The sequence below is a fragment of the Ixodes scapularis genome, unplaced genomic scaffold (genome assembly GCF_016920785.2).
Source record: "Ixodes scapularis isolate PalLabHiFi unplaced genomic scaffold, ASM1692078v2 ptg000303l_1___fragment_1__unscaffolded, whole genome shotgun sequence".
Lineage (NCBI taxonomy): Eukaryota > Metazoa > Arthropoda > Arachnida > Ixodida > Ixodidae > Ixodes > Ixodes scapularis.
Window position 1 is genome coordinate 975,253 of NW_024609955.1, and position 71,225 is coordinate 1,046,477.

General features: G+C 46.8%; 3 protein-coding genes and 1 long non-coding RNA gene across 4 annotated transcripts; 1 reads left to right on the forward strand and 3 right to left on the reverse strand.

Moving 5' to 3' along the window:
* Positions 1-2,241: 2,241 nt before the first annotated feature.
* Positions 2,242-17,621, reverse strand: LOC121834026. Its single transcript, XR_006077007.1, has 3 exons — positions 17,388-17,621; positions 4,799-4,926; positions 2,242-3,914 (listed from the first exon to the last, which is right to left on the reverse strand). It is a non-coding gene; the product is annotated as an uncharacterized LOC121834026 (long non-coding RNA).
* Positions 17,622-22,877: 5,256 nt separating this feature from the next.
* On the reverse strand, positions 22,878-23,935 carry LOC115309685 (piggyBac transposable element-derived protein 3). The gene is made up of 2 exons (XM_029967926.4): positions 23,131-23,935; positions 22,878-23,069 (listed from the first exon to the last, which is right to left on the reverse strand). Exons 1-2 carry the CDS (start codon positions 23,710-23,712, stop codon positions 22,917-22,919), a joined length of 735 nt encoding a protein of 244 aa, XP_029823786.2. The 5' UTR covers positions 23,713-23,935; the 3' UTR covers positions 22,878-22,916.
* LOC121834028 (piggyBac transposable element-derived protein 4-like) lies at positions 23,724-26,464 on the reverse strand. The gene is made up of 4 exons (XM_042287762.1): positions 25,250-26,464; positions 24,960-25,054; positions 23,990-24,674; positions 23,724-23,781 (listed from the first exon to the last, which is right to left on the reverse strand). Exons 2-4 carry the CDS (start codon positions 25,042-25,044, stop codon positions 23,724-23,726), a joined length of 828 nt encoding a protein of 275 aa, XP_042143696.1. The 5' UTR covers positions 25,045-25,054; positions 25,250-26,464.
* Positions 26,465-60,589: 34,125 nt separating this feature from the next.
* LOC120846811 lies at positions 60,590-69,559 on the forward strand. The gene is made up of 3 exons (XM_042287763.1): positions 60,590-60,909; positions 67,908-68,127; positions 68,263-69,559. Exons 1-3 carry the CDS (start codon positions 60,590-60,592, stop codon positions 69,541-69,543), a joined length of 1,821 nt encoding a protein of 606 aa, XP_042143697.1. The 3' UTR covers positions 69,544-69,559.
* Positions 69,560-71,225: the final 1,666 nt, after the last annotated feature.

Genomic DNA, 71,225 nt, shown 5'->3' on the forward strand with positions numbered 1-71,225 from the left:
GTTGCTTACAAAATGACACGGGGTCGCCAGGACCGTCCCACAGCTGCGGGCGTGCCTAAAACTGTGCTGTGTCTGCAATAAGTATCCAGTGCTCTCTAAAAATCGAGGAACTGACTGTTCAGTATGCATCCTAATGTGCGGTAGATGATTAATGTTATTGAGGTTGGACGCTAATGCTTGACGTCACTTGTAGGCTTCTCTTTCCTTTCGTGAATAGGGGTGAGTAAGGCGTGTTGCCAGGTGGTAGGAACAGCTCCCTCATCGAAAATACTTTGAAGTAGACAGCTGAGGGAGGGATCAAACTGTACTGCGTTATCATCCTATAAAAGGCAGGTGCCACACCATCTGGACAAGGGCATTGTGATGGCTTGATCTTAGACACGGCTGTTCACAGTTCTTCCTTTGAAAAAATGATCCCCTTCACGCATGGTGCATCATTGTCAGATGGTGTGGGTGCGAAAGCAGAAGATTGTGACGACTCCGTGGTTCGTTGGTGTTGCAGACAGTGTTAAGGGCTGGGGGACAGCAAAGGAAGGTGGCCAACTCTGCTGTTTCTAGGAGAACCTTCTTGAGGCATCTTTCGTCTTCTTCAATGTCGGTTTCAAACCTAAGTTCCCTTTCAAAAGCAAGCTGAAATATAAATATATGTTACAAAGTTTCGCAGGCACATACTGGAGTGTACACGTAACAATACTTCCCTACCTGAGAACCCAGTTTGATTTTTTTCTGGAAGCTAATTGGAAAGCCGAAATCCAGAATGGAGAATCTTGATTCAATTCTGGAAATGTCGGTTCCAGATTGGAGAATCTGGATTCGGTTCTGGAAACGTCAGTTCCTAATTGGAGAATTTGGATTTGGTTCTGGAAAAGTCAGTTCCAGAATGAAGAATCTGAATTCTGCTCTGGAAGTTTTCAGTTCCAGAATGAAGAATCTGAATTCTGCTCTGGAAGTTTTCAGTTCCAGAATGAAGTTAGTGGAACCATCACCTGAAAATTGATATCCAGTTACGCCATGTGATACATATTGTGGGAAAACAAATCCAGGAGGTGAAACTATAGTGGTCACATACTGGGTTTTTTTAAAACCACCTAGGTATCTGGCTCTATACTTGGAACCTCCATTCAGGGATCTGTTCTGTTAACTTATCCCCAAAGCCAGTTTGTGCAAACTGAAATGAATATTGAAAACAAAATGTGGTTCCTAGAAACCTGAATGTATTGTAAAAGACCCACTTAGCAGAAATTCGCTGAAAAACCCTCAGGCATCCAGGTAAAACATTTCGCGAAACAAAAAATCTCGGATATGTATGTCGTTTATATTTTTTTAGTTGTTAGGCTGGCCCAACAAAGTGCAAACAGCTATGGAAATTTAAGTTATAGGTATTACATTTGGTGGCAGAGTTGCCTATTCTGTAAAGCATATATACGAGTTTGTGGAAACTGGAAATAATATAGAACAAATGGAATTCCTGCCAACCAAAACTTACAGTATGCTAAGAATTGAAAATGCTCAGTCCAGCTAGTGGATAGTGAAATTGATATAGAGCTGTCTTAGCTAAATGTCGACACAGGTTTTTTAGTGGCATCACCTACTGCTATTATGTCTTGCTAAGACGAGCTAAAAAAGGCACGTTCTAGGCAGATTCATGCCAACTTGAAGAATGCAGCTGGCCCATCAAGTGCAGAAGGCATTTTTAGAAGCATTGAAATAAAAAAAAAGTAATTGTTTTTTATAATGAAGTCGCCAAACATTTCTACCTTATTGGAATTCGTTAACAGCAGTTAGCATCCTCTGCATCCGCTCTACATTTATTTCTATACTATGATTGATCTCAGAAAAAAAATATTACTAGAACCCCCAAGACACCGAAAGGCCATTAGACACTACATAAATTTAAACCAACTTGCACAAATGCTTACTTCAAGTAATAACCTCAAAGGGCAACTCCACCCCAGAAATACATTGCTATACATTCTAATGTGCACGCTCTATTTAATATTTGTGTTTGAAAGCTCACTAAACAAGCATCAGTAACTATCTTGCTGTTCAGTTTTACGTGTGCCAGTTTAAGATTTTCACAAGTACTTGTAGGTGTTAAGAGACAAATCATCGAATGACAGTACAGTAATTAAGAGAGCCAAGAACTTATAACCCTCATACATAACCTATAGTTACTAAAACAATTAACTAGTCAAAATAACACAGAAGTATGAAAACAAAATCAATCAAATCATATGTGAAATGCTATTAACAAAAGCCTATTTTGTGGTCCACGAATACAGAAGGTTTTTGAAGCTATTCAATTATGATGCAATGTAGACAGAATAACGAAAGGTCTAAGTCTATTTCAGTCTTTTCAACTTGCATTATAATAACAAAAGAGTGATTTTCTCATTTGCCTGCTTGCAGTTAAAAACAAGCCTACCCTACTGCTACCCCTAGAAGCTTCACACATTTTTGTCAGAAAGGTTAGGGAAAGACACATTAGGAGGCTGAGACATGGAATTGATTTACTCAAACAATAGCCATCTTCCACAGGTCGATAATCAAATTAGCCCGACTAGTCTCAGAAGAGCAAATCAAGCACACGAAGTATAACAAATTGTAAACAAAGAAAATCACTTATGAATGTAGAGTTACCTGAAGGAACACCTTAGGAGCAAAACAAGAAGTCTGAAGATGTGAAAGGCACAATCTCGATAGATTTCCCTTGTTGACACAAAGGCAAAACAGGGACAAATTATCACAGGATGTAGTTTTGGATATTTCAACTCCTAGGGAACAGTCACTTTACTTCGGCACACCTGGTTACATTACATCAATCGCGCTCAAGAAGGTTTGACAGATCACAGACATAGCATGCTGAGGGCTTCCTGAAAGTGAGAAAAAGGCATGGTGCCTTCAGCTGCTGTGGTTTAACAGCCTGCAAGTTCACGTGAGAAAGAAAACAAAGCCTGATGTGCTGCGGGAAAGCACCTGCACAAGTGATGACAACTTCCCTGCACAGAAGTGTTACCTCACCTTTCAAAGGCAACACTCTCAAAATGGTGAAATCGCACATATCCTTTATTTGAATGACCTAGGAGTCTGTCTTTTTACTCCTGGCATAGTTTCGGCTGTGACAAATCTGCCCTTTCCATGCGAAGTGCTTGTACTCTGTAGCCTGATCAAAGGCGGCCCCAAATCCAGCGGAAAGACAACTCTGTTCCTCTTTGCTCAAGGATGCCTTCGAAGAGGAACCGAGCAGGCACACTTCGTTTGCATACTTGAAGTTTTGGTGTTTAGTGTATCCCAGAATATCACAGCACATCACTTTGACGCTGTCACTTAGAAGCGAGGACACCAAAGTTTGATCCCAACTGCTGATACTTCACTACCCTTTCCGGAAGAGCATTTGATCCTTTCACCAGCTTCACAAGCTGCCCGTTACCGCTTTCAAATTCAAAAGCAGAATGGCCCCACAATGGCCCCAGTTGCTGCACTGCTTCCGCTAGGTGGAGTAACTGGTGCAGGCTGAACGTCATTGCTGGAGCTCCATACAGCCTCCCTGTCATGCCCACAAAGGTCCAGAGGAGTTTCTCTGAAAGCACAATATGACATTATTAAAGCTGGCCCGAAGCAGGACACAAAGAAACCGAAGGGGGAGAACTCGCGTGCAACATCAATGGATGCTGGAGTTACGGTGTCCCTCAAAAGTGCATGGACGGCCTCCACCAGCTTCTTTATGTACGGCCAGTATTGGTCCAGAAGGACCCTGTACATGCAGGGAAGCGAGTGGTACAGCAGCCAGTGGCGCCATTCAGAAGCCTTCCAGAATAGGCGTGTGCTCAGTGCCCTTGGGAGTCTCGTGGAGCTGTGTGGTGGCTTGATTTCAGCCAGCTGGCTGTTGATGACAGCAATAGAGGCAGTGTTTCCTGTAAATAAACAGATCAAATTTACTAAATAAATGAAAGCATTTGCCAGTCTGTTTTTGAAAACTGGGGCAGAATCTTTGGCAATTTAGTATGAAACAATTGGCTTAGATAAATTATCCCTCTTAAAAAGAGTGCAAATTCTATGTGCCATTACTCCGATAAAACATACGCTTGGTTTTCTAATACAAACGTCTAGCTTTATGGTCGAATCCACCCAATATGTAAGTGAAATCAGTGCATACTGCCTGCTAAAGATGACAGAAAGTGCAGCAACAAAGAAAATAGTTTAGACGAGACATAGCACGAAATGCCTTGCGTGGTTTAGCTCCCCAGTTTTGCCCATGCTCTTTTCCCGGTTTATCTTTCTACGTTACACAATCCAGCTGAATTCTTCGTTTTATTGCTCAGTGCAGTCAGTCTGCAGAAGTCTTACGAGGCTTAGCCTCCACAATTCATTGAGCTCTTTTGCGAACTAATAAGCTAGTTAAAGTACCTAGAAGCCACACTGACAGATGTAATGATCTGGTTCCAACCGGCTTGGTGTCCTGTACTGTACTGTTGTAAAATCTCTAGAATTGCATAGCGAACTGACATAATGCCTCCTCTCCTTTTTCCTTCCTTGTGCTAAAAGTTATTTAAAGATTGTACAATATGTTTCGAAATTGGCACCCTGGATTAGAAAGAATGAAACAGGAGATTCTCCTGATGTTCACTTCCAAAGTCTCTTGTTTAAGCTACCGTGATATACTGGGCATGCACCATTGTAGCATAACTGCCTACCCCATATCACACTTTTGAACCGTTTGAAAAGTAAGCAAAGAACATGCAAAGGACTCCCATTAAACAAAAGGGGCAGAAGTCATTTCCAACGAGAAAGGAAATACCAGTGATGCTGATATACTCTTTAGTAAGCTGGTCTCCTCCACCTCTTCCATGTGACAGGGCTATATAACACTGGACGCAAATGTCACCACATGATGTGAGAAGAGCCTTGAGGAACTGACAGAATGCACTGAAAGAATAAAACACGTAAAGGACAAACACAGACACACACAGTTCTTTCAATGAGCAGCGAACATTTATGAGATGCCCATTACGCTACGACCTTGAACGACAAAGAATTGAAAGAAAACGAAAATATTCAAAATTTAATATAAAACCAATTTACTCACAAACTTTAAAAATACCAAATTAAAATGATAGCAAAAAAATTATAGGGAAAAACTTAAGGAAATTTCGTGAAAAAGGGGGAAAGGAAGAAAAAAAAAGAAAGGAAATTAATGACGAAAATAATCCTGGAAAATGGGAACAAGAGGGACAAAGGACAAACACAAATCTCCAAACACAGCTAGGTTCTTGTCCAGCTCGCTTGTACCTTTACATTAACTGCATTATAATCAGGAAATTAACCCCTGAAAAGGGGAGAAAAGAAAGGAAAAGACAAAATTAATTGATCACAACAAGCTTTTTACGATAATTTTTACGCTAGAAATTCCAGCTTTTTTGACGACAAAGCCAAAGATGTCCCAGAGACATTGCTCACAGCATATCTGACCTTAAACGCTTCTATTGTTTCGGGCCCACATTTATCTATGTGTGAACTTAGCTAAGTGGTGTTTTCAAAGTTTGGGGTGCAATCGTGGCAGCTACGGGCATGCAGAACTATTGGGTGGAACGAGTCCGATGATGCCTTGGTAACATCTAAATAGTGTTCCCTAAAGCGAGCATTTAGGCATCTTCCGATGGCCGATGTATTCGCCTTCGCAGCTCAATGGACTCGAATCAAGTTCAATTTCAAGTTTTATTCGCCTCAAATACGTTCGTTCAAACGTATTACATGAGGGGGGTAGAAAAATACAAACAAATGCAATGATATAATGGAAATAAAAGAACTAACTAAGGTTAAAAATTAACAACAAACAAAAACGCAAAACAAACTATACAGAATTCAGAACAAAGTTTACAGAAACCGGGCACAACAGAACTGGGGACTCAGTGCACAATTTATAGGAAACACAAGCAGACATGGCGCTGAAAACATAGTACCAAAGCCAAAAATGTTTTGCGGAATATTTTTTATCATTCTATTCAGTGACTATGTCGTTTGGGAGAGAATTCCCATTTTTAATGGACAGAGCAAGAGGAGAGTATTTGTATCTATTAGTGCGACCAAATATAGGTGCAATTTTCAAGGAATTATCATGACGCAAAGAAATGTATGAGACAGACTTACACTGAGTGAGCATAAATGATTGCATGTTGTAATAAAAGTTATGAAAAAGAGTAAGGCGAGCGACTGTCCGACGTGATTCAAGAGAAGTTAAATTAGAAAGAACCAAGTCTAAGTGGGAGACACTGGTTTTCGTACTGTAGTTTCGATAAATGATTCCAATGGGTCTTTTTTTATTTTTAAGGCCTTTTGCAAGGCGTTTTGTTCGGCCACGCTACCCATGCATTTGCGACCTCGCTGCACCAGGTTAGAAAAGTGCGTTCATTTCGCGCGTGTGGGGAAAGGGGAGGGGGTCAAAGTTTTGACTTCCCAGTTGAGGGTGGGTTTAATATGCAAGTGAAAAAAAAAGTCGAAATTTTGGAAGCCGACTTGGGGGGTGCGTTCATTACGCGAGTGCGTTCATTGTGCGAGTAAATACATACCTTACTCAGAACTGTTGCAAAGCATGACCCGATGCACACCTCCGCTCTCTTTATATAAACATTGCCCTCGTACTCCACTGAGGTTGAGTGGAGGTAAACATCCAGGAGATCCAGGAACTGACACGTGCCGTGTTTGTGGATAACGTTGTTCATACTGAAATGTTTTTGGTTGACAAACTTTATTACGAGAACGGGAACGACGCCAGGCACATAGCTGTTTTGTGGTAGCCTTACAAAACATAGCTGTTTTGTAAGGCTAGCTGAGTCGCACGTGTGGGTATCAACGCCGATTTGTGAGAAACTGCGAAGTGGGCACCACCAACCATACTTTTCTAAATACATAACAGATCCTTTTTTCCCTTTTATTTTGCAAAAAGAAAGTTTATGCGAATTTTAAGAGTTCAGAGTCCACAGACTCGGCGATACCTTGCTGGCTGAACAACTTGATGGCTTGATCGAGTGGTTTCGGGTATGCGGGACTACTGGGCAGGACATTGGTGAGGTTGGTCGTTGAACGTGAGTTGGTAGTAGTCCTCAGGGATCGCGTTGTTGTTTCAAGCGAATGGTCAGATGTGGAATCGATTTCTTCTGTAATGCCCCCCCCCCCCTCCCCTCCCCCGTCTTCAGCTCTGATTAGGTATGATCGTGGCTGTTGTCCGACTTGGACCACAATTCCGGGTTCCCATTTGTGGTTTCGACGGAAATAGACTCTCTCGCCTTGACTCAGAGGACGTAGTGGTTTGCTGTGTGCGTCACCATGTCGGTGTTGACACTTTTGATGGAACTGAAGGCGTGCTTGAACCTCCCTGATGTTGTAGTGCTGCTCAAGTTAACGCGGAGCAGCTGGCTTGAGGGTTGTGATCCTGCGGCCCATTAGCAGTTCCAATGGGGACAGGAGCTGATCCATCGGTGTGTCCCTAAGCTCCATAAGAACAAGAGACAGGTCGTTGCCTTCCTTCGGTGCCTTGGTCAAGCTGTTTTCATTCTTTGAACTGACCTCTCTGCAAGTTCATTCGACTGTGGGTAATCAGGAGAACTTGGATTATTTGTCATGTCCAAGCACTTGAGATACCCTTTGAATGCTTCAGAGTTGAATGGCAGGCCGTTGTCACAGACCCCTTCTAGAATGCCGAATCAAGCAAACTCCTTTTTTAGGGTTGCGATCCTTTGATAGCAGAGGTGTCCCCCTTTTGCTCTATCACAATGTACTTGCTAAAGTAGTCCACTACAAGTAGGTAGGTGACACTGTGGAGATGGAAGAAGTCATTGGTGACGATTTGCCATGGTTGTGTTGGAGACCGTCTGTCTCCCAGGGGCTCTCGTTGGTTCGACCGCTGGTGTTGCTGGCAGAGTTGGCCGTTGGAGACCATTCTTCTGCCAGCACCCGTTCTCCGAAACAATGCCGCGGAGCGGGGCGTTTTCTGCATGGGTCTTTGCAGAAAAAAAAGGCACTCTTATGAACTGATGTGCGGGCAAAGCTAACGCATTTCTTTCTCAGAGCGGGGAGGTTCAGTTGAGAGCATATCTCCCTAGCCTCAGACCTTAAAGACCCTGAAGGTCTTTCCTTGAGTAAAGCAGTTCTTTTTTCGAGTGCAGCTTCCACCTTTTCCTCTTAGATGTCCTCGTTCATAACAACAAAAACTACCATCTTTTCTTACTCTAGCAGCTTTAGCTGGGCGTTGCGGAGCTCCTCTACTGTTGAGTATACATATGACTTGCCTGGAGGAGGCAGGTGGGCACAAACGGAATGCACAGCTGTCCCTACGAAGTTCTGACGATCCTTTTCAGGGTTACTTGCTGCTACCTTGTAAACGGATATCAGTTGGTCTACCCTCGATGCTGGAAGGTCTAGGGCGAACTTGGGCCCGTGAGACAGAAGTCCCTCCGGGGAAAGCTGTTTGTCCAAAAGTACAACAGGGGGTTTCAGTTGAAGTCCGAAGCCTTCTGGCAAGACTTGCGTACCTCCCCAGGATTTTACCCCTGCGGCCTCCAAGAGCCCGACTGCAGAACTCCTGAGGAAGAGGAACGAGGGTCTGTGGCGTAAAACGTATCGAGGAGTGCTGTCGTGGCCGGGGAGAGTCATTCTCATGAGTCGAAGTTCCTGGGATATCTCTATTCTTGAAATCTGCATGATCCTGTAGCTTGACAACCAAGTATGGGAGTGGAATCCCAGCACAAAGTCCACGGAGGCGTGGGCCACGTTTTTTCGCAAGCAAAGCCCCAGGGAGCGTAGACGGAGCCGCAGAAAGTTAATTATTGAGATGTAGCTGACGGCTTGAAAGAAGTTGCGGGGATTGAACACAGGGTGACGGGCGGACGTACTGAGTCAGGACATGAAGCTCACACAACTTGAATTAAAATTTAGGGAGCTTGTTTATAGAGACTTACAAACACAAAAAGAATAAACCCAAAGAGGTCAGAAACACAGACAAGTACATATCTTTCTTTTTTAAAGTTATTATATGGTTTTCCTCTTATCTTTTATCACGGAGACAGTATAGACCTTTGCAGAAACAGCTCGCTGGCCGCCGCCATTTTGCGACTCGAGTGACCCCTATTAGCCAAAAATTTCTGCCACCCGCCTGAGCTGTGGAAACCCGATCAGCGCGACTCCCCACCTGCATCGTGTGTTCGGAGTTTGCCGGCTTTCCTTCTAAGTGTTTACTCTATTTGCCTGTTCAGGATGCTTGCGTGTTTTTGTAATCTTCCACTGTGAGAACTTGGGAATACCAGGACTTATAGCCTTCTGGACCTTCGCAAGAAACGAGCGAAGAGAACGGGCGAAGAAAGCGAACGTCAAGCAGCCCGCGACGCAGGCCGTTCGACGTTCTTCGAGGATTATTTCCGTTGAGATAATCTCCGAAAAGCCTTCCCGGATATGTTCCCGGTCTTGGCGAGAAGTAGCTGATAGGGTCCGGGGAATGGGAACTAAATAGACACGTTCGTTCATTCGCACTAGTGCTGTGTATAAAAAACATCACTCTTCAAAACGTACCCCAAGACAAGCCGGATTCCGTGCGATCGTCGTGAAGTGACTGTCGTCGACACTGTATTTTGGATATGCTGTGTTATTTGAGACCTTTCTCAAATCATGTCCGGATAACGCGGCACCGTGGGGTACGCGTACAATATATGTTGTTCGATTTATGAGACTCGTTGAATTTCATATAGTGAGGGGGCAATACCCATGCAGTTCGGCTATCCTCTGGTGTGGTCAAATATATTAGGCAGTTAAGGTTGACACGGCTGAGTGTATAGTGCCGTTATAATCGCCACAGAACACAAAAGAAAAAATAAAGTGAGGCGATTTTGCCGCCACCAGCATTCAAAATTGCTCCTACGCAGGCTGCCACAGCCTACTGACGAGAAAACCCACAGCTCAGCGCAGTCGGGCAACACTGACGTACAGTCTCAAAACCAGGGATGCGCGCTGGAAATCGCTTCGTTCGAGACTGCCGCTGGAAAGGTCTATATCAAGGTCAGGGGGAGTAAACCTTGTGCGGTTTTTGATCTGGTCTGGAAACTTCAGGGAAGTGTTCTGGGTCTCTTTTTATTTTCGATATTTATAAACGATCTACCCAATGACGTTTCAGTTCAAATCAAACTTTTTGAAGACAATTGTGTGGTTCATAATAAAATGAAAACAAAAGATGATCAGATCAAATTAAACCGTAATTTACAAAAAAAGAAAAAAAAAGAAAATAGGCATTGGTGCGACAAATGACGAATCGTGGGGTTTCCACACCATATCAAAAATCATTATTTATGTCTATAACTAAAACAAAAAATCTGCTGGCCTATAATTATGACATGAATGGTTCTGAGCTTTAAGAGTTAAAGAATTTAAGTACCTAGATGTAGTATTTAATCTTGACTTAAGATGGAATACCCATATAAACAACGTGTGCATCAAAGCTAAAAAAGCACTGTGGGGCGACAGACGCAACTTTGCTGAAGCGACTCCTGAATGCAAATATGCTCCAAAAGCCAGGGTAGTCATAACGGAATAAGTTTACAGTGGCTTAACACAACAACAAAAAATTAACAACAACACAGACGTTTCGCCACCTATCCGGGTGGCATCATCAGTGTGAACTGGCCCGGTGGTTGGGAGAGTCAAAACCAGTAGACTCTAATCTACAAGTCCCCGTAAACGTCCGGTGGGGGGCCCCGGTTCGTCTTGCACGCCTCGGGGTCTCGGCGGATAAACCACGATTCCACGAACTTCCTCGGGCCTCACCTCTGCTCACGAGCAGCATTGTCCAAGTCAAACGTATGCGCAGTCGTCCAGCTGTGGTCAACAAGCTCAGACTTGCTTCTCGTGGCATGCGTGGCCTTCACCACATCCCTTTTGTGTTCCTCAAGTCGGAATGTACCACCACCTCTCAAGCTGAGGGGCAACATTCCGACGTGGTCTCCTGCCGAAAAGTTATACAATGCTTGCGGCGGAGAGGCATCAGAGTTACTGCGAGTTGGGTAATTAAAAATAGAGATCACTACATCAAGCGCGGGGTGGTACATATCCTCAGGCACCATTGGCATTTCACTCCAAGTCACACGTACACCGTTCGTATTTGAAAAACATAAATCTAAAGCATTGCCTTGCTTATTAAGAACATTGTTGAGCCGCTTCAGATCCAAAAAAGAAGAGAAGTCTAAAAGATGGTTGCATTTCTCCTTTCAATAAAAGTTATCAGTCAAAACGTTGCACGCCTGTAGCTCGTTGAGTTTTTCTAACCCAACCAGACAACGCTGAAAATCACCAGGTGGCTTTTCTGGGGGGAGATAGAACAGACCAATAAGAACACGTTCTCTCTTTGCATACTCAATTTCGACGAACAAGCTCTCAGGAAAGTTTTCTAAATCTTGACGCCTCCTTGAGCTGTCGACCGCGACCAACACACCGCCTCCCGCTCCAGCTCCTTGAAACAAGTCACGGTCGTGCCGGTACACAACAAAACCAGGCGGAAAGTAATCGGAGGACCCGATGTTAGGACGCAACCAAATTTCCGTTAGACAGAAGATTGCATAATTAGACACTGTAACGTTACAAAAAAAAGCAATCGGCTTTTGTGCGTAAGCCGCGGACGTTTTGATATAATAAATCTATGCCAGGCATCACTTGTCTGCGGTTGTGGGATGTCCCTCTGAAGCGTGGAGCATGTCTCTCTGAAGGGTTCCTCTGAAAGGTTTAAAAAGGCTGGATTTAGGCCACACAGCTGGATCAGCAAGTTTCTCAAAATCCTCCGCAGCCGCGGCCACATGAAAGGAGCCGTAAGTGTCGAAACGGGTCTTTAGGTGACGGCACTCCACTTTGTCGATTCCAACGGAGGACAGGCGCGAAGAGTCGTCCTTGCAGATAATATCCGGCGCCAGCTTCGTAACAAACAGCGCTCTCAGACTCGTTGACGGCGAAACAACGCACAGCTTGTTGGTCTCGAATGCCCCGGTCAAATAATAATAAATGTAATAATAATAATAGTAATACTAATAATAGTAATTAGACGAGCCATACACGAAAAATATGTATTTTTAGCTCACCGTTTGGACAAAGTCTACAATGCTGTCCGAATGTACTTCTATGTTGCATTCAAGCGCCGTTTGATGGTTCTGCTACCGAGGACCCTCCTCCCTCAAGGCACGGGAGAAGAGGACGCCAAAGCGGTGTTTGCAAGCCGACGGGAGGCTAAATATGTTTAGTATATAGAGACATGGGTCGCCTTTCCTTTGGGGAAGGGTCTCTATGATGTCGTGCTCCACGTCGACTCCGCCAAGATTTTTGTACGAAGCGGTTAGATGTCTACGAGTGAGGATGGCGGTATTGGGTTCCTCGTTGTCAGGAGTTTGGAAGGCTCTATAGACGGCTAGTTTGACCGCGCGGCGGGTTTTCTGAATCACTATGATATCGGGGGGAGTTTGGAAAGACTGGAGGCAGTGTTAAAGATAGCCACGCTTCAGTCGGAAGCTGTGGTAATTCCATTGCCAGATAGTGGTTTGGTGCCTACTGAGGCGTGGCGGGCGTGGGAGAGGTAAAGCCATATTGAGGGATGCACTGTTAGAGGTAGGGTATGGATGGTGGGGGTGGTGGAGGAGTTTAGGACCCCAACTGGGATGAGATGTTGGTGAGTTGGTTTATTTGACTGGTGAGTTGGGCCAATCTGGAGGAGTACTTTGAGACAGCGTTTTCTATCGCCGTACAACGGCTGTAACGTTTTGCTCTAAGGTTTGCAGTCTGCCACTGAAAATGCGAGACATTTCGGTCATTGACGCTGAGTCGGTGTAATTTGTCTACGGTTTTGAGGCCATAGTATTGATTACTCTACGCTTGACAGACTGGGCGGTGCTGTCAGGTGAGGATATGGCAACTGCAACGGGTTGTGGGGGAGGAGTAGGAGTTGGCGCTGGAGGGGTAACCTTTCTGTTTAAGGAGGGGTCGTAAGTCTGCATTTTCCTTCTAAACGGCAGTGATTTATTGTGTGAGGGTTTGGACCTTTTGCCGTAGAGTTTGGACCTTTTGCCGTAGGGTTTGGACCTTTTGCCGTAGAGAGGGGCAGTGATGAGAGACATCCGACGGGCAAGGAGAATAGCCGGGTCGTGATTGCAGTCGATTAGGTATTGGCTGATGTTCTCCGGTGGACCGTAATCTGGCACATTAAAGATGATTCCGCGTGAGATCTTCGCAGGATTTGCCATATATGTGGCCAGAAAATAGTTCTCTTCGCCCTTCAGAGGGGGTGCTGAGTAGTATAGTTTTGAATGGCATTGATTCGAATTTTATCATCGCGTGCCACGTTGTAATTGGTCTGGGCAGTGTTAAAGACGAAGTCTTGCAGCTTGCCTGTGCTCATCGAGCTTAGGTTGAGGCCACCACGTGCACGGATGATGATCTTGTAGTCGTCAGGGAGTCTTGCGAGCTGCGGCGGGCGCGTCTTGAAGCCAGGCCTTGGCGAGCTGCGGAAAACCGGACGCCAAACGCGCCTCGCCGCTCGACTTGGTCGTTTACGTCGCCATCCGTTGTTGACCCTTGCAAGTTTTTTAGCCCTATGTTTTGCAGAAAGGGAGCTACGCTTTGTAATTTTACAAAAACCAACCTGTGAAATATACCTTTGACACAAAGTTCAGATTGCTATGTGCAGGCGCCAATTTTTATGGCCCATTTTAGATCGAGCCTGGTTATTTCAGTCACCCTATACTTACTGCCAGGTTGGATCACATTGGCATCTTATTAGCCTTCCTTTTCTTCACTTGGCTTTTACTAGTATGCTTTCACAAAAGTAGGAGTGAGGTCCTCGGTCGACTTCGGCGCGAACCTTAGGATGAGAGAAAATGGCAAAATGGCCCGTTTCCCGCCTTTCATGTACTTTATGTACCCGTAGATCATTGTGAACACTACGAATTAGTTCTCTCAACCTCTAGGTGGTAGTGGAACGACTGGTTGGCAAGAAGCTATCGAAGGAACAAGCGAAAGTGAGAAACCAGAGCAACCAAGGCGAGCAATGCTGGCGACACGCACGGAGTGACAGCGGATTGGATCTCGGATTGGATTGAAAGTGTCAAAGACAGTTGGTTGTAAATTAGAACGGAGCAGTAACTTGTTACCAGTATAGGGTTGTTGCACAATACCATGGTTCAATGCTGCTACCTCTTCGTGGATCTGATCAAAACCCACTGGAATCCATGTTGGAGGCATTCATTGCTGTTATCCTATGTTTTGTGTCCTTTGGGGCCTTGTCTGCATGGTACTTTGTGCACCCACTCGAGGTTGAAGACAGTCAGTTGCTCTGTGATTGTTTTAGCCGTAAAACTTGGTGTCAACGGAGCCACGGCCAGCAATATTGGTTTTTCTAGAATTCCGGAAATCATTAGGAACCAGGACAAGGCAACGCTCGAGCAATCGGTTTGCCGACATTATGAATGGCTCCCAACGGACACGCCGGCACAACCTCAACCAGGCGGGTAAAGACAGGAGTAGAACACGGCAAGTCCTGGGCGCTAACATCTCCAGTCCCGAGAGAAAGAGCGAAAAAAGGCAGAGAAATAAAGCAAACAAAAAGTTAGGCGTGTTCGTTTTGCCGCGACAAGTTGAAGTTGCTCGAGCACTTGTCAGGTTTATTTAAATTTATCACTGCGCGACTCCTGTGTTCTTCTGCAAAGACAGAAAATAACAAGGTAAAGACTTTACTGGTGATGTTTGGCTGCATCTTGGTGCATATAAAGGCCTCGGCAGCGATAGGGCTCATCGAAATCGCGAACTGGGACCGCCGATCTCCGCTTCTATGTTCCGCCATTTCGAAGCGGCCAAACGCAGGGGACCTTTCGTTTCGGATTATTATGTTAACTCTACACTCTTAAAAAAATAATTAAAAAAGGAATGGACGGGTGTTGACTGTACTCTTTTTGGAGAGAATCCGGGTTATCGCAAGCTATACTCTCTCTAGGGACCAGGGATATAAAAAATACATGCAAATATGTATCAAAATACAAATACAAAAATACTTCGTCAAAAATGTATTTAATTACGAGTCTAATTACATTTAAAAAAATTGCGGTGGCTTAGCTCGGCTATGCCAGGATATACGTAGCGTGAGCTTAGGCGCATAAAATGAGAGGTGCTATCAAGCAGCTCCGGTGCAGCGTCAGACTTGGCTACTGCGCAACGGAGGCACATAGCTGGGCACGCGGCGCCGCCAGTGCGTCTGCCGTGGCTGTGACGTCACTCCTCTGGAATGCGAAGACTGGCGAGGCGAGCGCGGTGGCGGCGGAGCCCGCGGCGACTTGGCCTCCGCCCCGCCAGCTGTGCGCCGTGCGACGTCACTGCTCCTCGCACTTGCGCAGCACGGAGCATGGCTCATTATGCCAGCCACGCGAAACTGCTCAATTTCGGCCAGTGTAGCTCACGCTACAAAAAGCATTTAAATACAACATACAAATACAACCAAATGTATTTGTTCTCTTCCAAATACTTTTCTAAATGCATTCCTCAAAATTTGCGAGAGCGACTTCAGGGCACCTGCAACGGGTTTCTACGTATCTCTACGCACACTCTGGAGTAAGTTTGCGAGGCTCTAGTAACGTAATAGAAATATAATCACAAAAAATGTAATCAGCTTGGACGTAATAGGTGAAAAAGTACAGAGCCTCAAGCAGCTTTTTTTGTCGATTACATGTTGGTATTGACCAACAAAGAACTGAGACGACCAAGACACGGAGCACTAGCTAAAGAATTTTTTATTGTTGCAACTCGCACCAGTTAACGAAAATCTGGACGACACACGCATTTAGAATGTTCCAGGCAAAATTATGGATGGAAATCAGGCTGGAAAGCATCACAAGTTGTCACAGGCGCTTATTTAGCCAGTCTGCCTGTGAACGTCGATTTCATCACTATTCTTGCCCTGGACTAGCACCGTAATCACAAAGTCACTAAACGCTTGTGCTTGATTAAGAGACACTGCATTCGGTGCAGAACGTAGTTTTCTTTCTGCTCTGGACAGTGCCAATAAATTTGAGGGATGTATTTTCGCCCACAAAATTGTATTTAATTACAATTGTATTTGAAATACCCACCTTTTAGTATTTAAATACACACGTCAAATGCATTACCCAATTTGTAATTAAATAGAAATTCAAAATACACAAAGTATTTGAAATACATATTTCAATTACTTGTATTTGAAATACCGCCTATCCCTGCTAGGGATAGGTAATCGTTACCTTTCCACGACTAGTGTATGTTTTACTCTCCCATACGAGTGCTCACTTAACTTTTCTATAGTCACACAAATGGTTTTGCAAGAGTCAGGACTGTCTACAGGTTTTGAATTTCAGAGTTTGGTGCATTATTTTAACTGCCCTTTTTTGCTCCTAAATACAATTGTTTAAGCGACTACCAGTCTGTCGTATGTAAGAAAAAGTGTTGCCTGAACTCTGTACTAAAGAGTTAAGCACGCTCTCCAGGAAGAGTTATTGTAACCTTAGAAATGGTGCCTGCACTCCGTATTAAAAAGTTTAGTGTGCTCTATAGCAAGAATTAATATTACATAACAGCAAACTTAGCAGTTTATATGATCCCTTCCTGGAGACTGCTTTACTCTTTCATACAGAGTTAGGCAACACTTGAAGTGGGGATTTAATTACTCGCACTAAAGAATTTTGTAGAGTAAGTACAACCCCATTTGGAAGTGTTGCCTAAACTCAGTATTAAACAGTTAAGCACACTTTCCAGGAAGGGTTCACACGAACTCTGCTCAAGTATAGTGTTATGTGCTGAGTGTAAAATCACCCAGTAAAAAGTAACGTAAATGCCTGCTAACAGAATTAGGGGAAGGGAAGTGTACAATTGGCTCCTTGTTAGTCAAACGTTTGCTGAAACAAAAAAAACTCTACTGGCAAGTGGCATTTTTAGCCTGTTGAAGTGCGACCACTGTACTTTTATTTTTGCAGCTGTTGTATCAAATTTCAATACCTCCCTTGATTTCTCTGTAATGTGGAATAGTACTTCTGTCCTTATTATGGGAGCTGCTACATACAACTTGAGACAACTCAAGCACTTTGCAATGAACAGTAGCCCTAAAATCTAAAAGCAGCTATGTATATGTTCACAAGGGGAGGGTTGCATTGGAAATGTGGAAGTGCAGCTGAAAAAGGACATAAAAGAGGGAGCATGAGCCTGTTCGGAGGCCATAGGTTTTCATGAAAAGTCAGCATAGAAAGGATAAAAAAAGTAGAATAGAGCTCAATAAGCCAACACTTTAATGTTAGGACATGGGAAAAAAAGGCAAAAATGGCACACATATTCCCTCTGGTGAACAAGTTTCTTACTTTGTGATGAGATCCAAAGCCAAGGCAGACTTTATATCGTACTTCAAATCAATGAAGTGCCCAATCCGTCCGTCACCTCAAATAAGTGGTTCTCCAACACCGCAGTTATGGCCTTTGAGTCCTCTTTGTCAATTCGCATCACCGGATAGGTCAATCTGTCGTGTCGGTCCTCCTGTGAAGAATGAATGCTTAAATGTAGACTCAGCAGTATGAGAAGGGAGGAAGCAACTCACTAAGTGTAGAAGGGTATGCACTTGGGCTAGTTGGTGATCCATATTTCCGAGGGAAAAAGCGCTAAAAACAATGAACAAGTAGAAGTGTTGTTGGTTTCTGTTACTTTTCCATTGTTTTTAGCCTTTACCCTCGGATATATAGCTCGCTAAGTGCCCTTAGTTAATAGGAGTGCATTCATTTGTAAGACAAGAGACCATTTGCGAAAATCCCAGGAGCCATTCACAGGATACGTTCCAATAGTTGTCTGGTACTTGTTTTCTTGCCGATTAAACGAGAGTCCGAATCGAACACTTAGGCAGCACTCACTGCTGGCTCACTCAGCCGCAACTACCCACGACTGTTTGTATCCCCTCTGATATGAACATCTAAGAGAAAAATGAACCACATCTCTCTTTTTTTCCTTTGTATGCAGTGGCAGCCATAAGGGGTTGCATTTATTTATGGCAGGGAATCCCCAAGTTTGCATACCCTATTAGTGGCATCGGAAGAAGAGGGCAAGGCAAGGGGGGCAATTGCCTCGCCCTGCCGCTTCTCTCTGACTGACATTTTAAACTATTATAGCAGACAATATGGGAGACAGGGACGGGGTTTAGCTCCCTAGCACATCACCCCTCCACCTTCCAAGCAATACAAACTCAGCTGGCTCCTGCCCATAGCGATGAAAGTCATAGCTCTATATAGACTAGCCTTAGGGGTAGGATGAATGGAAGTTCTTAACTTGAAACTTGAGATCATGTCCGGTTTTCAGTTTTGAAGGCGTGAGGTCGCATCCATGGATAAGGACATAGGAGGGCTCCGAATGCGGCCGAAGCGCCACCGGCTTTCACACCCGAACTCCGACCAGGCAGCGTTAGCTTTATATGAACGGCGGGTGCTACGGCCGGGGACGCCCCGGGCACGTGACGGTTAGTCTCCCCTCTGGCTAGGTCAACGAAGGCCACCGCGTTCGTTGACCTAGCCGCGAACCCCCTCTCAGCAAGGCCCCCCGGACAGCCCGACGCGCACCACGTATGGCTACCTTGGGCGCGACTTCCTTCGTTCACCTAGACACCGGCGCGGCTGCGCCATCGCCCCCAACCCCATCCCGGTGTACGGCCGACTATCCGCCGACCCTCTTGGTCCACACCGACATACGAAGGGACCAAGCACCCCGCTGGGCCAGGAGTGACAGGCACGAGGAGATCGGGGGGTATGATATTGCCCCCGATCCGCTTAAGGCAGGCCATGGCAGCTAGGGCCACCTCCTCAGCCGTCCGGGAATAGCCCATCGGAAACGCCTTTGAAAACTTCTCCTTCTGCTCTTCGGGAGAGCCAGCCAGGCGGCCTCACCGTCTTCGCCTCCTCGGAATCTGAGGCTCTCCGCCGGAGAGAGCGAGTTGTGATCTTTGGCGACAAGATCCCTGACATTGAACGACAAGGGCAGGATCGGGCAGCCCCCCTCCTGATGTTTCCCCGCCGTCTGCACCAGCCGGAGCAACGGGTCCCAAACGAATGGGGCCCGCGGCGGCGGCTTAGGGCTCCTCTCGACCGCGAGACTCCGACAGTCTCGCTATGACGTCGAGTCTGCTGTACCCACTCGGCCGGGAAGTCTGGTATGTCAACGGTGGGACCGTTGATACATTTAAACAAGTCGAAGGTCCCGACCACCTCAAGTTGATCTCCCTTCCACGTCACTGCCAGACCCCGCTGCGTGGCCACTGCCGACAAGGTCGCGCGAAGACCTTCCTTGGCCTCCCCAATGTCTGGCAGCGTCACGGACCCGCGTTTGCCAGCAAAGAAGTCGTCAACCGAGATATCGGCCAGGACTGGGTCTGGTAGATCCGGAAAGACACGACGCACTCTGTGAGTGCCAAAGGCACGAGTTATAGTGGTGGACAAGGCCATAGGGTTAATGAGGCTCGGGTCGGCAACCCAAGCCGCTCTGGCCTCCAGCAGGTCCCTGATGAGCGGGTCCTGCTCTGCCTCAAGTGCCTCGACACGCTTAGCAAACAGATCATCTTCCCATGATCCTTGCAGGTCTATGATGCCAGTCAGATTGTTGGTGCAAAGGGGAGTCAGTGGAAAGCGCCGAGTGCTAATACGCGTGGACTCTACCAGACGGTGCCGGACAGCCCACATGACAGTAGCAAACGGGTCATCGTCAAGCCTGGCCGCATCTCGGCCCTCCACTGTTCTAAGTTCGACGGCATTCCCCTTTCCACGGAGAATGAGGCCATACTGCCTTTTGAGAAGAGATTTGAAAGAGAACATGGGAGTTCTTAAAAACTTATTCAATGTCCTCTCTCTGAGACTCAACCACGAACGGATAACAACAAAGCAGCCTCACGAGCAACAACTGCTCTGAACCGTAATTCGCGTAGATGTACGACGCTACCTCAAGTGCGTCCAGGATTTCTCTGGAACGTCCTTCTCCGACCCTTCTCCCACAGATCAGATGTCTTCGATATCGGAGGCCCCCAATTTTTAGATTGGGGCCTCCGACATCGGAGACATTCGGGGGATATCGGGGGGCATTCGTCCAATTGGTATACAATATGTTAGGAACGTTCTTAATATTTAATTAGTTTGAGCAACCTATTGTATTTCAATGCTGACTACCGTATATCATAGTTTATTTCACAACTTTAGAAGTTAGCAAATGCAGGTAACCTCTAAGTTTGGGGACACCATTGATTAAATATTGTAATTACAGCTCTACATGAAGCTAATTTACTATAAAGTACCATTAAACCTTAATAATATAAAAAAAACTTTACCTACTGAAATTCACAAACTCAAAAAAAAAAAGAAGCAAAATAAATATAACAGTAGCCCAACCAAGAACATACAGCTTCGATTGGTCAGTGTTAAAAAAATTGAAAAAAGTGCCACATTCCAAAACAAAGCACGCATCGTGGCGAGCCCAAGCTGTGCCATAACTGAAACTACTAGATAGCTAGTGAGCTGCTCACATGCACCACTCCATCATGCATGTGCACAATAGATGTGGGCTCTGAATTTCTGATTTGCATGTGGCATGGACTGGTTGCACCACTCTGAAGGCAGGTGTGGGCACGCGCATTATGTGCCAGAGCGCATCCTTCAGTATGTCCAGTAATGCTGAGGTGAAGTTTGCCCAATAAGTTGAGTTTCTACATGGCTTCATCTGTTGAAAACTGCTCTGCCAGCATTTTGTGATGCTTTGTGTGTGTTCATCAAATTGAAGATTATATATTTATGTCAGAACCGCTGGAGCCTCCTGCTAAAGAGGCGTGTTAGTTTTATGAAGGCAACAAGGGCGGCAGTGGCTCCCCGCCCCTGTCTACTCCCCCATCGGAAAGCAAAGAAAGTTCTGTTGAGAGCTGGGGTCTTAAGAGATCGGCAGAAGTTCCATACCATAATTCCTCAACAAGACAAGTTGCGAAGTCCTTCAAGATCATGAGGGTTTTGATTAGCTCCATGGCAGGAGCTGCAAGAACAGCAGTTTCCCTTGTTTAGTGAGCAAAAATTATCTCCAGCAGTCACACTGTAATCAATAAATTGTTCATATGCAGTAAGGTTCAAGGTTCAAGGTGTTTAATGGCACAACTTCCACACAGCCGAGTGCCTGAGGCAGCCAAAAGGCAGAAGCCCATACAACCAAGTGCTGGCTGCTTCCTCTCTTTCTCCCCAGCTGGAACAAGTTTCTGCACTCTTGGCATTCCTAACTAAGGAGACAATCAGGTCTTTATATGACTTTGATATGGAAACTTGTCATCAGTGTAACATGGCGTGCAAAACGATGACACTTGAAGAGGAGCAGCCAGACGCTGAATCCTTGTATCCCTCACCATGGTCGCTGAGCAGGTGGCACCATGGTTACAACTGATCCTCGGCCACAGCAGTAACGGTATGACCTAGGACGGTACCCTGGACTAAAGGGTGTTCTGCTGCGGTTCGGATCCAGCTGTGCGGGAAATTGGCACCTTAGAGATTTCTTTTTCTAGGACAGGGTTTATGCATGTTGAAGCATGGCATCAGAAGTTGAGTTGTATCAAGAGCGTTGAGAGTAAGTGCTCGGAGAGCTTGTCCAGTTAACTTCTTGTCCCAGCATCTCAGCATGACTGTAATCTGCTTCAACATTAAAAATAAGTCTGTAGGTAAGTAGCTAAACATTCGGATGGTTACTAATCTGCTGCACCTCTTCTTTTTGTGGAGTGCATGACGACACTCAGCTTAAAAAGAGCTACTAGAATATGAAGATGCCATCAGTACAACGAGAATATGGTGAATGTAGGCATAACGGAATGGAAGTCCTTGTTACACCTGGTCCACAGATCACGGAAAGTTCGTCGGAGTGCTTTTCACTCTGAATGGCATGCACACGAACTCGCAAACCGAAAGGCATTGTTAGGCTCCTTTTGAATTACCAATGGCTTGTCTGGTATTGGTGCTAGGACTTACCAGATCGACCTTGGAAAATATGGCAAGCTATTGTTGAGCAGTGTAATGAAGGTGCTGATGCAAAAGAACTGTGTTTTTCTGTTTTGTAGCAGCTGTATATGGCAGAACTACATCGTACAGCGCATGAATTATGTGCAAAATTAGCTTTTTTAAGTTGATGAGTATAATCAGTGCGTAGAACGCACACATTCATACATGGATATGTTAGCAAAAATAAAAACTAATGTCTCGTTGCAAGGACTCACACAAAAAGCGGAATTTGTTGAGAACCACATGTAAACTGGTAAAATCACTGCAGTACACTAACAACAACAAAAAAGCTATTTTTATGTTGGCACACCACGCTTCCTCCGCATTAAATTGTGCATACGACCGCTGCTGGAAATTCTGAGGAAAGCAGTCTGAGTAGCCACAGTCGGCAGCGACCCCAGACATGCTCAACGGGGTGCGAACCGGACCTGGATTGGCCTCGACATCATTGTCGTCGCACCCGTTTCGCACCCAGGCGGAGCCTGGGGCGCTCAGCACGTACTGGGCCGTGGCGGGCAGCTGGGCGAAGAGGCCAATAACAGCTGTACGTGTTGAAGTCTTGGAGAAAACACAGACGGCAAGCGTCGACGAGTGGCTTAACCCTTTACTGCACAACTTTTTATTTTTTCACAATTTTATTCCAGCAGAAGTAGAATACCACAGTTATCACAATACTATCACTAAAAGAAATTTCGAAGTTTCGGAAAAATTTATATCGAAAAAAGATAGGTATGTTGCATATTTGCAACAAGATGGAAATAACGAAATATTTATAGCCGAATGCTAAAAATTAGTGAACCAGAGCCAAACTTGTATTTACAGACATCAGTGAGAGATGTGGCCTCATTTGCTTGTGTGATACAAAAGAAAGCAGTTATTCTTGCTTGTTGAGCACAGGTGAGTGCCACACTTAGAGCAGTAGCTCATACAAATGCCCTTGCATCCAGGAAACTTGCAACGCTGTCGCTTCTGACTCCAAAGCACCCAGTGGCCAACCTGAGCATAGAAGTATGAACAGTGAGGTTTGTAACACAGATTAATTCGCCAGTGATAATACCTGATCAATCCTGACATCTTGAGGTGGACACGGTGCTGAAGGACCTCTTGTCTTCTTCAGCTGGATGCCTTGCTCCACGGACTCATTGCTGGGCCTTCCCCTTTTCTTCAGTTGATTTTTTCCTGCTTTGCAGAGTGACGTGGCGAGGTCCACCTTGAACTCTGCTAATGGCATGAGCTTTCGTGTTGGTTGATCGGAAGTAGTCTCGGCACTCCTCCTGTACAGCAGCCAGGCATTTACAGCCGTCAAGTCGAGAATATGAAGAAAAATACGAAAGTACCATTTCTTCGATCGGAGATGGGCGCGGTAGAGGGAGATCAGAGAGTCTAAGAGATCCACTCCTCCCATGTGCTTGTTATAAGCGCCTATCACCGACGGACACGGTATGTCGCGCCTCTCCTTTTCTTTTTGGCTCCACCTTGGCGCAGTTAGGACAGGCTCTGCCCCAACAAAGGTGGACAGCAAGGTGACGGCTCTGTTGTCTTGCCACCTTGTACACGACAGCTGAATGCCATCCAGGGTCGCTACCTTCTCTTCAAAGCTTCCCCTTCCTTTCTGTTTCATTTCCTTGTCAGATGGCATGCTGATACCCGTTACTCGGTTGATCCAAACTGTACCAATGCAGTGCACGGTTTCTTTTTCCAGGTACACCTGAAGGGTTGGACAGTTGAAGTAGTTATCGAAATACACTTTGTGGTGGACTCCTCTTGGGATTAACCTGCACAATCGAACAACAATGTTCCCGCTTGCTCCACAGTCAGGCTCTCCTGCACGTCTTGGGGCAGAGTTTTCTTGTCCCGTGTACAGTTCTAGCTTGTACGAGAAGCCACTTACTCCTGAGAGAAAAAATACTTTGTACCCCCATTTTTTTGGTTTCTGGGGACAGTACTGTTTCAGTGCACTTGCGCCTTTGAAAGGTATAATCTGTTCATCCACAGACAAGTGCTCTTCAAGCGGTATCAGCGACAACTGTTCATTTACAGCATCGACGAGCGGTCGTATCTTTGCAAGCCGGTCTCTATCAGGATCATCTCTTGGGCCGAGAGAGCTGTTGTCCACAAAGTGAAGGTTGTGCTTCAACTGTTCGAAGCGTGTCACCGTGAGGTGGTCAGCTACTTGGCTTACTCTGGTAGCTTCACTCCAGTACCACCTAGTGTTCTTCAGCTGAATTATAGACATCCACATGCAGGTGCCTAGAAAAACTTCAATCTCCTCGGCACTGGTGCAGAGGGGCTTACTGGCATCCTTCTGGACTGAGTACAAATTGCTCTCATTTGCAATAAGCGAAATAAGAGCGCCTGGAAAGATGAACTTGAAGTATTGGAAAGGTGTTTCCAACTCTGAAACTTCCTGCGGAAGCTCATTTTGTCCAGTGAACTTCACTGTTTCAGGATCCCGCATCAGGCTTGCATTCTTCCAGATAATTCTTCTCTTAGATTGAGTTGATGACTGATCAGCTGGTTGGCTTGCGGGAGCTTCCTCTTCGTCAGAGCTTGTACTCGCCTCGCTTGAACTGGCACTACATTTTGCAGGGGGTTGGACATCTGGGGTACAAAAAATAACAGCGTCTCGTACAACTCATACAATGAGCAGTAAAATAAATAATTTGGAGAGAAATTCTACATTGTATAGGGGACTATCTTCCCTGGCGGTTCTAAGTGTGCTCTTTGAAAGCGTGAAAACAACCCTACAACTTTGCAATTGTGTGTAGTTACACCTGACGAAGGATGGTCTCTTCCGAAAATCTCTGTCAATAAAGCCTACACTGCTTCTAATTTTATTCTCTACGTGAAAAAAAGTTGGATTTCCAGAAAAAAACATTAACTTACAATCAGAGTCATCGTCACTGCCGGAGAGCTCGCTGTCCTCACTGTCGGAAGGAATTCCACGGCTGTAAAACCGTTTGGGGTCCATTGTGTCTGCTCTACGAAGAAAAAACACCGTCGTGCACGTTGTTGCATCTGTGCAACATAGCTATTTTTTGCTTCCAAAGACAAACTTCGTCGATAATCTTAAGGTTTTTAGTATTTACATAATCAGCAGGACATTAAGTTGAGTCGCAAATTTTTTGTTTTGCATTACACTGTATAGAACGTGATATGCAGTAGTCAAGGCTTACCTGTGTCACTTGTTGAGCGTCCACGTGGTGGCTGTCACGCTTTTTAGAGAGCAGTTTCGCCGCCTGAGTACAGATGGCAGCACTGGACGGCTCGCCTCGCGGATGTATGTTGCAGAAATGCAACAACGTGCGGAACTAGCACTGAATGCATTTTGTAGATGTTTTTATCGTCGTTTATCGCTATGTTGCGAATATGCAACAAGGTGCAGTAAAGGGTTAAGGCTAGGTACTTCTAGCAGAGTGTGTTGGATAGACTGCAGCTCACGCAGGAAGAACTGTGTCTGTCCCTCGTCTATTTTCAGTGTTTTTATTCTCACTGTGTGAACTGTGGCCTAAGGCTGCAGCGTCACGTGGCGAGAGTAGCAAGGGGGCGTTGCCACTCGCAAGCTTGTGGATGTCTGTCAAAGGGCAGCGGGTAAAGATGTATTTAGGAAGTTGTTTGAGCTTGCCTGTCCATAGTCTCAATGCTCTCTTTAAAGCGGCGTAGGACTGACGGGATCATGCAAGCCTTCTTTTTCGGGCTCTTAGAAGGCCACCTCTCCTGAGACTCCACCTCACAAGCCTGAGCCTCGCGGCTCATCGCTTCGGGACAGGGGCCCGTTCGTCTGCAGCTCCGCAGGGTGCGCACTGGAACCCGATACCCGAGCAAGCTGCCTTTAATTTTCACCACTCCAGGCTTCTTGCGCATCTCGATGAACTCTGTTGACTTTGCGCTTGAGAGCGGCCTTTTCTTCGTTCACCTCACTACATCGCACAGTTCTTCAGATTCTGGAATTGTTGAATTAAGGTGCATTTGGTTATATGCACTTCGATCAACCAGTTACTTATAAAAAGAGGAATGCTAGGGGGGAGAATTTTCGGCATACCTGGCACGTTGACAGTCTGCGCGTGGTAGTAGCCCCCCTTGGTTGTTATGTTGCCGCTCCAGAAGACATTGTACAAAAAGTCTGGGTTGAAATCCCCGCACGTAACGGGGCGGAAGTCTTATATTTCTTCTAGGGACAACCGCTGTCGTCACGGTCTATCTTATATCCCACCAACGCAAATAATTCGCACATCACTAATCCAAGCTCTATGTATAAATGGTACCAAAGCTTCCATGGAAGCTCATAAGGCGCGAATATGGCGGCTCATTGGGTGCAGCGCCATTTGTGAGGTGTGCGGCATTGCCGCTAGTCATGCTGGCCTGCGACGTACGGGAAGTGACGCCTTATTAAAAACAAACAGAAAATGACGCAATTTCCTCTTGACTGCAACATCACGATTGCTCTTCGCTAGTGACACAAAATTTAAATGCCTTTCGCCAGTGACACGAAATTGAAATGCTTTTTTTATGTGTTCTACATGCCTGCGCAACTACTGTCCTTCATAACTTGCTTCATACAAAGTAAAGTGAATGGTACTTAAGCAGGCACATAGAATACGGAAGAAAAACAATTAGACACGTTGGCATTGCTACTTGTAGTGCATTAGACATTGGAATCTATCACTTCCATATAATCTCTTTAGCAAAAGAACCACTTTTTTCATCAGTTCTGGGAACCACCAATAAGTTAATATATTTTTGAAATTATCCAGTGTGTTACAGCACGTCAATGAATGGATGCTTATTATTCAAAGTGTCGGAGGGTTAGGCGAGTGGCCAAGAGAAGGCGCCACCGCTTGGGAGACGGGGGGTGCCCGGAAAAAACAATAAACGCAAACTCGCCGGACAGTACTGACTCCCTGCCCAACCGGTACATGGTGGCATTTTCGTAGTTCTTGCCTTCGTCCTCAGTCAGCTTCAAAGAACAAAGAACGTCCTCCCCTTCGCGGCCCATGGCGTAAACGTGTTTACTTGCGTTTCTTGAGAGCGGAGACGCAACTCGGTGATTATCCTGTAGCGTTGCCATCTCGTGAACCACGTCTTCCACGTGTGCGGCTGGTGAAAGTCGAACTTTTCCAGCAGTTGTGTTGAAATCGGGTTGAAGTAGCTGCTTCCCGCTTGAACCGCTGCTTTTTGATCCGTCACGTTGGACCGGCGTTGTTGCGCAGTTAAGCGTGTCCGCTGCTCCCACTGCTGCTTCGGTTGTGCGTGCCGTGCCCGCTACTGTTGCTCTTATCGCTGACAAACTAAACCACTGAGAGACCTACTTCGTCATGATGCAGTCTGGTACTGGGGAGAGGCTCAGCAGCAAGCCTTCCAGCAGACCAAGGCAGCTCTCATCACAAACTCGGCATTGGCAATGTACAACCAAAGAGACCACTTGACACTCTTGGTCGATGCCTCATCCAATGGATTGGGTGCTGCGCTCCTCCAGGAGTCCCAAGGCGAGCGATGACCAGTTATGCATCCAAGGCACTAACGGAAACTGAGCAACGCTATGCCCAGATTGAGAATATGGCACTAGCCATCATGTGGGCTAGTGGCCATTTCCGCACATACTTCCTAGGGCTCCAATTTCATATTGACACTGACCACAAGCCCCTTGTGCCACTTCTCACCACGAAGCGTCTAGATGAACTCAGACCTCTTCTGCAACGTTTCCGCATGCGACTACTGGAGTATGGCTTAACGATCTCCCACATCCCGGTAAAGAAGATCCACCCGGCAGATGTGCTGTAACGCAAGCCACTTACTGGAGCAGGAGAAAAGGAAGCTGCCGACCTGGAGGAAGCCGTTCTGGAGTATGAAGTTCTCACAGTGGATCTGTTACCTGCGTCAACAACACGCTCTCACGGATCAAAGATGAGATCGGGAAGGATCCTGTCACGTCTGGAGTTCTGCTCTACGGGCTGGCCGAGCATGAGAGCTCTACCACCAGAACTGCGGCGATACTGCGAAATAGCAGGTGAACTCCAGGCTGCATTACTGTTTATTGGTCTGGGGGACAACTACAGCAAGTAATATTAAGCAATTATTTACATTGCAAAAACGCGCAGTTAGGTAAATTGATAATTTACCTTGGACTGAATCGACTTCCCCTAGCTTTATTAAACATGGAATATTAACGTCAGACAATCTTTTTTGCCTAAAGGTTGCAATTTTAGTTCATACTCAAATAAACACGAATCCCGCAATATTTTACGAAACATATTTATTTAAGCAAACAAATTACAATTTGAGACACCAGCAGTTTTCAAAACCTAAAATAAGAACTAATTACGGTACACAAAAAACATCCTACCAGATACCCGATCTTCTTAACAGAAATTATTGTGTATTCGAATTAGCCCAGACAATAGCGTCCGTGTTTCTTTTCAAAAAATACCTTACGGTATACTTCAATGTGCCTAGTGTGTATTCCTATTATAGTTCACATCAAAATAGATTGTACATTTTTGAGTGTCATATTTTTATCTTCTCAGATATTGTTTTATTTTTTATTTATGCTGTTTTTGATTCATTTCCTGTGCCCTGCTGCTGAGTGCTGTAACGGGGGTTGGGGACCTAGTCAGGTGATTCGTTTTCGCCTTTTGTCCCAACCTCCCTGACCTGACTGTCCCAACCTCTCTCGCCACGGTGCGAGCTTGAAACGGGCATCGTCCCATTAAGCCCATTTCCATGCTTTAAGCAGTAATATCGTCCAGTTATTTTAATGAATATTTGTCCCGGGTTTCAGCACCAATATTCTAAATATTCCACCGACAGTGTCTTATTCTCTGTATGTGGATGATGTGCAAATTTCAGTTTCTTCTTGCAACCTGTATAGTTGCGAACGTCAACTGCAACTGACAATCAACAGAATGAGCAAGTGGGCAGCCGAAAATGGGTTTCGTTTCCCCCCGACGAAACCCCGCAGGGGGCACCTGTGAAAGCAGGTGTTTGGAGAGTGGCGTCTCCACGGACCCCGAGCCATGCGGGTTCGCCCGCCCACGTCTGACTGTGCGTGGCTTACCCGTGTCTGGGGAAAAGGGCATCCTGGTGGTTGAGCCGAGCCCGGGGTAGGTTTGGACCCTTCGGGGCCCCCCGGGCGAGGCAATACACCACTTCGGCCCCCGCTTCTCATAGACGGGAGTCCTGGTAAGGCCCGGCCAGGATGATTCAGTCTAGTCGCCACTCCTTCTACTATCCCCTCCCTTCTTTCACCCTTGTCTCCTCCTTCTTTTCACTCTTCTCATTTCTCTTCTTTCCTTTTCAACTTCTTTGGCGGCAAGGGCTAACCTTGGGTGGTGACAGATACTCTCGTCCAGATCCACACTTGGTTATAGTTTCTGGGTAGCGCTAATAGAGTAATGCTTCCAGCAAAGCCATATTTGTTATGGGGTATTACCTATTCCCTCGTTGGGCTCCGTGGTGGGCGGCGCGCCACAGATTCCGAACACTCCTTGCCCTTATATGGCGCCCCTCTCTTCCAAACCCCGTTCGGGGCAAGCCGTTAAAAGGCGCTGCCCTGAACACAAGACTATTGAAAAAGAACCAGAGGTAGAAAACTTCACGAAGTTTTTCGTTGTTCATTCCCTCGATGAACAGAAACCTGTGTCAAAGCTTTCACCATTTGTAGTAGCCAAAGTACTTGAACACCTTGTAGGGTTTTCCTACAAGGCTAAAAAACTCCACTCAGGAGACCTCCTAGTTGAGATAAATAACAAAAAGCAAAGTGAAGCGCTTCTCAAGCTGAACACCATACTTGATGTGAAAGTGTCGGTGAGCCCTCACCGCACACTGAACACCATCCGTGGAGTCCTCTCTGAGGACGACTTCCTTCACACTAGTGAGGAAGAACTCCTCGAGGGACTCCAAGGTGCCGGCGTTGTCGCAGTAAAACGGATTATGTTCAAAAAAGATGGTGTAGAAATTCCCTCAAAACACGTCATCCTTACATTTGAGAGGCATACACTACCACAAACAATCAAGGCTGGATACCTGAACTGCCACATCCGCCCTTTTGTCCCCAACCCCCAGCGGTGTTTCCGTTGCCAGCGTTTTGGTCACGGAACACGCAGCTGTCGAGGGAAGGCGACTTGTGCAAAGTGTGGCAGTCAGGATCACATCTCTGACAATTGCGAGAATGTGGCCCACTGCGTTAATTGCGATGGACCACACCCTACCTACTATCGTGGCTGTCCCACATGGAAGCAAGAAAAGGAAATCATTGCCATTAAAGCCAAAGAAAATATCAGCTATAGCGAAGCAAAGAAAAGGTATTCCTTCATGTCGAAGGGATCATACGCCGACGTGGCACGGAGGGGTCTTGTGCCACGCTCGGAGTCGAGGGCTACCCAGGTCTCACCTGAGGTTCTCGAGGCAGTCCTCAGGGCCCCAACTCCCCAGCTAGGGCAGCAGTGCCCCCCTCTTCATGGAGGGAGTGCACATGCTGCTTCGCTGGTTCTAGACAGGCCGGCAAATGCCGCACCTGTCCGCACATCGCGGTCCTCTGCCGGGGAGAGGGGGCGAAACTCCCGCCCGACCTCCTCAGAGAGGACCTCCTCTTCGAAAGAGCGGCACAACCCTCATGCCGCTCCCCCAGTACCCAAGGGGCCGGAGGAGGCAGAGTTGAAAGACACTCTGCCCAGCACCTCCGGTGCCTCTTCGGCTGGTCGTGGCCGGGGCAAGCCACCCCGTGCAACGAGCCAGCCAAAACCTTCAGGCAAAGGCTCGCCTCCAGAAATAGGGGCAATGGATGATACCGCTGAATCACCCACTCTTGCATCCGACGAGGGTGACATGGAGTGGCAGACTTTGAAGTCTAAAGGGAAAAAACCAGTGGTCCCTCCCAAATAACCATTAATTTCATACTCTCAATTTCTTCATTTCCTCTCTCTTTTTAATTTTACACTTCACCTTTTTAGATAAATGAAGAATTTGCATTTTATGCAGTGGAACTGTCCTGGTCTTTTACCCAATATTGATGACGTTAACTATTTTATGGATGATCTTCGGCCTATTGCCCTCTCTTTACAAGAAACTCATCTTCAAACACATCATACACAGATTTTACGACGTTATCAAGTGTTCCGCAAAGATCGTCTGAGTTCCAGTTCTGGTGGCGTAGCAGTGGTCGTGCAGAGCGGGGTTGCCTGCTCGGAGGTCCCTCTCTGCACACCGCTCGAAGCTGTAGCGGTACGCCTTCTTTTAGATCGCCTCATTACAATTGTGTCCATTTATTTGCCACCAAACGTTCCATTGCAACTTCACGAACTTCAGGGTCTTGTAGGACAGCTTCCTCAACCCTTCTTAATTTTAGGAGATTTTAATGCCCATCACCCCATGTGGGGCAGTACTCGCCTCGATTCTCGAGGCCGAGTAATTGAGCGGTTTTTATTATCATCTAACTTGTGTATTTTTAACGGGAGAGAGCCTACTTTTTTTAGTTCTGCTCACAACTCATTTACATCTATTGACCTTTCTATTACTTCACCTTCATTACTTCCATGCTTTTCATGGAAGGTTTTTAATAATCCCTTTGGGAGCGATCACTTCCCGATTGTTTTAGAGAGTACTGTCTCTCTTCCGACTCTGTTAACACGAATGCCCCGATGGAAACTAGATAAGGCAGATTGGTCCATTTTTCAATTAGAGGCACTGATTGATTCTTCTATAATCTCAAACATGAATCCAGATGAAGCAACGCTGTATGTCACAGAGGTTATAATACATGCTGCCACACGGAGTATCCCTCAAACGTCTGGTCGTCTTCCTAAGAGATGCAAGCCATGGTGGAATGATGACTGTAAAACAACACGGAAGTCCCAGAACAAAGCTTGGTGCATCTTTCGTAGATATCCAACTTCTAGCAACTTACTTGAGTTTAAGAAAACGAGAGCTAAAGCTCGCTGGACAAGACGCCAGGCGAAGGGAAGCTCCTGGAGAAAGTATTTGACGTCCTTGAGTAGTTTTGTATCTACAAAAGAAGCGTGGGATCGGCTTAGAAAGGTTAGGGGCGACTACTTACCTTTCAGAACTCCTCTCTTCCCTGCATCATCTTCAACATCTCTGAAAGATCAAGCGAATGTTCTTGGGAAACATTTTCAGGATGTTTCTAGTTTACGCAACTGCAGTGAAGCCTTTAAAAAGTTCAGTTCGACAGCAGAGAAACAACCAATCATTTTGTCTGGTGCTCGTGACGCTCCGTACAACAGGCCTTTTACACTCTCTGAGCTCAAAGTGGCTCTTAGTGTAAAGAAACAGTCTGCTCCTGGACCAGATAATGTTCATTATGAGATGTTAAGGCACCTGTCACCTGATTCTCTAGGCAGTTTGTTGACCTTTTATAACTCATTGTGGCATCGCTCTGCATTCCCCGAGGTTTGGAAAAGAGCCCATGTAATCGCTCTTCTGAAGCCTGGCAAAGATGCTTCTCAACCAACTAGCTACCGACCCATTGCTCTCACAAGTTGCTTGGGAAAAACCTACGAAAGAATGATTAACCGACGTCTCATTCATTTCTTGGAGAGTGAGAATGTGCTTGACATTAATCAGTGTGGTTTTAGAGCTGGACGTTCCACCCTGGACCACTTAGTCCGCCTTGAAACCTCTATTCGTGAGGCGTTTGTACACCGCCAGGTCTGTCTCTCTGTGTTTTTTGATCTGCAAAAGGCGTACGATACAACGTGGCGCTATGGGATCCTGCGGGATCTTTATGCTTACGGTGTTCGGGGTCGCATGTTGCGATGCATACAAAGCTTCTTAATGGGACGTACTTTCCAAGTCCGTCTGGGCTCCACCTTATCAGATGTGTTTTCTCAAGAAAGTGGTGTCCCTCAGGGAGGGGTGCTTAGTGTCACACTTTTTGCAGTTAAAATCAATAGCCTGGCTCAGGTGATATCACCGACAGTATCTTATTCTTTGTATGTGGAGGATGTGCAAATTTCAGTTTCTTCTTGCAATCTGCATAGTTGTGAACGTCAACTGCAACTGACAATCAACAGGATGAGCAAGTGGGCAGCCGAAAATGGGTTCCGCTTCTCCCCCGACAAAACCGTATGTGTTCCTTTTTCGCTGCGTCGAGGGTTGTCACCGGATCCTACCTTGCATCTGAATAACGTTACCATTACTGTTAAGGAGGCGCACAAGTTTCTAGGCGTGATATTCGACAAGAAGCTCACATTCGTACCCCATTTGAAGGAACTAAAACGAAAATGCCTACGATCTTCCAATATTCTTAAAGTGCTGTCGCACACAACTTGGGGGTCTGACAGACGATGTCTGCTGCGAATTTATAACTCTCTAGTGCGGTCCCGGTTGGATTATGGTGCACCGGTATATGCGTCGGCACGACCATCTGCTTTGAAGATGTTAGACCCAATCCATCACCTTGGCCTGCGTCTAGCCACAGGTGCTTTTCGCACGTCGCCCGTGCCGAGTCTGTATGCTGAAACACATCAGATGTCCCTTGAGCGACGCAGACAATATCTTAGTCTCTGCTATGCCTACAAAGTTTATAGTGATGCACACCACCCTGCATTCTCTGCTCTGCAGACCTCTGCATCATTGCGCCTTTTTGAGAATAAGCCCAGTATTGTTCGGCCCTTGAGCCTTCGGGCTGAGAGCATGGCAAGGTCGCTGCACCTTTGTTTTGATGAGCCTCCTTTGTTGAGACAGGCCTATAGGGTTGCTCCTTGGGATTTGGTGCCAATCTCTTGTGATTGGTCACTTTCGAAGTACAGCAAAAAGGTTGTTCCTCGTCTTGTTCTCTTGCGGGAGTTCGCAGAGCTAGAGCAGAAATATAGTGACTATCTCCACTTTTACACTGATGGCTCGAAAACATTGAATTGCGTAGGCTGTGCAGTTTATTCTCTCGCTTTCAGTGAAGTGAGGCAACTCAACCCTCTAGCAACTATCTTTACTGCTGAACTGTATGGTATCCTGATGGCTATTGAATATATTCTAGAAAATAACATTAACAAAGCAGTTCTGTTTGTTGATTCCCAAAGTGTTCTCTTAGCTATTTCATCTTTAGCAGACAGCAAGAACGCTCTTGTGCAACAGGTTCGTTTTCAGATAAACAAAGCTTTCCATCTAGGACAATTTATAAACTTCTGCTGGGTGCGCAGTCATGTGGGCATTCCCGGTAACGAGAATGCAGACCATCTTGCACTTTCTGCAATAAATTACACGGAAACGTCTTTTGGCCTGCCGCACCAAGACCTCAAGCCAGCCTTAAACAAGTCAATTATTAAGTTATGGCAACAGGATTGGGACACACAGATAGATAACAAACTTCACATTATTAAGCCCAACTTAGAAGTGTGGGAGAGTTCCTCCCATAAGGACCGCCGTTCGGAAGTTCTTTTATGCCGCTTGAGAATTGGTCATTCTCGATTGACTCACCTGCACTTGCTCTGCGGTGAAGATGTAAAGCTCTGTGAAAAGTGTGGGAAAATGTTAACTGTCCTTCACATCCTGTGGAATTGTAGATTTTTCGATCATCAACGTCGAAGATTTTTTCCAGAACTTTTCAGAAACCACCTTCCATTTCATCCTTATTTTTTGCTTGGTGATAGACCTTTGGTACCATTTGCTCGCGTTTTAAGTTTCCTACATGCAATTGGCCTTTTGCACTTGATATAGATAAGTAAAGTTAGATGTAAATGCAAGGCTCCTTAAATTAATTTTCTTGGCGCAAATGGCCGTAGTCGCTCTTGCGCCATTAAACCCCAATCATCATCATCCCCCCGACAAAACCGTATGAGTTCCGTTTTCGCTGCGTCGAGGGTTGTCACCAGACTTGTGCACGTTACTGAAAAATAGTAAGGAATTACAGTTACAATTACTCAAGGCTAAATTGTAATTTATTACAATTACAATTACCCTTCCATAAAAGTAAGTGACCGTTACCCCAAAAAGTAATCCGTTACTTTCGTGGCGTTACTTTCAAGAATATTGCCTTCAATTAAGAAACAAAAGGAAGAGGGTTATTCAAGTTTTTATTGTTGCAACCTGTCCCATTTGCGGACAGGCGGCGGCGGAGTATCGGGTATCGTTAATGGAGTGATCGGACCGATCGACTAAAATTCTCGATTCTCAAAATCGCAAAGCTGTAGAAGTCATCATACATCTAGCCAAAACTAGAATAAGAATTGATTTATGCCCATCTTACTATACCGGCATATATTGCCAGGCAATAGCAAAACATCGTTGTAACAGTAAGGTGATAATTAAATAGTAAATAAGGTTTGGCTCGATATTCTCCTTCCTTTGGTTCTGAACAGGTTGAGCCTCGGTTGAGACGTTGGTGAATAAATAAAAGTTTCCAGTAAATGAATATAGTAATCGAAAAAAAGGAAACTCATAACAACAATTAATTAGAACGTCGGTTAAAACAAGGAAATGTAAACGCACGTTTATCGTGTGTACCTTTTTTGGTGCCGTTTAAACACGCACGGAGCACGAATCGACTGCATTTTACTCCGGTGTTCTCCAGATAGACGTCCGCTGATGCCACGGGCAGCGAAGGGCATAGAACGAAGTAAGCCGCGCTATGGCCCCACTCTTGAGTTTCACTCTCTCCCCAAGCCCAGAATATCAAGTCTACGTCAGCCACCATTATGTTTTATTTGTAAGAATATCTGCTTGAGATAAGATGCGTCCTGCTGGGGGAAAAACGGGAAGAAGAAGAAAGGAAGACTATTACCATTTTGGAAAGTGCTCACAAAAAGCTGACTCACAAAAGGGGTGACTGAGATGCAGATAACCTGGCTGGAATTCACAAATGAAGTGGGCCAACTCTAGAAGTTGGACTACAAAAAATTAAGTAGCTTTTAAAACAGGGTAAGGTGAAAGAAACAGAAGAAAAAATACATCCTGTTTTCGAGAAGATAAGTGTGCAGCAACGAACGAGGATGCTTGTGGCAATAGCACTTTCACATATCACGTCTCTTTTTAGTGAATTTTAGGGTATACGGAGCATTGTCTGGTGTTGTAACATAATGAATATGGTCGTAGTCACTCAAAACCGAGAAGGACATTGTTAATTCTTGTCTGTGCACTTACCGCCTCGAGCTTTTCAAAAAGGCATACACCCACTTGGTGTCCTCTTCCCGCCTTCGATAGCAAAGAAAAAACAAAGGGTCTAAAAAAAGCGGATATAACTTGACCCCACTCCCCCCCCCCCCCTTTTTTTTTTGTGTAAAAATGTTTTTTATTTCTTTTTTTTTTTACATTGTTGTTAGGGTCTAAACAAATATAAATTTAGGGGCTTGGTGTTGAAAACAAAAATGGTTTTGCGGAACTGAAGGGTGCCAAGCCTCGCTTTGCGCGTGAGAGTGTCACTGAGCTCGACTTTACCAAAATAAAAACAACCCTTCCTTTAGAAAAAAAGAGTGGGGGGGGGGGGATCTTCAATAAAAAAGTAACGGATTAAAAGAAATCCGTTACGTAAAAAATGTAAGGGAATTACTTTAAAATTACATCAGAAAATATGTAATTATTCCGTTACTAAATTACTGATAAATGTAAGGGATTACAAGTGATTTCGTTACTTGTAACGGATTACGTACAAGTCTGGTTGTCACCGGATACTACCTTGCATCTGAATAACCTTACCATCGCTGTAAAGGAGGCGCATAAGTTTCTAGGCGTGATATTCGACAAAAAGCTAACATTCGTACCTCACTTGAAAGAACTAAAACAAAAATGCCTACTATCTTCCAATATTCTTAAGGTGCTGTCACACACTACTCGGGGGCCTGACAGACAATGTCTGCTGCGAATTTATAACTCTAGTGCGGTCCCGGTTGGATTACGGTGCACCGGTATATGCGTCGGCACGACCATCTGCTTTGAGGATGTTAGACCCAATCCATCACTTGGGGCTGCGTCTAGCCACAGGTGCTTTTCGCACGTCGCCCGTGCTGACTCTGTATGCTTAAACGCATCAGATGTCGCTTGAGCGACGCAAACAATATCTTAGTCTGTGTTATGCCTACAAAGTTTATAGAGATCCGTACCAACCTTCATTCTCCGCTCTGCGGACCTCTGCATCACTGCGCCTTTTTGAGAATAAGCCTAGTATTGTTCGGCCCTTGAGCCTTCGGACTGAGAGCATGGCAAGGTCGCTGCACCTTTTTTTTGATGAGCCTCCCTTGTTGAGACAGGCCTATAGGGTTGGACCTTGGGACTTGGTGCCAATCTCTTACGATTGGTCCCTTTCAAGGTACAGCAAAAAGGTTGTTCCTCCTTTTGTTCTCTTGCGGGAGTTCGCAGAGCTAGGGCAGAAATATAGTGACTATCTCCACTTTTACACTGATGGCTCGAAAGCGTCGACTTGCGTAGGGTGTGCAGTTTGTTCTCTCGCTTACAGTTAAGTTAGGCAACTCAACCCTCTAGCAACTATTTTTACCGCCGAATTGTATGGTATCCTGATTACTGTTGAATATATTCCAGAAAATAACATTAACAAAGCAGTTCTGTTTACTTCCAAAGTGTTCTCTTAGCTATTTCATCTTTAGCAGACAGTAAGAATGCTCTTATGCAGTAGGTTTGTTTTCAGATAAACAAAGCTTTCCATCTAGGACAAGTTATAAAATTCTGCTGGGTGCCCAGTCATGTGGGCATTCCTGGTAACGAGAATGCAGACCACCTTGCACTTTCTGCAAAAAACTACACGGAAACGTCTCTTGGCCTGCCACACCAAGACCTCAAGCCAGCCTTAGAGGGCAACTCCGCCCGAAACTCAAAATGAAATAAATTACTGGTATCGCTGTAGTGACACAAAATACAACACCAGCCAAAATATTACGTCCGTGGGACGCCGCATTCTCAACTAATGCCGATAATAAAAATGAGACTCACCGCGAGCCGCTGCTCCTTAGCGGGCGGCCAGCGGGTTGCTGATTGTAAAGCAACATTGGGCCGTAACATCAGTATCGTTCTCTTTTTTTCCTCTGATCCGGGCGTTGCGCGGAGTGCGCTTCTTTGAGCCGCTACCAGCGCTACTTCGGCTTGTGATTGGCGTGTTTAGCCGTTGCTTTTATCTGGAGCCCGTGTAGCTCCGCTATAGCCTTTTGTTTATTTGCTTGTGAGGACTGCAAGACTCGTTTTAGTGAGCAACTCGGTGCGTCCCAGACTGCCCAGCTGTTCCTCGAAAGATGCCGAGTACAACTTGAAGCTCTGTCGGCTGCTCAAACAACCCGCTGCACAACCCGGAGGTGCTTTTTCACAAGTTTCCAACGGACCGGAAATTGGAGAAGGTGTGGGTGAACGCTGTTCGGCGAGTGGACTTTGGATTTCGGCTTTTACGCGCCCGAGGAAAAAGAACAAAAACACACACACAAAAAAAACAGACGTGTGCAGCCCAGCGCACGTCTGTTCGGGCGCCGCGGCCCGCGCCGGAGAGCCTCGGAGCTTTGTGTCTCGGACTGACCCGCAGCGCGATAGCGAGAGGGTTCCCAGTACTTTACGTCACTGGCAGCACGGCGCAGAGCAACGCCGCTCCATCCACGGAGCCCCGATGACAATTCCCCGCAGGGGGCACCTGTGAAAGCAGGTGTTTGGAGAGTGGCGTCTCCACGGACCCCGAGCCATGCGGGTTCGCCCGCCCACGTCTGGCTGTGCGTGGCTTTCCCGTGTCCGGGGAAAAGGGCATCCTGGTGGTTGAGCCGAGCCCGGGGTAGGGTTGGACCCTTCGGGGCCCCCCGGGTGAGGCAATACACCACTTCGGCCCCTGCTTCTCGTAGACGGGAGTCCTGGTAAGGCCCGGCCAGGATGATTCAGCCTAGTCGCCTTTTCTTCTACTATCCCCTCCGATCTTTCACTCCCACCTTTACTTATACTTCTCCTCTCTCTTTTCTCTCCATTCCCCTTTCACCTTCTTGGCGGCAAGGGCCAACCTTGAGCGGAGAAGGACGCTAGTCTAGACCCATTCTTGGGTATAACATCTGGGTAGGTGCTACTTGAGTAACGTGCACAGCAAAGCCATTTTTGTTATGTGCCGTTACCCTGTCCCATGTTGGGCTCCATGGTGGGTGGCACACCGGAGATGTCGAAGATCTCCCATTTTTATGTGGGTTCCAAAGCAAAACTTCCTTCTGATCGATCTCTGAAAAGAGTTCGCACCGAAGCCACCGTTCCTCTAAAGACTACAGATAACACTCAAGCCTTCTCAAAGTTTCTAGTAACACACTGCGAATACGAACTACCACTTGGAAAGCTGTCCCCATTCCTTGTGGCAAAAACCTTGGAATCATGTGTTGGAAAATCTTTCAAAGCAAAGAAGCTTCGCTCTGGAGACCTCCTTGTCGAGGTTGAAACTGAGCAACAAAGTAAAGCGCTCCTTGGACTTACTAGTATAGCTGATCGCAAAGTCACAGTAACGCCACACCATTCGGGGCGTGATCTCCGAAGATGATCTGTTGGAAAGTACTGAAGATGAAATCCTTGAAGGACTAAGCAATCAGGGTGTGATTGCAGTGAGGCGTATTACCTTTCGTCGAGAAGACCAAGAGAAGCCTTCGAAGCACCTTGTGCTTACATTTAACTCCACGACCCTCCCCCAGACGGTCAAGGCTGGCTATCTCAACTGCAAGGTTCGACCGTTTATACCCAATCCGAGACGTTGCTTTAGCTGCCAGCGTTTCGGACATGGGGCAGCCACTTGCAGGGGACGGACAACCTGCGGAAAATGTTCAAGCAATGATCACCCTACTGACAGCTGTGCAAGTGATTTTTCCAAATGCGTGAACTGTTCAGGTGCTCACCCTGCATACTCCCGTTCATGCCTAAAGTTTAAAGAAGAAAAAGAAATACTAACACTGAAAACCAAAGAAAATCTGACCTACTTTGAAGCACGAAAACGCCTCTCATTCCTACAGAGAGGCACCTACGCCGCTGCGGTCAGCAAGGGGGCTGCACCGACAACGGCTTCCGTGGGGACACAGGTCTGCCTTTTAGACCTTTCTGCCCCGCGCAAACCTCAAGCCCCCAAAATCTCACCTGGAATCTCTCAAGAACAGAGGGATTCAACTCAAACCGCATCCTCAAAGGCGACGGCCCCGCGCCGTATGCCCGCACGTCCTCGTGAGAAAACTGTGACGACAGAGTCACAGTGCCTTGAGGGGCGCCCTTCATGTTCCTCGCATCGCGAGGTTGAGGCAATGGATGTCTCCAGCAGTCCGCCGGAGCCTCCACCTGCTTCGAAGGTTGGTAAAATCTCGTCAAAAGTTGAGGACCCAAAGAAAAAGACCAAAGCGACAGGTCCAGAAGGTGGCACGTAGCAAGTGCTTAGTCGTGGACGCTGTTTCAACACCCAAAAATTTTCATTAACACTTCATACACCTCACAGCATCACTGTTCTTTGTCGCTCACCTGCATTACCTCACTCACTCTTAGGGATCAGTTGGGACAGAGGAATGATGGCGACTCCCTCGCCAGTGGCGTTGGCCCAAAGTCTCGACCCCCTTGGAGGTCAGAGGGGGCAGCTCCACAAGGATCAGCCAGAGGACTATTGGCGACTCCCTCGCCTAGGGCACTACCTCTATTTGTCTTTCCCCGAAGGCTTGGTCGGAACTGCCCTCCTGTTGACATCCACACCCATTCATGTCCTCTTTCGTTTTTTATTAAATTAGTTTTTAGATTTTTCCTTAGAACCCTAGTTTGTGAGTGGTGCATTACAGCTTTAGCTGCTTATGCGCTAAGGCTACGAACTCGAGGTCCCGAGTTTCAAACTTGTAACCGACAATGAGTCTTATTCAATGGAACTGCCGAGGTCTCCTACATAATTATGACGATGTTTGCTCCCTTTTGGAGGAATATCGTCCACTGGCAGTGTGTCTCCAGGAAACTCACTTGAAGGGAAGTCAGTCAGGAGTCTTTAGGCACTTTCATTTTTTCCGCAAGGATAGAGATCACTCGTCTTACTATTCTGGCGGCGTGGCCATAGTAGTGCAAAAATCAGCTGCATGTGTTGAGGTTTCCGTGCAGACCGCCTTGGAAGCAGTAGCTGTTCGCATTCTGTCAGACCGCCTGATAACCCTTTGTTCACTTTACATTCCTCCAAACTTTCATTTAAGGTGTGAAGATCTTGAGTCACTCATCGCGCAACTCCCCCATCCATTCATTATTCTTGGCGATTTTAATGCACACAATCCTTTATGGGGCAGTACTAGACGCGATACTCGTGGAGCAATTGTCGAACGGTTTATTTTATCTACAAATTTGTGTCTGTTTAACGAAAAGAAACCTACATATTTTAGTGCACCCACAAACTCATTTACATCAATTGACCTCTCTATAAGTGAACCTATTTTATTTTCACTCTTTTCGTGGCAGGTTACAGATAATCCTTTAGGTAGTGACCACATGCCGATTGTTTTAAGACGAAATAACCCAGGTGTGACCCTCCCCAGCCGAACTCCCCGCTGGAAATTTGAGAAGGCAAACTGGTCACAATTCAGTGAATTCTCACTGCTGGCATGCACATCTCTTGACAAGCTTTCAATTGATGAAGAGAACGAATACTTAACGAATTGTATCCTTCAGGCAGCCATAATGGCAATCCCCATGACCTCGGGACGCCTCCCACGCCGTCCCAAGCCTTGGTGGAACGAAGAATGCTCAGAATCACGAAAAAAAGAAAACAAGGCATGGAGCATATTTCGACGGTATCCGACATCAAGCAATCATCTTCACTTTAAGCAAATGAAGGCCCGTGCACGGTACATTCGCCGGCAATCAAAAAGAACAAGTTTCCAAGGGTATGCGACATCAATAAATAACCACACATCCCCGAAAGAGGTCTGGGACCGAATTAACAAAATCAATGGATGTTATACTGCTTTCACCATCCCCCTGTTATCCTGCAACGGAACCTGTCCAGAAAGTCTAGAGGAACAAGCCGATATTCTCGGGGAACATTTCGAGTTTGTTTCAAGTTCCAGGCACTATTCACCATCATTTCTTCGGCTAACACAACAGAAAGAAGCCAGGACCATAAAGGCACCTGGCAGTGCACGGGAGCCGTACAATAGATTCTTCACCCTTATTGAACTAAAGATGGTCCTTCATAACGTCAAACCCTCGGCAACTGGTCCTGACGGTATCCACTACTTCATGTTGAATCATCTACACCCGTCTACACTTGATTTGGTTTTATACCTTTTCAACAGAATATGGGAGGAGGGACGTTTTCCATCAGCTTGGAGAACGGCTACAATTATCCCTCTACTTAAACCTGGAAAAAACTCGGATGCTGCTACTAGTTACAGGCCAATCGCATTGACGAGCTGCTTGTGTAAAACCCTCGAAAAAATGATTAATAGACGACTGATGCAGCACTTGGAAAAACATTGCATCCTGGATAAATACCAGTGCGGTTTCCGCTCATTCCGCTCAACGCAGGATCAGTTGGTTCGATTGGAGACAACTGTTCGAGAGGCCTTTGTCAATAGACAGTACTGCCTCTCTGTGTTCTTCGATCTCGAGAAAGCATGCGATACTGCCTGGCGGCATGGAATTTTGAGGGACTTGATTGACATTGGTATCCAGGGCCGCATGTTCTTTGCCATTGAAAGCTATTTAGGTAGACGCACCTTCCGAGTAAGGCTGGGGTCTGTACACTCACGATGGTTCGTACAGGAAAACGGTATTCCACAGGGCGGTGTCCTAAGTGCTACTCTGTTTGCTATAAAAATCAATTCTATCGCGCGTGTCATACCACCATCGGTCCACTATTCGCTATATGTAGATGACCTCCAGATCGCTGTTTCCTCATGTAACCTTGCAATCTGTGAACGGCGTGTTCAACTGACTATTAATAATGTGACAAGGTGGGCTGACAATAACGGATTTAAGTTCTCCACGGAGAAGACTGCTTGTGTTTGTTTTTCACGAAAACGTGGTGTGATGCCGACGCCTTCGTTGACCATATACAGTGCACCAGTTCAGATAAAAACTGAGTATAAGTTTCTAGGGCTTATATTCGACTCCAAGCTCTCTTTCAGCCAGCATATCAAAACTCTAAAACAAAAATGCCATAAATCCCTTAATATTTTAAGAGTTCTCTCCCACATGACTTGGGGCTCCGATCGACTGTGCCTTCTAAGAATCTATAGGTCGATTGTGCGGTCACGCCTAGATTATGGATGTTTGGTGTATGAATCAGCGAGTGCATCAACACTGAAAATGTTGGATCCAATCCATCATGCAGGGATCAGACTTGCCACTGGTGCATTTCGTACATCCCCTGTGCTGAGCCTCTATGCCGAAGCTAATGAAATGTCTCTAGAGAAAAGGCGAGATGTCCTAGGTCTAATGTATTCCCTTAGGATACGGTCGGTAGTACAACATCCGTGTCGGGAACTAGTCGAGGGAACACGTTTTGAACGAACCTTCCAAAGCAAGCCCGCTGTTAAGCCTCCCTTTTCTTTGCGGAACAAGACTGCGGCCGCATCAGCTAACCTTCAGACAAACCCACCTGTTGCTCAGCTTTTGGGAACAGTGGCACCGTGGGAACATGGTCTGCTCATCACAGACTTGTCACTTACTGAGTACACTAAGAAAAATACCCCACCAGAAGTTTTAAAACAGGAATTCTTTGAGCTACAAAATACATATAAAGACTACACCAGCTTTTATACTGACGGCACAAAAACCGATTCCTGTGTCGGATGTTCCGTGATTGGACCATCACTTAAATGTGTGCGGAGGATTAATTCCAGTGCAACTATCTTGACTGCCGAGTTATACGGTTTACTATTGGCCACAGACTATATTATCAAAAATAGGCATACATACTCTGTAGTTTACACTGATTCACTAAGTGCTCTGAGAGCACTCAGATCCCTTGAGATAGCGAAAAACCCTATAATAACTCAGCTACAACATAAAGTGGTTGCTGCGGCTAGGGACAACAAATTGCAGATAGTCTTTTGCTGGGTGCCTAGTCACGTGGGTATTCCCGGCAATGAAGCTGCTGATCGTGCCGCTTCCACATGTGCTACAAGGAAGGTTGATCTTCACGACATACCCTACCAAGACTACAAAGCGACTGTAAAGAAAAGTATCAAGTGTAAATGGCAAGAGGAATGGTCCCGCGAAACCAACAACAAACTTCATGTTGTGAAGCCGATGCTACAGGAGTGGGCGAGTGCCCGTCATAGGGACCGTTTTTTCGAGGTAATCCTTTGTCGGCTAAGAATTGGCCACACACATCTAACACATGGGTATCTGCTTCGTCGAGAGGATCCACCTGCATGCGAACACTGCTCAAAATCATTAACAGTAGTTCATATCCTTCTTGAGTGCCCCGCATATCACAGATACCGCCAATTCAACTTTGCCCAGTTTTATTCAGCACAGATGCCTTTACACCTTGCTCTTTTGCTTGGACATGAACCTTTTATAAATCATACAAATGTTTTTAAATTCCTAGAAAGCACTGGACTTTTACATCGACTTTAAACTTGCTTTGCAATTTTAAATTTTTCATCCACATTATTTATATACAGATTCATGCACATCCTTTTATTCTATCACTGGCCACTAGAGCCCTCTTTCCTCTCTAGAAACCATTTATGAAATAGTCACGGACTTTGGCGCTCTATAGCCTTAGATGCTTTTGCGCCAATAAAACTCAATCAATCAATCAATCAACCCCGATGACAATTTAGGCCTAGCGACGAGTACGGAAGACCGCACACACGGCGACAGCCGGCGAGTACGGCACCGAACGAGTTCACTCGTTTTCCAGTCGATAGCCTTTGGGTGTACGCACTAACTCTTGCTACATATGCTGGATAACTACACTATACAGGATTAAAACAAAATCAGCTTACCTCCTATCTTTAGACGGCTAGCGCAACAGGGGTAGGTGCCGCTCGGCCTGCGTACTCGTTGAACGAGAACGATCCTGACGTCACATTCACATAGTGGCTGACTTCCAGTGTTGCCGGAGCCTCGAGCGGCTAGTTTCGGTTTTGTTGGCCTCGCCTCAAACAAAACTTTGAGGTTTCAATATCTTTAAAACTACCCACAGTAACATGAAAAAAATTACACCTTGTAATTAAGGGACGCTGACTGGACTAAAAACAGTCATAATCCCAAAATGGAAAGTATGGACCGGGGTTACCCTTTAAACAAGTCAATTATTAAGTTATGGCAGCTGGATTGGGACACACAGATCGATAACTAACTCCACATTATTAAGCCCAACTTAGAAGTAAGGGAGAGTTCCTCCCATAAGGACCGCCGTTCGGAAGTCCTTTTGTGCCGCTTGAGAATTGGTCATTCTCGATTGACACACCTGCACTTGCTCTACGGTGAAGATGTCAAGCTCTGTGAAAAGTGTGAGAAAGTGTTAACTGCCCTTCACATCCTTTGGAATTGTAGATTTCTTGATCATCAACGCCGAAGATAGTTTCCTTAACTTTTCAGAAACCACCTTCCATTTCATCCTTATTTTTTGCTTGGTGATAGACCTTTGGTACCATTTGCTCGCGTTTTAAGTTTCCTACATGCAATTTGCTTTTTGCACCTGATATAGGTAGACAAGTAAGTTTAGATGTAACTGCATGCTAGGCTTTTTAAGTTAACTTTCTTGGCGCAATATGACCACAGTCGCTCTTGCGCCATTGAACCCCAATCATCATCACGCGGTTGGTACATACTTGGATAAAAACAACTTGAAGAAGAAGTTTTCACTAGAGCTCGTTGATAGTCAGCCGTCTCATCTCATCTCCTGTTTTCTTTCTATGTTTTTTTCTTAAGTTCAGGCTGTTTTAGTCCATGCTTTCATTTTTCTATTTTTGGTTGAGAGGCAAGGTGTCTCCGGCGCTGTGTTTTTTCTTTTTCACAACGACCAACTAGCTCAGTTCTCGACTCGCTGTAAGCACCTCTCGCCGTAAGCAGAACCGCAGAGTGCCACAGGAAACTAAGCGTCTGCGGCGTTCGTACGAGAGCGTAGGACGAAACCTACATCATTGCCCTGCTATGCTTCACTAGCTGACCTGCTGCCAGCGTTGCTCACCCGCTGTCGGGTTGCTAACTCGGCTGGTACAACATTTTTAATATTGGTTTTAATCGGGAATGCGACGTTGGTTCCACGTGATATTTTGGGTATGACCTTATTTTGATCTCCTAAAGCGATATCGGCCCCTTTTATAGAATCTATGTTTTGGGGGAGTTGCCCTTTTAAAGTAGTTGGTCAGGGACTGGAGCAAAGCCTATTTTTCGGGCAAGAAAACGGCGTGCCTGAGCACTGCTACCAGGCCTGGTACTGATGCTCTGAATATCTTAAAAGCTGTCATTCTGGACACCAGACAGTACACCAAAAAGGGAAAATTTCAGATTGTGATAGAGCTTCATCATCGTTAGCAATACTGCGTCCGCGTTACTGATGCTGAAGTCCTTCCTCTTGTTCGACATGCGAGACTCCACATACAGGTCGCAAATGTTGTAGAATAACTTAAAATGGCACACAGGTTAGTGATACAAGGGCCGGTTTGTTTTTAACCCGTACAATCCCGAGCACTTGTTCTTTCTCAAGCTGTAGGGTATCAGCTTGGCTTCCAATGTCTTTCTTCGAGCTGTGAAGTTCAGCCTTGAAGAGCTGAAACACTAAAAACAACTCTGGTGTCAACAAGAATTATGTTGACGTGACTCTCATACTGGGCACGCAATGTTTACTCTCTCCCCTTTACAAAAATTGTTATACCTTTCTATAGAAAAGTTTCCAAAAAAGTCAATAGAGGATATAGAATGTCAACAGCTTGTCTCTTGCTATTAAATGTCAACAGCTTCTCTACAGAAAAGCATCAGAGAAAGTCTGTTGACATCCTATTGAAAATTGACCCACTTTTTTATTGAAAGTCAGCAGACTTTCTGTGATGCTTTTCTATTGAAAATCTCTTGAAAAGTCAGGGTTGAATATTAAATGTCAACAGCTTTTCAAAAGAAAAGCGTAAAAAGTCGGTTGGCTTTTTATTGAATATTGGCCCACTTATTAATTGAAACTCAACAGACATTCTGTGATGCTTTTTGTTGAAAAGCTGTTGACATTCAATATTCCCTGTTGACTTTTTTTACAGCATTTCAAAAGAAAAGTACAGTGCTCAACGAAACGAAATGGGCCAGCGGAACGCGTGGCTCCAGAACTTGCTGCGCCATCTACCGATAAAAGACGGGCTGCCTGGTGACGCGAGTCGCACATGCGCAAAACTGATACGAGCGCTCAGCGGCTGTTCGCACACAGGCGCGCAACCCCCGATAATCTGCGCAGGCCATGATTTTGCGGAGTGACCACGTTTATTTTTCCTCAGAGACACTGTCGTGATGATGTGCATGAGTTTATCTTGCTTCAAATATATAAAAAAGAAAAGATACAGCTTCATTTTTTATTCCATAAAAGATTGATGAGCCAGCGCGTCCGGCCTTTTGCAGCTATAATATATTAATGCAGATAGTTTTATTTTTTCGTGGTTTTATTCAATTTTAGCGAGCGTCTGACAGTCATTAAAAAGCGTGTGCTGTGTCAACATAGTTTATTTGACATGTTACACAATGCTGCGCCTACCAGAAAAAAAATAATATAAGTAACGTGCTTGTTTTATTATCAGCACCTTACTCTAATATTTGCAGAACTCTCCATTGGCTTCACGAATAGCATTCATGCGACGCGGAAGGGATTCATAAAGATTCACCACCAACTCTGGACATTGCCGCAGCCTGTCCCATTCTTCCTTCACAGCATCCCATAGCTGGTCAGTCGTGACGGAGTGAAGTCCTCGCCGCGATAGCTGGATCTTCATGTTTCCCCAGATGTTCTCGATGGGGTTCATGTCAGCCCCTTTTGGGGGCCATGGCATAACCGCCACTCCGCGTTCCTCTAGAAGGTCACGCACACGATTTGACTGATGAACAGGACAAAGGTCATGTTGAAAAAAAAAGCATCCGTCAGGGAAAGGTCCCTCAAGAACGTAAGGAATGAGCTCGTGCTCAATGACGTCGCAATACGTTTCGGAGTTAAGCCTCTGGATTCTTACAAGTGGACCAAGTCCTTCCGCTGACAATGCCAACCAGACGTTAACGGTTTGTCGCCCACTCCTGCCCACACGCTGCAAGTAAGGGGCATCATACCTGAAACATCAAAATCACAAATTATAAGATCCGGCTTGTTAAAAATTGTCGTGTTGCTCAAAAGTAACATACCGTGCACCTCGCGGTCTCCAAACTTGTTTTCCTTGGTGCCAGTCAGTTGAGAAAGAGGACTCGTCGCTGAAAACAACGGTTTTCCAGTCTTGAATCGTCCATGATGTCTTTTCCATGGCAAACCGCAGGCGGATATCTTTTTGTCGAGGAGTTAAAATTGGCTTCTTGCACGCAGCATAGCTCCTAATACCCGCTTCTGCAAGACGGCGTCGCACAAGTTGGTCACTGACATTCAGACCAAGTTCGCCTCGAATGTCACGGGCCGTAATAAAAGGCTGGTCGACTGCAGCCGCGACGATCCATCGATCTTCCTCATCGGTAGTGGACCTTGGGCGGACGTCGTGAGGAGCGTCATGGATGCGGCCGTTGTCGTCTCGAAACGCCGTGAAAATTCGGGCCACTGCGGTTCGGGTCCTTCCTGTCATCCGGGCGACTTCTCGTTGGGGCATTCCCGCGCGGCATAGGGCCACGATTCGCCAGCGTTCGTGAATTGGCACTCGCGACGGCATCTTCACGAATGGATACTGATGGCAGTGAACCGACAATTTATAGAAAAATAAATGTGAAGTGAAATGGCACTGTGCTTTTTATTAAAAGAAAAAAATATTGCCCTTTTGTTCCTATTCTTTCATATTTGAGACAAGATAAAAGTATGCACAGGGCGTCAAACAGATCGCGATAAAACCACGCGGCGATTAAATAATAAAAAAAGGCTATCACTCTGCAGAGATTACCCATCGGGAGTTGTGCACAGCGTGGGAACAGCCGATGAGCGCTCGTATCAGCTTTGCACACCTCCGACTCGCGTCACCAGGCAGCCCGTCTTTTATCGGTAGATGGCGCAGCAAGTTCTGGAGGCCACGCGTTCCGCTGGCCCATTTCGTTTCGTTGAGCACTGTACCATCAGATGTTTTTTTGGCTCAATGGAAAAGTGACACGGAAGATATGAGATGGCAACTATTTTTCATTAGCTTTTCAGTTTACTTTAGTGAATATTGTACCACGTTTCTTGGTTACTCGAGGCTATTCATATTGCACGTTTGCCTTTGACATTATGCCATTCATTAACCCTCTTCTGCTGCCTTTCCATTGCATTTGTAGTCCCTACAAAAAACTGACTACCAGGCACTTTTGATCACATTGTATAATTAAAAAAAAATCTGAGATGGTTGTGATACGTCATTTGTGTACTTATAACTATTCCTGATGATTGAAATCGTGCTATTGGATTTCACTCAAGTTTATTAGTTCCAACACTACAAGTCTATTCTTTCGAGTCCTTTGACAGCATGTTGTTGTTTTTTTTTGTACTTCGCATCATCCACCTTGCAATGGCTGCAGACGTAGGCTGGGGAAGGAAAACGTTTTTGCTACAATCAGCCAGAATCAATACTTTTGTTGAGGAACCAAGGAATACGAAGGCAATTACGCTAGACAAATCGGTCGGTGCGACCTTTTCCTTTACTATTCGTTTTTCAGACTGATAAAAATTACAAAATGCATGAGCTCCCGCCGCTTCTCTTCTTCCTCATCGCCCGGTTGCAACATCCTCCCCGAGCCTGAAGTTGACTTGGACGAATTTCCAGCAAATAAAGTTTCTGCGCGGGTCTCTTTATGAGCGTACCGTTTTACTGTTTCACGAGACAGGCACGAACAATTCTGTCAGTTCCGGGGTACGTCTCTATGATTCTCCCCAGTTCCCAGAACAGCTTGGATGCTCGGTTATTTTCCACTATGACTACGTCGTCCACTTTCAGGGAGCAAGTATTGGTGACGGGATATTGATGAGCTGACCGCAACTCCAACAGGTACTCAGACCGCCAGCGTTTCAAAAATGTTCCATGATTATTTTTCGATACTGGAACTGGCGAGCTGTTTCCTTCTGTGTCACGCATCCTGGGCGGTCGTTAGACAAGCTTGTTTCTGGTAGAACTGTCAAACTTTGCCCTATTAAGAAATGTGCTGGCGTGATGACTGAGGGGTCTCCTACTCCCGAGTAGAGATATGTCAGTGGTCTTAAGTTTACCATTGCTTCCACCTCAGCAAGGACAGTCGTCAGTGCTTCGAAGCATAGGCTGTTTCTGCCCAACACTTTCTTAAGTGCTGCCTTGACAGATCGAACGAGCCTCTCCCACCACCCGCCCCACCATGGAGCGGCCTCCACAATGAACTTCCAGTTGATTCTGTGTTCGGCAATGTATGATTTGAAAACTTCTTGCTCCAGTGCACCCAATGCCTTCTGGATGTCTTTTGATGCTTTCTTGAAGGCTAGTGCATTATCAGAATATATGTCCAGTGGTATGCCTCTTCTTGCTATAAAACGCCGGAATGCAAGCAAGAAAGCTTCAGCAGTGAGGCCCGTTGAGAGCTCGAGGTGAACTGCTCGCGTGGAGGCGCATGTGAAAAGTACGATGTACGCTTTGCTGCAGCTACCGTCGTTTCTTTTTGCGTACAGCGGCCCTGCGAAGTCGACTCCGGTTACCTCGAACGGCTTTGCCTTCTTGATTCGATCTGTCGGTAGCGGAGCTTGCTCAACAGCAGTTGGCCTCGCATTCAACCGTGAACATACGAGGCAACTTTTTATTACCTTCTTGGTCAGCTGCCTAGCACGTATTATCCAGTACCTCTCTCGTAGGTAACACATTGTGCTTGTTACTTCCCCGTGCATAACCTTACAATGAGCGTGCATCACAATTAGCTTGACAAAGTCATGGTCGTTCGGTAACAGGACTGGATGTTTCACATCGAGACTTTCCATCAACCTCTGCAGTCGTCCTCCGACCCGCAGGATTTTGTTTTCGCCAAAGAGAGGATGATACTCTGCGAGTCTTACATTAACCTCTGTCGTATTTTTCTCGCGGAGCATAATATCCGTCTGAAACCTTTCGTTTTGTATCTGCCTGATCCAATACTGCTCTGCTTTGTCCAACTCTGCCGCAATTAATCCACCTCGTATTTTGTCATTTCTCTTCTGTGCGTTGTTAGCGAACCTGATGACCCAGGCAGTGATCCTCAGAACCTTCTGGTAATTCTCGTAACTTCCGGTGTCGAACAATGATGGAACTTCTTGGCCTTTCTCCAACAGCACATGTGTCTCTTCTTTTACTTCGAGTTGAGGCGTGTCTTCCAAGAACACTGAAGATTCAGGACATTCTGAAGGTTCTTGACTCAGCCAACTCGGGCCTTTCCTCCAAAGAGAGTTAGCACGAAGCTCCTGAACGCCTAGTCCTCTGGTCAAGAGATCCGCCGGATTCTCTTGACCGGGGCAGTGCCTCCAGTGGTCCGGGGATGTCATGACGCGTATCTCTGCCACCCTGTTTTTTACAAATGGCTTCCATTTTTCAGGGACTCCTCTCACCCAACTGAGGGCAACCGTTGAGTCAGTCCACATAATGTAATCAAGTTCCACGTCATAATATGACTGTTTTATGTATCGTATGAGTCTGGCTCCAATATTCGCCCCCATCAGCTTCAACCTAGGCAGTGATAAAGGTTTTATCGGTGCCACTCTTGTCTTCGCAACAACTAACATGGTAGCTGTTTTTCCTTGGTCATCGGCTGTTCTAAAGTACGCACAAGATCCGTAGGCTTTCGTGCTTGCATCTACGAAGACGTGTAGCTGTACCTTGTTGGCTCCTGCCTGGATGCCTCGCTTGACATGTCTTGGTATACTTAACGAGTGCAGTTGAACAAGGTCCGCCGTCCGAGCGTGCCATTCAGTGATCAAATCAGCGGGGAGTTCTTCATCCCAGCTGATTCCCAATGTCCACAGCTTCTGAAATAGCAGCTTAGCTGTTAGGACGAAGGGCGCGATCAATCCAAGAGGATCGAATACTCTTGAGGCTGCCTTGAGGATGAACCGTTTAGTGTCCACATTTGCTGAGAGGAATTCAAGCAAAGCTTCAACTTTGTAAATAAAGCAGTCCCCTTCGTGATCCCACATCATTCCAAGTACCTTGGAGATTGGTGAAGGTGAGAGGCTTTTTTCTTCGGTCATAAATTTTGGCTCCTCCTTGTTGAACTGCTCCTGCAGTTGCTCATTGTTCGCAGTCCATTTCCGGAGTGTCATTCCTGCCTGTCTCATGACGTTCCTGGAAGTGTGGTAGAGCCTCACGGCATCCTCAATATCGTCGGCTCCGAGCAGTAGATCATCAACGTAGAAAGATGTCCTGAGTTTCTCTGCTAATTGTGGGTCTTCTTCGCAGACCAACTTCAAGTGATGTTGTATTGTAGCTGTGAGCATGAATGGACTAGACGTGGATCCGAAAGGAACCCGAGTCATCCTCCACTCTTGAATTTCTTCCTTGTTGAAAGGGAAACTTGGCTCCTCAGCAAACCAAAGAAATCTACAAGCATCACGATCATCTTCACGGGTGGCAATTTGTAAAAACGCTTTCTTAATGTCGGTGGTCGTTGCAACTGAGTACCATCTAAACCGAAGCAGGACCTGCAGAAGCTCGGGGTTCAAGTTGGGTCCTGTTACTAGGCAGTCATTCAACGACCTGCACCCTTTGGCATGAGAAGATGCGTCGAAGACGATCCTTAACTTTGTTGTTGTTGCATCTTCACGTATTACTTCTTTATGCGGCGTGTAATACATGACCTGCGCGCTGTCGCTTTCGTTTCTGCTCTTTATCACTTCTGCATGCCCATCACGCAAATACTGTCTCATTGCATGATCATACCGCTTGAGTAATCCCTCCCTTCGTGAGATTCTTCTCAACAAGCTCCCTAGACGTAAAATGGCAACTTCCCGGTTGTTTGCCAGCATATCAAAAGTGTCTTCTTTCCACGGCAGAGCCACTTCGTATAGTCCGTTTTTCTTAATGATGTTTTGCTCAAAGTGTGTAATGGTGTCTGCATCAGTGTCTCCGAGCTCACTGTCGGCAACTCCCATTCTGTCTAACTCCCAGAAGGGCTGTAGCGCCTCTTCCACTTGGGTTTCCTTTGTCTTCGCTTGTAGGACACATATCATCAGACTTGAATCCCATTGGAGCCTTCCCACGTCTTGAAGGACCTTGCAGCGTCCAGCCCATCTTTGTGTTGATCGCTACCAATCCGTCCACATCTGCGCACCTGATCACGTCTCCTGTGCAGAACTTCCACAACTGGTCGGATCCAATCAACAGAATTTTTTCAGGAACTGTTTTTACACCTGGGAACATCACGTCGTCTGCCAAATTCTTACTGCTTTCTCGCAGAAATCGCACAAACGGGATGTCCGTTGTTGGCGTAGATACGTCCTGGCAAATGACCGGGATGGAAATTGCTTCAAAGGTTATTTCTGTATTGTCAAATTGACTTTTGAGCTTTACCTCCACAACGGGACTGCGCTCTATAACCTTCGAAGCATTACTGGCGAAAGTGTTGAGTGCTATCTTTGTTCTCCGCAGGACTTTCAGCCCTAGGCGTTGCGCTACCTCTTCTTTTATAAATGTGCGCTGACTGCCACCGTCGATTATTCCCTTGACATAGCAGCTGCCAGCGTTGGTCACTAAAAATGCCTTGAACTTCTGGAGATATATGCCGTCACTAAACTTCTTTTCTGAGCGCGCGCCCGAGCTGGATGCAGACACGCAAATCGTATCGTTACCTTGGGGCGAACGTTCCTTCATCCGCCTAACAAACTCAGGATCGCACATTGTGGTTGCATGTCTGGCTCTGCAAACTGCGCAACTGAGGTTTTTTCTGCAATCTCGTGCTCGGTGACCTTTCAATGTGCATCGGAAACATCTGGAGTCTTTTGATAACATACTTAATTTTTCCTCTCTCTGTTTGCTGCAATCAAAAGATGGCGGTGTGTGCTTCTTTGAATGGCAGAAAAAACACTGAGAATGTGTAGCATTTGTTGCGTTATGAAAAGCTGATGCTGATGCAAACGACTTTACCTTTGTCTCGTGTTTACCTCGAGCATCCTCAAGGCTACTTCTTTCTCGGCTTTCTACTTCCACACGCAGGAAGCGAAGCATTCCATTCAATTCGGTCACTGACTCCGACGTAGTATCCGCTGACCTTGAAGTTCCAGCCGCCGATCCGTCTCCTTGGTCTTGAGCCGCTGCGTTGGTGAAAGCGGTGTTGTTGACTTGCCGGTGATACTCCACTGTAACCTCGTAAGGCAACGCCCTGACAAGAATGTCACAGAGCATGGCTGAAAAACTTGACGTGGGAACATTCAAAGAGTTTAGACACCGAACGTTGAGTTGTGTGGTGTCATACAGGTTTCTCAACCCTCTCACGTCATTAGCTGAAGCAACGTGCGGTAGATTTCTGAGGGCATTCAGATGCTGCCGCTCTATTCTCCTCTTCTCTCCAAACCTCTGTTGCAAGATGGTGATCGCTTCGGCATAGCATATTTCTGTTGTTGGTAGCCCGGCAATCGCCGCAGCAGCATCTCCCGTTAGACACCGACGAAGGTAGTGGAACTTATCTGTGGTTGTTAAAGTTGCATTGGTATGGATGGCTCCACCAAACTGCTCCCAGAATGTGAGCCAGTTGCTTTGCTCTCCATCGAAGGTAGATAGCTCCAGCTTCGGAAGCTTTGGTCCACGTCTCGCTGCGTTGTCTTGAATGCCGGTTTGGTTTCCGGTGCTCGCCGCCGTAGCTATTATTCTCTGCGATTGTAGGGACTCAATCTTGGTCTCGAACTCGCTGATCACCATGACGGCTTCGTCTTGGTATTCTGCAGTGGCGGTGCACTCACTTTCCAGTTCTTGGATTGGAATTAGCGGCTCTATCTCACCGTCAAGTAGTCGGAGCTCTGCATTGCTGGTAGTGAGTCTGTCCTTGATCGAACGCACTCTTGCTAGGTCGGGGCTGGGATCCTGGAGAATCCGATTGGCGTCGTTCATTATCCTAGTGTTCTGTGCCCGCCGAGCCGACCGCCTAGCCTTCAGCCTCTCCATTGACTATTCGTATTTACGAGGCCGTACGGTCGCCTGCCAAGGTTCCGTCGCTGTTCTTTTCCCAGTGGTCTGCTCCCGCCAAGGAACTGCTGAATTCCGTTGCAGCTGCAGGATTGAAATTCCCTGCGGCGTGTAGCTTGGGCCCTTGTGATGCGGGACACTCCCGGGTTTCGGCACCATATGTTGAGGAACCAAGGAATACGAAGGCAATTACGCTAGACAAATCGGTCGGTGCGACCTTTTCCTTTACTGTTCGTTTTTCAGACTGATAAAAATTACAAAATGCATGAGCTCCCGCCGCTTCTCTTCTTCCTCATCGCCCGGTTGCAACAACTTTTTTCTAAGTGTGACATGACACCTATATATTACACTTATTAAAGCAGTAGCTAAGTAACTAAAAATATATTTATGCAGCAAAGCTGGTATTATCAATAAATGATTGATTACATTATACTAAAAAAATATATAATTAGAGAACTAGGAAAATAGTAAGGAGATAACTGTTTTTAGAAATAAATGACAAATTTTAGACCATTTGGGGCAGAAAAAGTTAACAGTATTTATTTATTTATTTTGACCGGCCAACAAAGAGTGGGTCACTCAAAGCGTAAGTATAAGAGCTTTAGGTATCAGCAAAGTATAAGAACGAAACAAAATAAACTACACAAGTTTCTGGACTTACTGATGATGGCATTCTTTTCCTTGTCGATGCATTGCTTCGCGGGGATGTCTTTTCGAGCAGTGTGCAAGCCTTTTCATGTAGAGACTTTGTTCGCCTCTCCTCCACGGTGAAAACAATGCGCACCAAGTGCCGGGCAAACTTGTGTGGTTGGAATTCATAGTTTTTGTTGATTGTAGCCAGCAGTGTTGCAGTAACAGCTTTATGCGTGTTACCCACCAGAAACAAATTGATTTGTGTGTGTGGATACTAAGGCCGCGCGATGCTTCTCTTTACGCTTGGTCGTTTCTGTACCACATCGCTCGCTTGTATTTGTGGACCGAGGCACAGAAATGAACAAAACTTTTAAGCAAACTGCAAGAGTCCATACATTCGTGAAATAGCTTATTAGTGAAGTTGAAAGTACCGGTCGTGGTGATAATTTTCTCGTCGTAAAATTCTGCACGAGTTCGGCCGTCTCCACGCCACCAACAGTAGTAAGTTCGGTCGGCATCGAAATCGTTTACACTTTCGGGTTGGAAGTCCTTTATGGAAGAATTCAGCAGTTTTCTTAAAGCCATCCAGGACATACTTGACTCAGACGATATACATGATCAGCTCGGGTGCGGCAATAGAAACAGGACAGCGAATATGACAAACAAAATCATGAATGTACACAAAGTGAGGAAATGGGAATCCGGGTGACTCGGGTCTTGGGAAAGATGCGCGCATTATAATCTAGTAGTGGAGTAACTCGGTAACTCGCCCTTCCTGGTTACTACAGTAAACATAAATATGTATTTCAGGTATAATTTTTTATTCTGATATATTTGGACTGATAAATAAACATGAAATATGTTCCAACGCCTACAACGCTTTTGGCAATAAAGCACACATCCAGCCGTGACGCACCTGCGCACCGCGGGTGGCGCTAGCGCGCTGGGACAACTCTCCGGAGTTACGTTAATGACGAGTTGTGCCTGAAGCCACCGCACAAGTACTATGCACAAGTGCATGTGTTGATGTTTGTGCTGGACTTGCAATCATGTTATTTTTATGTCTACACATGCGGTGAGCACGATTCCACTGTGTTCGTTCCCAGGAACGACAAGTTTTTGGGCAATGCGATTCCCTCTCTAGAACGGTTTTATTTCAGCTGGTACTGCTAGTCCTTGCACAAAAGTACCAGCTCTAAGCATGTCAGTACAAGTGATGTAAAAGACAGAACAATAAAGTACTGCATTCAATTCACTGCAGACAATATGACTCGCGACAACGTTCCATGTGTTTTTTGCATACTTGCCGGTCTTTTTAGGAAGTGGTGGTTTAGAACTACGCTGAAATGTAAAGTCCAGTACACAAAATATAATCTTGCAATCAGAATGTTTAGTTTTCTGCTAAAGTGTGTTATTTTTATTTGCTGTTGTTTTATTCTCATTGGCATAAACAATGCTACTTATAAAACGTGCTCCGATTTGAAACTTTCATTATAGAATAGAACCAAAAGGGCATGGAAAATACACTCGTTGCTATCAATCATCTTTGCATCTCGTAATAAAGGTGTTAGCCATCTTTTACGGCAGGACATCACATATCATACAGAAACATTTAAATCAATCTCTGGCGCAGAATTCGGTTGCGGATAAGAAGCCTACGCTGGTACCCAGGAAGAGCCAACCCCACGAGAGAAATTGGAGCTCTGTACCTAGCCTCGCCATGCGTCTGAATGTACCTACATTTGCTGCCATTTATTCCTTTGGCTTGATAATGGCAGGTTGCAAATTTGCCAGCGTACAGCACATGTTGAAGCGTCATCCATCGGGGGATCAGAGTAATGGGCACCGTTGTCCCGAGTATATTAATTCGCTGTATCATTCGCTCAACGTGAATTCGGACCTGGGCAAAGTAGTGTGTCGCACACTTCTGGCTCACTGAACTGCCCATGCACCGATAAAAAAGGCGGCATCACGAGCACGGCATCAGTGTCTGCCAGACTTTCCCTGATACCCGGAAAACATTTGTCAGCCAGTATTACGTCCCCGGGCTGCACAATGTTTCAGAACCTAGAGTCCACCGTAAAATGGATGTCGGAGCATCGGCCTCCGTACGCCATTGAACGGAAACAAATAGCCCCATTAGGGGTATAGCAACCAGAAACTTAAGAGTGTAGCCACTCACGTAGCTCGAGTACAGCACGCGCTGCTGGCCTACACTATTCGGCGTCTCTGTTCTCACTTCGTTGGAATCAATATTCATTTTGAATTTAAGGTAGTGGGCTTCAATACACTCTGGCAACATAGCCCGCATAATGCTAAATGGAGGCCGAAAACTCCACCTCGCTGTCGCAGCAGTCAGCGTTGTTAGCACAGCTCGAAAGTGGCGTGATGCCGTTGTTCTGTCAACACTAAAAGTACACCAAGTGCAGTGTAGCTCAACCCGAGTTTCAGCTTCATTAGAAAGAAGAGCAGCCGGTTCCCCAGCGTCAAACACAGCTCCGCTCTGGGACAAGGGGCAGCATGCTCAAAAACAAAGCAAATGCACTCATGCTTAAATTTCAAATGCCTTGTAACGAATCCTCTGAATGTTGGATGCCTTCATGACCTCCGAAGAAACTTGTCCTCTCAGCTGGACCTGAATATTTGAAGATACCCCTGGCCGGTGCTGTGTCCTAAAGTCGCAAACTTCGCGATGTGTGATTTGTGTGCAACCATCTCCACCTTCGAGGAAGCACGTGTAGGCTGCAAAGCCTCGACTGTAAGTACCGAGATCATCGGTCTGGATGTCCTTAAAGAGCATTTCCTATTTTGCGAATATAGAGAGGCCAGCCATGAAACGTGCATTGTTTTGGTGCTGAAAGACAGGTGCTCTAAGGGAGCTAAGGCTCTATGTGTGCACTGCGGCGTGTGTTACAATCACCGTACTAATTTTGATCTGCCACAGAATTAGTCTTTCCGCTATTGGCAGTGAGTGGCTGTAACTAGCATCCCGGATTCCCTGACCCCAACTGCGACGGCGCAGGTCAGTCGGCACATATTTTTTTTATTATCCGACTAGCTCGGCTTTTGATATGCAGATTTAGTGAATGACATATCACCTGGTTTTCTGATGCTTTCCCGAGTTTCTGTTTCAAAATACCACCTCCCAACAAAAATTAAAAAGAAAAATTGGGTTCGATTTTTGGTCTGGTTATGCAAAACTAAGAGATTGATTCCTCTACGACTTTTTGAAGAGCTGGTTATCTTAGCTCGCGTCTCCAGTTTAGCATTGTCCTGACTTCGATGTATTCTGGTTTGTGTCAGATACCTTACTTGAACCCCAATAAACTCACTTACTTCGTTATTATTGGCGAATCTCACTTCGAGTGATCCATTCGACGGAGAGTGCAGTAGCACTTCCCATGATCATAAAAATCATTAAAGCAAAAGCGAAAGAAGTTCAAAAGCACGAGCCAGGTTTTTTTTTTTAAATGCACGGTGTTCTTTACCTTCCGATTGGCTCATAATCGAGTATATTTTTTATTATTTTTCTACCTTTCGGGGTCTGCATAAAATCAATGCCGGCTCAGACTCAAGTAAATAGCGTACCGAAACAAAATCGATTTCATAGTACGGCTGTAACCGTAACAAAGCTGCCAGTTTTTCGGTTTGAGTTCCTACTTTTCAGCTTCTGTTGCATTTTGCTGCAATCAAAAGATGGCTGGGAACAAGTCAAAATAACAACCAACTCACCACTGAACACTTCTTCTGAAGTTCTACAGCTTTACGCAGCAGCTCCAATTCCCGTTGTGGGCTTCCACTGCAATCTGAATCATGCTTAGAAAACACTGGGCTGGTTCCACCTGTAGATGGTAATCCTGAAGATCCTGCAGTTGAGGCAGCTGAACATGTTGATCGCTCCCACCACCTGCAAACAAGTATGCACAATCAAATACATATCTGCTAATTTTGCGCTATACACTTCCTATCAGAATACTGAGAATCGCAGGTGTCATGTCACATGTTCAATGCCATAGAAGGACGAAATGAATGCCATGGACTCCCAGTTGGGCGAAAAGGTTCCGTTTACAAGGTACACTTTAAGTGCGACATTGTCATCTTTGGTGTGTCATTAGGGCGATTTGAGAAGTGGTTTGCAGAGAAGGCCTTTAGGCCTCATAGAGGCTTCTTAGAGAGCTCTAGGCCTCTAAAAAGCACTTATTTATGTCAAATTATTTTTAAACACCACCGCCACCCCACCGAGCACCACCCGTGAGGGCAGCTCAAACACCACCGCCACCGCCACCGCCACCACCGGCAAAAGCGCCACCCGCGAGGGCAGCTCAAAAACCACCACCACCACCCCAAGCGCCACCCGCGAGGGCAGCTCAAACACCACCACCACCACCCATATCCTCTGATGACGAAGACGCGGAGTATCTGGTACTCGATAGTTATAGCGCCTCGTCGTCGTCTGCGTCTCCACCACCCGTTTCGTCGCCTACCCATCCCGCAGCTAGAAAGAAAAGGGACTCGGTATTGGACGACGCCTCTGACCGCGCAATGTTGTTTACAAACGAAGAATACGGAATGATGGAGTCACCGGCATCGAGCGCTATAGAAACCCCCAGGTATTCCGGCGTGACGACGTTTCACGTTCCGCAATACAATTTTGAACTGGCCGAAAGTAACGCGGACAAGGTGGAAGCCATCAGGCGACAGTTTAGAGAAATCTTGGGCCCTATGACGATCGAGACCTTAAACCATTACACGGTAGATCAGGGTTTTGCCTACAAACTCGAACGCGCCTTTGAGGAACTCGGCGCGGTGCGCCAATGCGAATTCCTCTACAAGGCGCTCGTGGCAGTTAAGCGCATGACCAGGGTGGACGTGGCCTTTCGCAACGTGATCGAGTTTATAAATTTTGTGCTGCGCCAAGACGACTACAGGGTCATGAACGTCGTGTTGAAAAACAACAAAATCGACGTCGAGTGCTACGAACGGGTCGACATCGTGGAGAAGCAAATCTGCAAGCGGCAGTGGCGAGTCGAATTTAAAGAAAAGTATGGACGAGAACCGAGCCTGGCCGAGGAACTGTCCAGAAATCGCGACTTGAACGCTCGAGCGTTGTGTGATGCGGTGATGGATTACGAGGGAGGGCCCTCGATACTACAATTATAAAAATGATGGAATCGGACTAGCAGAAAAAAATATTGAGGAAATTCATCGAGGACTTTGTGATTGGTGAAGACATTTGGGAACGCACTGCCGTCGTTTATAAACCATATCAACACCTGTACACGGGCGACGTGTTGCGATACTTGCGGATTCAAACGGCCATCCGAATGATCATGGACGACGAGCAAAAAAAACCTACGAGAGCCCTATGAGACGCTCTGTTTGAAAACATATCCACGTTCGTTCGTTTCGAGAGAATGAAGAATAAGCGTCGACGGACCGGCGCCCGCCGGACAAAGAAGACGGGTGAGGGATTTTATTCCCTGACAAAAGTCCCGGACATTAGTAGTCTACCGACAGACGTGCGATTGGAAATTGAAAAGTCCTTTACTCCTAATCCGAAATTGAAGACTCAGCTAAATAACCTTCTTCTGAGAAAGGCGATCGTACAATACTGTAAGCAGCGTCAGTACGACATATCGCAGTACCCGACAAACGTTCTGGCCAAACGCTACAAGTTTAGAGAGATACCCCGCGACGTCCGCGAACACTTTGAAAAGGGAGTCGCCACCCACAACTCTGTCACCAAGCACCCGCTTTCGACAACGTTTCGCGAAAACGCCATCGCCGTGAAGGTCTCTTCTTACGTGAACAAACTCAAGAACAAAGAGCGTCTTCCGACGCGCGTTCCAGAAAATGTCGAGGCTCTGTTGAGAGGCATGGCTTTTAACGAGTAAATAAAAATGGTCAAATGTTCCAAGTGCGGTTTCTCGAAACGAACCGCCAGAACAAAGTGTTCGAGATGCAACAGGAACGGTCGTAGACTCGATACGAGAAAGCCGTATCGCCTCGAACATTTCACCAAGGAAGATCAAAGGCGCATTCTCGGCTCAATGCGGGTTAAACGAGGACAGAGTCCAACCTACCTGAAACTTTTATTGGGGAAACTAATTCAGGCCTTTGCTCGCAAACACCGACTGCCGGCGTCATGTCCGATCAATCGAGCCAGGCACGCGCTGATAACTCACGCGATCCTCGACAAGATTCGACCATCGAGTCAAAGAACGAGGAGGAGTCGTAGCAAGAGCGTCGCGCGGCGGAGGACTAGGAGCAGGAGCGGAAGCGTCGCGCGGCGGAGGAGCAGGAGCGGAAGCGTCGCGCGGCGGAGGAGTAGGAGTAGGAGCGTTCTCTCCTCGGGTCGAAGAAGAGGAAGGAAGAGGAGTCGCAGCGTCGGCAACAGGAGGAGCCGTAGCATTTCCATCAACCGAGGCCGACTCGGTCGCAGCGTCAGTGTCGGTAGGCGAACAATGTCCAGAAACGCCAGCAGCGACTCCAAGTACATGTATCCCGTGTAATAAAAAAATGTATCAAGTGCGCGTGGATTATTCTTTCGACCAACTCCCGCCGAGCCTGCTCAGGTTTCTCACGAGCGCTCACGAGGGGTTGCGGTCGGACAAGAACCGTCTCATAAAGCGTGCCAACGACGTGATCAGAGACTTTCAGGTCTTTAAGATGCACAAGCGCAGCGCCCCAATTTTCGTCAATCAATTTCCAGTTCACGTGTCGAATGACATGCACTCGATAGTGCCCGTGCGTAACCAGAAGGGCGACGTCATGTGCGGAAGGGAGTACGCCGAAACGGCCAAGGCTATTCGATCTAACTCGTTCTATCCCGTGTTTAAAGCGAGAAGCGACGGCGCAGCCCTGTTGGAAACCAAAGTCGGTAGGACCACCGGAGATAATCATTCGCCCTACGTTTCGGGAGTCTTGGTGAACGTAAACATTGACAAGATATCTAGCAAGTTTCACGACGTGGTCACCAGCCGCTCGATCAAGGTGGGGCAGTGGATCGACGTGATTCGCGACCCACCGCCGTCCTTTCTGGAAACCATAGTCGTGGCCTACGAATGGTCGAGCTAGGCGAGTTGTATAGGACAATAAACGGCGACTTTACAAACTTGCCCACGCACGACACGTATTATTCCGACAACATCGTGCACCAAGAGTCTGGTGCAAAGTTTCGTCCAAACGCGCGCGACAACGTGCGAAAGGAATTCAAGTATCGCGTTTCCAATCGCCCCAACTACAGGATCGTGGACGACTGGGAAAAGAGACCGCTGGGTCCGTCCACGGATAGCTTCTTCCATTCGACCGGCGGAGGCCGCTACAAATCGACTCTGCGTACCAGACGGACGGTGTACGAGACAAATAATAATAATAATAATGAGCCCAAGTTTCACGGAAATTCGGACGACGACTACGCTGAGCGCAACGTGGATAGCGACGACGACGCTGAAGACGGTGACGACGGTGACGACGACGTCAGTGACGAGATCAGGCGCTACAAGTACAAGAGATACTACACCGAAAGCGATCACATTATGCGAGCTTTGCGCAACGTCTAGTACGTGTCTTTTTTGAAATAAACAAACAATCATTCGAGAGGCTTTATTTTTCTACATACACAAAACGTACGTATATATACGCGCGCCTGCCGAAGCGCGTCGACAAACGTAGAACATGACCGGAGTAGCATCCAGCGTGTCCAAAGTGTTTCGCGAGGCCACCAAGTTTGATCAATCGCGAACCTTCGACTGGAGCAGAGTAGTGGCCAACGTTTATTCGGAAGACTCAAATGAGGAAGAGTTTGAACGAGAGAGGGTCGTCCTGTTCTCCGAAATTTGTAAACTTTCTCATGTGTCCGCGAACGCTCTGACCGTTTTGGACCTTGTCGACTATCCGACCTTGGAGGACGCACAATTGTTGTACATTGTTTGTACGTATACGCACCTCAAGACCATACTCCTGAGGAACGCCCCCCTATTGTCAAACTCTGCTCTACAATACTTGGCGACCTACGCTCAATCTCTCGAACATCTTCAAATCAGCAACAACGGTGGCCGTATCAGGAACGAGGGATGGATTCATCTGGCTCCTTTGCGTCGACTCAAGAGTTTGTGTCTGACTGGAATAAGAAACGCCAGTCGAGCTGTCCTTCGAGTGATATTGCAGAACAACGAATCTATATACGCTATCTTGGTGATAACGACGGAACTCTTCGCCTCTAAAGATAACGTGACGCACTTTGTCTTTTGCGCTTCGAATCAGTTGAGTCAGGAAATGTACGATTTTGTTTTTTGTAGCGAAACGTTATCTCCGTTTTCAGATAGCGAGTGAGGGTATATATATATATATGTACTCGCACGTACTACGCTTACAGCAAAGCTAACCCTACCCTCTCCCCCGACGTCACGACACGACACGACTACTACCCTATAACCCAAAGCGACAATGGCTCGACTAGACAGGTCCCCATCTCTCCCGCTGGCCGACACCTGCGTACAAGTGTTCGCTCAGTCCAGAGTGTCAAACGTGGTGGATTGGAAAACAGTGGTGCTTAGTATATACCACGAAGAAGAGGGCTACGCTTGGGACAACGTGGAAGGGCAAATTCACTGTGCGTATACCGAAATTTCAATATTAAGAAGCTTTCCTACGCACATCACATTCTTGGAGTTGGTGCACTATCCAATGCTGCGAGACCGCCACGTCAGTGATTTGGTTCGTTTCTACCCGAACATCAAGACTTTGCTCCTACGTCACGCACCCGGCTTGACCAACGACTCTGTAAAGTGCTTAGCGGACGGTCTACCTAATTTGACTCACTTGCAGATGGGATCGTGCTATCACCTAGACGACGAAGCCTTGATGTATCTCGCAGAAAAGAGGATCATCGACGTTGGCATACGGAGCCTCTGCATGACCGGACTCGGATTTATACGCCGAGAAACGCTTCACCAATTTCTCAACGTGCATCGAAGACTGACGGCCATCCTACTCACCGCTAGAGACGTCCCCAACAAGGACGTCTACCTTGGTGAATACACATTGTGTATTTCTAGCACAGTGTCTCCGTCACTAAGAAACATTGCGCCAACCGACCTAGACGTTATCGAAGGTGTGGACGGTGTTGTGGGTGACATCGAGTACCAAGACCTCGACAGTGACGACGGTGACGGTGACGACGGCTACAGTGACGACTACGACAGTGACGCCGACGAATATCTCGAATCGGACGACGACAGAATGCTGGGTCCGATCGTCCTAAACACCTTCAACTACGACGAAGGAGAAGACTCAATGGGCGAAGAAGACGACTGAGTTATGCTTGAAAATAAATATTTCGCGTGCTTATATTTTTGAGTCACGAATCGTTCTTTTGCATGCACACTACACTAGTGCCAGTACAAATAGTTTATTTAATGAATTCGATACATTCCACTCACTGCAGATTTACAAAGGCAACACACAAATTGCTCTCTCGAATTGTAAATCATTGGAAATAGACAATTTAAACATAAGGCGGCGTGGGCACAGGGCAAAGTAACTATACACACCGGACAGTTCATGCAGACGACGCAAATCGTCGTGGACGGATCGGACCGCTTCATGGAGATGCTCGTCTTGTCGATGCGCGTGGATACGGACGTCCTACGCTCAGCGCCGAAAAAGAATCGCTGTTTTCGAGAAAGGACTTTAGCTTGTTCGGACAGGAAAGATCAAACTTGGAAGTGGCCAATGCTGTTATAAAGTCTAGGCTGTATTTGTTTGAGACAAACTCAATGTCCTTGGTATATTCTAGCAACCAAAATAAATCGCTATTTCTATACACGTCGGACACCTCCTTGATGTAGGTTACGCTCGCGCACAATCGAAGATGGGGGCAGCGAGGGTTGTACTTGGCGTGTTCCTCGACTGGGTCGTCGTAGTCGGCTTCCCACGAAAGCAACCGAAGTCCGCAACAAAAGCATTCCACGGTCCGATCGGTCAGGTAATGAAATCCCGCAGATGCCATGTAATCCACGTCAAAGACGTCTTCTTCTTTCGGCCGAGCGTCGAAGGAGGCGAACCTCGCAGTGTAAGTCTGAAACTCGGGCCTAAAGGCAAGCGCTCGTTCGGTCACCACCGCCGAGACGTCTGGACTCAGCGTGCGTAGCGGTGCGTCACAGTCGGATTCGTGCAGTCCTTGGGGAAGTGTTTCGTCCGAGGCCACGATAGTAGAGAGTTGAGTCTTTTGCTGGCACATCGAGCAGCTGAGAATCCGCTTCTCTGGATCGTAGGCGAGTCCTGCCATGGCAAAGTCCTTGGGTGGGGGGGTACTGTTGCGCAAAGGCCACGTCGCAAAAGTTTTAAAGTCGGACATCACCTTGGCCACAGTCGGGTCGTGGTCGAACGAACAGTCTCCAGTAGAAAGACATGTTCTTAAGCAAAGTAGACTCTAGAAATAAAGTCGATTTTGAGTCTACAGGCCTTGCAATGTTTGAATAATATGGTGCAGTCGAAACACGACACGCAGTGTCCGCACGGCAAGTAGGCAATGTTAGCCGGAGCCTTCATGCATACGATGCACCTCTTAGTTGATTCGTCACGTGACTTTATAGCGGAATAGTGCGTATCACTGATCGCGCTATCTATCACAAAGTTACCCCACCTACCGATAGCCTTGTGATCGAACGAAGGAAGGGCGTTCACTGGCTCAAACAGAGTGTGACTGCCCAACGGAGTCGCCTTGCTGCTCCGAATGGCACTCACCATCGCCGATACGTTCAAGGGATGCGTCAGGTTGGCCGTGTACAGAGTACTCATAGTCCTGTTGCGGAACTTTGGGTCCTTGACGAGATCGTCGATCTCGGGAAAGTGAGACGCCCAGTACATCTCGCTCCTGTAAAACTTTTCGACTGCATCGTGCACGTAGTAATAGGTCTTGTTCACTCGTAGAAACACGCAATTGGGGGACCTGCGGGCGTGTAGCAGCCACGGATCGTCTTCTTCGCAGTCGAGGATCGAAAATACTTGCACCCCGCAGTAGAAACAAACGATTATGCGGGTCACTATCTGTTCGCGGGAGAGGTAGCCCTGCTCGTCGTCGTGCGAGCAGAAAAAGCCGGCCTTGGCGAACGCAGGGCCTCGAACATCGTGAAAGGTCTTGGCTCGAATCTTCTCGTCGACGTATCTCTTGTAGACCGGGTGAGAGTAGCTCGGCAAGACGGACACGACCTTTGCTACGTTCAGCCGCGGGTCCCTGTACTGCTCGAGAAACTTGCACGGCATTCGGCGGTGAAGGTCCATCGGGTGAAACGTGAGCGTCTCCCAGTCCTGTTCGGCGACTTGAAATTTGCAGTGCCGACAGTAGATGTGTTTCCGGTCAGCGCAATATTCTAGGCCGGCATAGGCAAAGTCTCGAGGCGTGGCTCTGGTGCGAAGTCGCCATTCGGCGAACGTCTTGAAGCGACGCACGACTTCCTTGCTTATGGGATCCGTAACGAGGTGCGCCATAGCGACGATAATGAGAGGAGCCCTCTACTCGGTGCGCAATATATATTCTCTCCATATCTAGGTTGACCTCGACTGGGAGCGGAGTCGACCTCCCATAGGCGGTAGCAATTTTGTTTATTATAAAAATGTCTGTCGCAGAAAATTTTTTAGACCTGTTGAAAAAGGGACGATGTCAACACTCGGTGAATCACGAAGACGCCACCGATATTTTATTACCCGTATTCCGGCAGCGGGGAAATCAAAACGTGTCTTACAGGAGAGATGGCGATAAATACGTGCCCACGCTCCTGAACGACACGTCGACCTTACTCGGCTACTCGTCCAAGAAACTCATGCAGCACATTACCAAGGCGCGCACGACGCTCCTGACCAACGGAGATGTGGAACCGGTTGCAGATATGCTCTTTCGCGTTTTCGAGCTCGGTAGTAACATACTGATGACGGTCGACATGGATCAGATGGCCATCCAAACGCTCCTGAATGACAATACAGTATTTCACTGCGTAATGGGAATCGAATACGTACGAAACAGTCTCAACATACTTAGGAAAACCTCTTCCTCGTCGACCACTCAGCGCGTCATCAGGGATCTGAAGCCGTACGTGGACGCGTACGCTACTGCCATTCTGCGCCTGCTACTCCTCTACATCGAAGAGATCTTTTCCCATGCGCGCGAGGCGACTCGCGGTATGGCGGTGGGCGCAAGGACGGCAGCCAAGATTACGGCGGTCATGCTAGTATCCCTGTGCAACTACGCGGCGGTGCGCGTAAAGTGCAACCCCATCTTTCAGTTTGAGAGCGCCATGGGCCACAACTGGCTCGACGTGGCCAACGGTCTCAGCCTCGTGCACAGGATCACGCAGCCACACACCGTCAACGAAAACATTGTCGGGGCCATTCGCGTAAAGTTTTCGCAAAACAACAAGCCACAGGACGTCATCAACCTCCTGGTCGAAGAGAGCAACAGGTTGTACACGAGTAACGTCGAGAACGGAGTGTACCGCTGCGACACCGACTACATGACGCTCCGGACCGTCATGCCGGCCGAGCGGGTCACGGACGACGTCAACATCATCGATCCGGCCATCTCTACGACGCGGCGTGACCACAACGAGCTCATCATGAAGAGTTCCGACACGATCCCCGTGCCGCGGACCAACCACTACGTGCTAGCCCTGCAGAAGGAGAAGGCGCCGGCCACCGAGGTGTCGGTCCTTAACATCGCCTCCATCATAGAACAGTGCATGAGCAACGGGCGCGTGGACTCTCGCTTCGTCGAAGTGCACAAACAGTCGGACCAGGGCACGCAGGAGCTCAACAAATTTTACAGCCAGGCCTGTTGCGTCTCGCCCCGTAACCTCGGTCTGTTTCTACAGTGCCTAAACTTTGAGATGATGGACTCGGACATGTTTGGGGCCACCTTACAGTGCCTCAAGATGACCAAGGGCATACCCACTCCGCGCCAGGAAGAAATTGCCACCTACTCAAACACGGCGCTATTTCGGATGGCCACCAACCTGTTTTATCACACGCGTTTCTGCAGGAGCTACCGCGGCGAAAACACCTACCTGTACGACTCGCGCTTCTTTAACGACTTTCTACTCTGGGTCCAGTCGCCCAACTATCTGGAACACCACATCTCGCCTAGCGTGTCGTCGTCCATCATCTCGTGGTGCACGTCCATGTCTACTGCCATGCACACTACGCGCGATGCCAACGGAGCGAAGTGCGCCATGGCGGCCATATCCACGTGCGAGGTGGACCAACGCATACTAGCCGACTTTTTGAACATGTTCATCAAGCTCTTTATCGAGGACGAGACCGAGATTAACGTCATCAACAAGAAATTTCTCGAGAAGGAACTACTCAAGGCTTTTGCCTCCGTGTCTAATTGCTACAACCTGTTTAGGGGGCAGTTTGTTTCGGCGACGGCCTTGCGCCTCTTCCTAGCCCGTTGTAGGTGGTCCGTGGCCGACGACGTGGAAGTCATCGTTCCGGTCGAAACAAAGTTTCTCAACAGACTGATATGCGACAGCGACGACCTGTTGTCCAACTCGATGCGAGACAAGCTCCGTAAAACCATGGAAGACGTCTCCACGATGATGGCGCCGCTACTCTCCAATCCATCCACGTCCACGCCTCGCAGCAAGGACGACGACAGCAACGTGCCCATATGCATTTGAAATAAAAAACCGCCAACGCCCCCATATACATTAACAAAAAGGTTCGGTGACTGATTTGAACGATCGAGGGAGTAAAATGTTGAAACAGGTCACGTTCGTCGATATCTTTTCGCAACAAAAAATGAGGACCCTGCGAGACTATCTCCATTGCGAACTGGACCTTTCGGTATCGATACCCTATAAAATCTGGATCGCTATCGCAAATTTCTTTATTCAAAACAACGTCCCATCGGTCGTAGAGGGAGCAGAGTGTTGTCAGAAAGACAGCTCGTCGTACCACTATCTACTCGTCTTTTCATACAGGGACAAGGACGCCAACCGAGTGGTGGTGGACTGCATAAACTTCATCAACGTGCTGCGCGATCTCAAGGTGCACGACGTGATATGCACCAAGCACTACGTCTACCTCTACGTCCGTCACTCGTCGGCGCATCACAACGTGCATGCAATTCTACCCTTTCTCCACCACGTTCTGCAAAGCTATGTAAACGACAAGACGACCACTTTGCCACTCGATTACACTTTCGATCCCCTGGAAGAACAAGAATCCTTCTTCGACGTGATTCCAGTCACGTACCACGGCACCTACGAGGTGACCACCTCTCTACCGGCGCTCGTGGCCAAAATCAAACCCAAGGAAGACGGACAGTATGTGTCAGATCGCCTTTATTGCGAGAAGCATTGGATGTGTCTACACAATCTGGTCGTCTCGAGGCTCGTCGACTGTTTCTACTACATCACTATACAGAAATTGCAGATATTAAAAGATGTTACAAAGTCAAACATTACGTCCACCAACGACTATGGCATTTACAAAGTGTCGTATTACAAGAAGTGACTCGCTTTCGCTTGTGTTTGTCTGCTTTGCCTAAAATAAACGCTTACGCTAGCTTGCACGCTGCTATACATCTGTGTCTCTATGTGTGTGCGTCTGTGTGTGTGTGTGTCCAAACAAACGTTCTTTTATTCACAACATGTCGTTGTAAATGGCGTCGAAACTAGGAAATCGGAGGTTGCTCAGTCGCCGCTTGTTCTTCTTATAGGCCCGTCTGATGAGGCTAGTGGTGAACGTGCGAGACCAGTCGCTGCTCTGTCTAAAGATGCAGAAGACGCGTCGTAGATCCATCGTCTTGATGCAGGGACACAGACAGCGGGTCTCGTACCACTTGTAGACGGCAGCAAGGGCTTCCACGTCCGACCAATTGTCGTAGTCGTCATCAAACTCCATAGCACCCATCATGTAGAGCGCCGAAAGCGCCTTGATGGCGCTGGAAACCGCAAGGTGTTCGCCGCTAGATTCGATAACGTAAGCTCGTATGTCCACCGCAGATTCCAACGCGTCGCTGGCCTTTAGGGCCCTTATGACGCTCGCAACGTCGGCGAGACTCGCGCGGCACGCCTTGTTCTGCCCCATGGTCGTGATCGGTCACGTGACGAAAGCGTTTGTTGTCGCGTCCCTCTCTACCACGCGGTCTTCGTACACAAACTCTACGGGCTTTACGTACCACGCTAGCCGGTCCTGCTGCGTGGTGTAGAGCGTGGTGTACTGAAGCAGCTTCAGGTATTTCGTGACAATCTCCTCTACTTTCTGCCGACGCTCGTTCGCCTTAGGCCAGTCCTTGGACATTGCGGCCGCTCGCCTCCGCGTAGTGGACCCTTCCATAGGTGCCGCGGCATCGACC

Excerpts from the sequence above, each read along its gene's own strand:
- LOC115309685 (XM_029967926.4), bottom strand. The coding sequence starts at position 23,712 with ATGCCATCTGACAAGGAAATGAAACAGAAAGGAAGGGGAAGCTTTGAA. Across the intron at positions 23,070-23,130 it reads AAGATGTCAGGATTGATCAG|GTTGGCCACTGGGTGCTTTG; the intron begins GTATTATCACTG and ends TTCTATGCTCAG.
- LOC121834028 (XM_042287762.1), bottom strand. The coding sequence starts at position 25,044 with ATGGACCCCAAACGGTTTTACAGCCGTGGAATTCCTTCCGACAGTGAG. Across the intron at positions 24,675-24,959 it reads CAGTGACGATGACTCTGATT|ATGTCCAACCCCCTGCAAAA; the intron begins GTAAGTTAATGT and ends TTTGTACCCCAG. Across the intron at positions 23,782-23,989 it reads CAGAAACCAAAAAAATGGGG|GTGTACCTGGAAAAAGAAAC; the intron begins GTACAAAGTATT and ends CCAACCCTTCAG.
- LOC120846811 (XM_042287763.1), top strand. The coding sequence starts at position 60,590 with ATGACGATCGAGACCTTAAACCATTACACGGTAGATCAGGGTTTTGCC. Across the intron at positions 60,910-67,907 it reads CGAGTCGAATTTAAAGAAAA|GAAAACCTCTTCCTCGTCGA; the intron begins GTATGGACGAGA and ends CAACATACTTAG. Across the intron at positions 68,128-68,262 it reads GCAACTACGCGGCGGTGCGC|GTAAAGTTTTCGCAAAACAA; the intron begins GTAAAGTGCAAC and ends GGGGCCATTCGC.